This window comes from Nothobranchius furzeri, chromosome 5 (genome assembly GCF_043380555.1).
Source record: "Nothobranchius furzeri strain GRZ-AD chromosome 5, NfurGRZ-RIMD1, whole genome shotgun sequence".
In the NCBI taxonomy this organism is placed as follows: domain Eukaryota; kingdom Metazoa; phylum Chordata; class Actinopteri; order Cyprinodontiformes; family Nothobranchiidae; genus Nothobranchius; species Nothobranchius furzeri.
The window spans coordinates 68,621,510-68,693,598 of NC_091745.1; the positions used below are offsets into that span (position 1 = coordinate 68,621,510).

Sequence of the window (72,089 nt, forward strand, 5' to 3'; positions counted from 1 at the left end):
AAAATAAGAACAATACAACATTCCAAAAAATAAGACAAAAAAAGAAACTATATCAATAATGAAAGTAACATTGAATCAATAGAAGAAACTCACTTGTTCAAGCTGGTTTTTGTGTGAACTTCATCACTACCCTCTCCTTTTTCTGCTCATACCAACTCCACCTTTCCCGGGATCCTCTGATTTCCCTCTTTCCTTTTCCTTACTTTTTTGTCACTTTTTTTCCCTCATTTTTACCATATTTTTAATCTTTTTTATATTGCCAAATGACTGAATACATGAACAAATGAAAATTGAAAACATACCTTTCTGATGTGCTGTTTTTATTAGTGTTCCTACATTAAGTGGTTTATCCATTTTCCCCCCAATGGCATAAGTGCCATTGGGGGAAAATGTAGGAGTGGAATGAAGAAGCGTTTTTTTAAACTCAAACTGTCTAGAAAAAAAAACTGAAATACTATTTCTCCCCAAAAAATTAAAAAATAAGAAGAACAGTTTTCAAATAGGTTATTCCAACTATAGCTCAAAGAAGCAAACAGAACTAAAAGGTTTTTAATCATAATTGTAATTTAAAGGTCTTGGATGTTATTTATTGACCTTATTTATTACCTTATAAATAAAGAGGTATATGCTCTGTAATGACTTATCTCTTTGGCAGCATTCACAGCTGGATATAAATACCTTCAATCTTTTACAATATGTGTCTCAAACGTATCTAAAACTCATAAAAGTGGTTAGTTGTTTTAGTTGAGAACTGTTTTAACAACATTTTAAAGCTGATTATTTGACTCTAATTTTAAAGGACAAATACAGTTCTTTGTGTGCATCCTGGATGTTGCAGCCATGGAACTAGCAAAAACAGTTGCAACTTATAAAAATTCAATTCAGTTTATTTATAGAATGAAAACCACAACAAGAGTCATCTCAAGGCACCTAAAAAGTAAACAGACCAATTGAACCTACTCATCTGTGCACTGAGATCAGGTCATTTTGCCAGTTAGTTAGAAGTTTCCTATGTCAGGAAACCCTGATTGCATCGCGTCACTACTTGTTGTGTCAGTGACTTTACAACAATCCCAATACCAAGCAAGCATGTAGCGATAGTGGAGAGGAAAAGTCCATTTTAACAAGAAGAAACCTACAACAGAACCTGGAGGAACAGACATCTGTGGTCTGACTCACTGGGGGGTTTGAAAAGTAAATATCTCCTTATTTAAAGAGAGTTGTAGTATCAGGTTCAGAAGCACAGTGGTATTCACTATTCTTGAAACAAGCCCTAAATCTGACTTTTCCCAGGAAATGTTATCTTACTTAGTATTCGAATTCAGTTTATTCCATCTCACTGGCCCTAATAATAATCAATTTGGTAAAAGGAAGGATTGGCCTGATAAAGCATTTTGTCCTTGACCGTCTCCCATTGCAAAAACACTAGAAAACAAGTGCATGCAAAAAAATAAAAATAAAATAAATAAAAAGAGAATAAAAACACTAAGAGGCACACAAAATCAACTTTTTTTTGTTATATTATACTGAGTTACTCGGTTTAATAACATGCGTTTAATACACATTTAATTCCTGCTTTGCTTCCAATGAGCTGTACTCCATTTTTGTTCCTGTGATATGTAATCAGGTCTCCAGCTCGTTTCCGTGTCACACCGTCGCGCTCGTTAGAGATAATCTGGTCGCTTTGAAGGTGCTGGTTCCAGAGAGCAGCGGTAGGTCCGCCTGCCTCCGGAATCACCTCTGATCAGTTCAACCACAGCAGCAGCGCAGCGGCTTCCATTTTAACTCCGACACCGAGTCGCGTCTCACGTGTCCTGGGCTGTCTCTCTCACATGACCCGAGTGTTTGTTCCCGTGATCAGCACTCCCCATCTCTGTCTGTGACACCGAATATCACTTTTTATTTTCACCCTGATGGATATGCTCGAACAGAGTCTGGACACTGCAAGGTAACCGACAACTCGGTCAAAATGGCTAACAGAGACAAGCGAGCTACAACAACGCGTAGCTAGTTTACGGCGCTAAAGCAAGGCCCGACTTAGAAACACTGATGTTTAAAGCCAGTTTAATAAGAATAAGTGCACGTTGTTTAGCGAGGAAAGTAGAAAACTTTTCAGGAAGCACGTGGAACAAGTTGCATGCAAGAAAACATCTTTTGTTTTGTGGAAAACATTATACTTAGGTAATAACAGCTAACTTGGCTTAAGCTAGCCTTAAAAACATAATGAAAGCTAATGGAACTTTGGGACAGCAGCTAGCTTGTTTTTATGCGCAGTTGAAACTATTTTAGGTGGATTTTTGATAAGTTAAGTAGTCGAAGGCTTTAAAATGTATAACTTTTTGATTAGAGGTTCTTTCATAAGTAATTAGTTTTAATATTAGTTGTTTTGCGTTCGATTTGCAGCCAAGAAAAGCAAGAAGAAGAGGTTGTCCAGACATCTGAAGGTAATTCATAATTCAACTTTTAGGAAGGGATCTGGCTCTAAAGTTACGAAAGTTTAAAGCACAAAAGTTATGATCGGTTAATTTAGAGGTGTGCTTTTACATTTTACTGTGCTAAGGTCCCCTGTCTCATTCCTTTATTTATTTTAAGAAATTAGTGGTCTTTTCCAAAACATTATTAGCTGGTAAGAGTCTCATATTCTGTCAGGTCTTTTCTGCATATTTTCTTTAGAAATGCTTTTCTTCATATCTCTATCACTTCCTCAGTTTTAAAGATATGACACAATATTTTGGTGCCAGGTACAATGACCAAAATAAAATCAGAGGTTAAAGTCCTATCTTTAAAAAAATCCAAGATGACTTTAAATCACAGATTTTTGCAAACTAGAAAAAAAATGTGTGCTTTTATTTTTGCACATTATGGTATCCATATCTTCTAGCATTAGCTTGCTTTGTCTTTTTTATATTATCAACTGTCTATTTCTGTCCTTTTTCCTCATAAGACGGAACGGGAGAAGAGCCGACGGGTGTAACAATAGCCAGTGTTCAGCAGGCTGCAGCGTTTGGTGACCATAACATACAATATCAGTTCCGCACAGAGAGTGGGCAGGTATGTGAGTGACAGATGAAAGTTTCTGCTTTTTAATGCTGTTTTAAGGAAGCTCAATGACACACATACCATGACATCAAATTGGAAAGATGGCCTCTTTTCAGGAAAACAGAATGAAAAAAAAAATTCTAGAGTAACTTGTATATTACGTTGGATAAATGTCCAAAAAGTGATTGTTGCTCCCTACACATTACAAGTTGCCTCATTGCTCATTTTTCTAATTGTTTAATCAGCATGTGGCAGTATTGAGTGTTGCATGTTCCTAAAGGTTGGTTTATGCTTGACGCGTCCGCGAGGTCCGCACGGCTCTGCGCGGAAAAGTTGCGTCATTTTGCGTCATTTTAACAACCACGCCCCTCCACTGCGTCTCCGCACGGCCCAAGATTTCCGCAACGCACACCTCGGAAAATTTCTAACCACGCGGACGGACGGACGCGGGAAAACATGGCAGACCGGCAAGAACTAGTACGGCAGAGGTTCGTAAATACAGACTTTTGTGTGATTCAGCTCTCAGAGATCACCGTGATCAACATGTTGTTAATAATTTTTGGAGAGAAATAGCTCGCACTGTCTGAAAAGATGAGGACGCTGTTAAAAATGCTGGAATGCCATGTTGTAAACAGTAATTTTTACTTCTACTATGGTGTAGTGTTGGATGCATGCCGTAGAGCTCCATACTGCCCCGTTCAGTTTGGGAGAATATTGGCTCACCGCAGAGACAAGCCGCACAAACCATAAACGCTGCGAGTTGTGAAGCGCGTTCCATCCGCGAGCCGCATCACCGCGCGGAAAGTGAATGCGTCAAGCATAAACCAAGCTTAAGACAGAGTTGGTACTTCACGGCCAGCAGTCTTAACTTTTACCGGTAGAACTGCTTGTGTAAAATTGTGATGAACACACGACTCATACGGCAGCTCCAGGAGACTGCCAAGCCTGATGTTTGCTGCAGTAAACTGAGCAGGGTGTTTGTTTTCTGGGTGGCGGAATTGAACTAAATGCAGACAGGTGATTCGCTGTGACGACACCTGAAGGGAAAATCCAAAAGAGAAAGAAGTTTGATTTTTAAGGCGGTGCATCGTGCAGCTCTGACTTTTTCACCATGTTAAATGCCCAATTACACATGTCTGTAGTAGAGGTTGACTGATATTGGTTTTTCTAATACCGATACATTGAGGTCATGGTCAGCCGATGGCCGCTTGATGTTTCCAATCGTATTTGCACGCTAAAATGTCCCCCAATAATATCAGTTGATGAAACATTTTTATTGAAGTTTTATCGACCTTTTTTTCCTATTGCACCACACATCTATTGATAGATATATTCAACTATTGAATTATCGTCCAGCCCTCGTTTTGAGTACGTTTTATGCGCTAACGCTTCCAAAAAACGTCAAATTCCATAGTTTAGATGGGGCCAGACAGGAAGTCAAACACGAAAGCAGTGTAAAACGTCCAGAAACTTTCAAAATAAAAGTCATGTGCAGCTAAACGTACGTCATTTCCTGTGAAACCCCCATAGCTGATGTAAATGGAACAGAAAATTAACCACAAACCTTTCTGGGTACATGTGGCAGACGTTCTCCTTGCTTGTTAATGTGTGGACTTCTGAAATCACGTGCAATGTTTTGATTCTCCCGTGATTTTGTGACTTAGTGTGACCAGTGGCGTGGAATGCTTTCGATCCAGTTTTGCATTTGAATCGCTCCCGGTTGGCGGGGAACTCGCAGATAAAACACAGCTATTAGGTTTCACGCTGCTTTCACATCCGGTGTAAAGGAGGCTTTAGCCTGCTAGCTAACAGCTACATGTTATGGTGTCTGAATTCTGCAGCTGCCTTGTGTGTGTGATGTTACAGAGTTATCCTACAAGAAATAATGAATGTTGATGTAGAGGAAGTTGTTACATTTGAAAATCACTATCCCAGAATGATTTTAAATGTCATGCTTGTTGTTATATGATAAATAAATAAAAATCTGGTCTTTTTCACTCGATTTCGATCGTTTAAGAAATAATGATAAAAGACCTGCACTTGTGTAGCGCCTTTCAGAGTCAGAGAACTCCAAATCGCTTTACACTACAGTCGGTCACATACACAGTCACACACTGGTGGTGATGAGCAGAATTCTCTGGTCGGAGCCGGGATCAAACCTGCAACCTTCCAATTACTGGACAACCCGCTCAATCTCCTGAGCTACTGATGCCCCAGAAATCACATGATCGGATCCTAAAACTCGTAGCAATAGTATATTTCAAGTTTATTCTGGAAGGGGATGCTGGAAACAATATCTTGAGTCATGCAAGGCAAGTAAAGCCAATTAAATTAAGTGTGTACTTCTAAATGAAGACAAAAAAAAACACATTTAAAAAAGATGCATATGTAACCCGGTTGCCAGGTGATGGGTCCGGGGTTTTTGTTTTTTCAGTTTTTCCGCTTGTCTCTAATAAAGTGGCCGGAACGTCTTCGACGTTGCCGGTCACGTGGCCAAATCTAGGTCAATCAGGAAGTTAAATAGCTCACAGCCAGACGTGATCGGTAAGCGTAAGGAGACACAGGGAAAGGAGTTGCTGCAGGAGCCAACTACCGGTTGTCGGACGTATAAGAAGGAGCGCGGAGATAGCTTTAGATTGACGGAAAAGGCCAGGTTTTCTTCATTGGATGGCGAGCTACCCACTAGAACCTAGACTGGAAGCCCAGAATCCCTGAGTTCCTGAACCAAGTCAGGCAGACTGAATCAATTCACTCCACCACTGTTGGGCTGGTAGGAGGCTCCTGTAGCCCTCTTTAAGTCTCTGTTCCTCAGCAACTTCAACAGCGAGCCGCGATTACCCTGATCACATCCTTCACAATCCCCCCTCTCTCTCCCTCACGAACATTGAACTCACTCTTTAGGACCCATTCGCGGGTCCGCTGAAACTTGAAGTTGCCAACAATCATGTGTCACCCTATCTAATGGACAATGGATTGACGTATGATGATTTGTAATTTATTCTCTGTAAATTGTCAACTATTATTAGTTTATTATTATTTATTCAGTGTATGTATTGTTAAACAAGTGTCATAATATATTCTATATTGGTACCAACCTAACGGTCTATTCCATTTTGTCTCTGTGTTACTTACTCCTGTGGGCTGATCCTAGCTTCTGATCTGGGTTACATCTGGTCCTGATAATACAAGTCATCCCAAATTACTCCTACGCACGTTACACATAGCGTGGAAATTTGCAATAATCAGGGTTTAGGTGTAAAGAAGTTTGTGATCGTCACAGATAATATTCTCTACATGATGTGTAATTTTATGTTTTACGTCTTCATTTACCCAACTGATTTAACCCTTATGATCACCATCAGGGCACAGGAATGATCGTTTATGTTTGAATTGCCCATCAGTATCAAACTAAAGGAACAGTGACTCTTTACATTCAGACTGATCCAGTCGGATCCATTTCAACCCAAAACAAAACTTATGGTTTAGGACTATCAGGCAAAGTTTAGCTGGAGAAAGATGCCATCTTCATTGAGAGAGGGTAAATTAAGAACCAAACCAAAAATAAAGTGCATCACGAGTTAGTATATGATCACAATGGAAAAACAGTTTCCTCACAAGCTATCTAATCTGTGTCAGGGTTTATTTATTTATTTAACTTTACAGTCAGGAGTTAATCAGTCTCTCAATTCAATGACAATATTAAAAGTTTTTCTTTTCTTGTTTTCTGAAATCGGTCCGAATATGATCCACTTGCTGGTCTGTTATGGGACAAATAATAAAAACGCGTGGGTTTGCTCATTTCTGTGTTTCTGTGGGTGATTTACACTGACAGAGAGAAGGGGGTATTAAATCAGTGATCCATGCGGTTGGTTTGGCGTAAACAGGTCAGGTGTGCGCGATCATGTGATCGCAGTCTGGTCGGAGATCGGCATGGGGGAACTGTCACATGTCCGTCAGGAGGACAGTCACATGATGGAGGGATACAAATACTTCTTCTTGGAACAAACAAGTTCATTTTCCTTCCTGGGTTTTTAAAAACTATCCAATCAGGCACATTCTGAAGCGTAAGCACTTGAGTGTGGGTTGGTGAGATCGGCGCACTGCTGAGGTTAGGACCGGCGTTTCACACTGAGCTCGGCCCGACCGGAGAAATGATAAACAAATCTGCAGGTCAGGTAGTGATCTGTGTGCCGCACACCTGTGAGATGCTCTGTGATAAATTAAACAGTTTTAACATCTGGTGGATTTTATTAAGTCCATCTAAGATGCTCCGACCTGTCTCCGTCTCTGTCTCTGCCCCACAGGTGACTTATCGTGTTGTCCAGGTGACCGATCAACACCTTGATGGAAGAGAAGAAGCAGGAGGAGCAGTGAGTGTCGTCTCTACTGCTGCATTCGCCGGTGCTCCTCAGGCTGTGGCTCAGGTAACAACCTTTCTATCCATGGAAGAAAACCCACAAGGTAGTATGGAATATTTATAAAGAATAGCTGCTGCTTTTCATTTATTTATGTGCCTGGAAGTTTCTACACAGCTGATTTATTTTGACAGTAAACATCATTAAAAACACTCGAAAGACCTTTTGGTTTTCTTTTATTTGATAATCAAAAACAGTGTTTTTTTTATTTTCTCTGCTACAGACTCAGTATTATGTGTGACATCCCAGCGTTTGGCTATATGTTAGATTTTGTTGCAGACAGAAGTGCTCGTTGTCCCTCTGATCAACTAAATCCAGTAAGAAATGCAGCAGCCCCCCCCCCCCCCCACACACACACACACAAAAAAAACGTGTTTAATGTGCAGAATATAGAGCAGCAGAAATGTGAGATTTTTCCAATTGTGCTCAGTTTACCTGCTGGCTTCCCTCTTCTATCGTCAGCTGGGACGTTTACGCAGTGCAACACAGCTGGTCGTGGCGATGGATTGTTTTCGAGCAAAGCAAAAACCTGCGTCTTCACTAAAAAGAAGGAAATGTTTGCAGTCTATTAAAACACAAGTCATTCTAGAATATTTTCACCATTTGAGTTGTGTTTTAAAGGGATAATTAGCAATTTTTCATATTTTTAACTCATTGACTGCCAGCATTTTCTGCGTTTTTACAGTTTATTTTTTGAAGAGCCACAGAACGTTGCGCTATATGATGATGTCAACGTCAAAACTACCAAAACAGAGGAGACTCCCCTCTTACATCAGGAAGAATTCGTGCGTTTCGAGCCTCAGCCGTTCTCTCATAATCCGGTGTTGAATTGTGATCGGCAGAAGCTTTTCCGGTTCGCGCCTCACCTTTTTTACAGCAGCGGCCCAAAACGATCTAACACATGGATTTTCTGCTTCCTGATCTTGTGACGTACGCCAATGAATATCGGCTTTAGAGCTGGGATGTTTGTTCTCACAATGCAGGGGCTCGCTCCGACGCCCACACAGTAAAAAGATGCAAATGACGACTTTAGCTGTCATTGGCAGTTAATGAGTTAAATAGTTTTCTTGAACCAGTTTGTGCTAAAATGACCCTTTACAGAGTTAGTGAAAAGCCACCCAGCCCCTATCGCCCCCTGTGGTCAGAATATTCCACTTGCAACTTCAGCCTGGCGGGCCGCACTGTTGGGACTTGAGCTGACATATCTGGCGCTGTAATCTGGTTACAGCATGTTTTAAACTGTGGACACAGGTGATTTGTTTAATTTAGTGATGAATCACTCCTAGGTGGACATTAGGAGGGATGGGGAGACGTTTCAGCGGTTAGATTAAGGTGTTAAGAAGAAGAATTGTTAAGTGTTAAGAAGAGGAATTCACCGCAAGGAGATAGGTTTTGCTTTCTGTTCTAAAAATGGACACTAGGGGGTGCTAAAAGCAAGCCAAGACTTTCTAGTTACCCTTTAAAATAAAGTTTTAGGTATTTACCTTTCACGTCTCTGCCAATAGAAAGTTGTCGCTTGATGTTACAAAAATTCTTTATTTCTACAATTTTTTTGATTGATGCAGAATTTTGTGTGTTTTTATTAGTACCGACATACACCAGAAGCAGAAATGTACAAAATACAGTTTTCTAGTCAAAATAAAGCCAATTATTTACATTTACAGTTACAGAGCAGTGATGGCTCTCCTGACCTTGCTGTTATCCCCTCTAACGAGATCTCTGCTGCTCCTCTTCCTCCTTAATCCCAACTTGTCAAACCGCTCTGTCTCTTTCTCAGGGGTCTACAGGGGACATGGAACTGAGTCTAACAGGGAATAAGGTGTGCGTTTACCTGCTGTGGCTACTCTATTGCGATTCGCTCATGCCGCCCCGTGTTTCTCTTTTATCTGGCACAGGCTGTGATCCAAAACCCTTTCAGTAATGGTGGAAGCCCAGCAGGAGAGGCAGTGGGAGGGGAGACCCGCTTCGCTTACTTCCCCGCGACTGCTGTAAGCGACGGGACCGTGTCGGTGCAGGCCGCAGCAGACCCGACCCTGACGCAGGCGGGGGGTGAGTCACTTATAACTTGGTCTGAGCTGAAGCACATCAAGGTGCTGCACGGCTAATTAGACCATTATTTTTGACAAAAGGGAGCTCATTAGAAGTATCTTATAGCCAGAATAACATCCTGTTCTTCCAGTAGTTAAGAAGGAACCATTATCCACACAGCTTTGGTTTCATTTAAAATTGAAAAAGATGCTAAATAAAAAAAAAAGCCCTTAAATTATAACTAAAGTGGAAAACTGTTTCCTCAATATATATTTATGAGAATGTTTTACATGATTTTAATGAACAAGTCACCCCCAAATAAACGTTTTGTATAAACAAGTGTCTAATAGTGCTGTAGACATGTAAAGTAATTGTTTTGGCATCATAATGTATCTTATTTAAAAAAATTATACCATCAATGTTGCATCCTTCTTCAGCCCTAGTGGCCTTGGGACACTTATGAGCCATCGGGTCAAAAGGATACGGCTGTCGACCGCTCCCCTCCTCCAAGATACCCTCCTTCCTAGCCTCTCTCAACTTTTCTGAGGCAAATGAGCTAGCATTGCTGTCAGGGACTAGGAAGGGCTGCCTTTTATATATGATTGTGTGTGTGTGTGTGTGTATGAGCACATGTTAGCGCCTTTGTCCAAGCGAGGTGTGTGTGGGAGTGTTTTAGCAGCTCCACCCTCCCGGTCCACCAGACGACACCTCATTTTTACCCATTTTTCAAACAGGAAATGTGGCTGGAGTACAAGTCTGGTAGGGGTGACTTGCTCTGTAACATCGTAAACACGCTCATTAGAAACATTTTCTCAAAATGTGCAAAAAATTTCCCGTTGATGATAAAAGAGGCGTCTCCTAACTGGGATATAAGAAAGGGTTGGGATGAAGTTTACTGTTTACTGTTTATTTTAAGAACAAAATGTAAACACAGTGCAAAGACTGAGTCCTGCAAAAGTATACTTTTTATTTGACTTTCATCATTTATTAGATGTCACATGTGTTTGTTTTTAGCCAAGAGGTCACCAACCTGGTACACACGGGCGCCATGGTGCCCCCAGGAACCATATAAGGTGCCCGCTGGCCATTTCTGCAAATAGCACAAGTCTAACATGTATTAATATAAATTTAAAACTACAGTTCTATAGAAGAAAAAAAAACATTAAAATATATTTATTATACAATAAATTTTGATCGGTGGGATTTTCTTATTGCACGTTGTAGAGGAGCTCAACAATTCAGGTCTTGTATTTTAATATGATGCCGTTTATTGCTGACTATTTCTGCTGCTGTCATCTCTTTAGCTAAAGGCACAAACTAGGAAACAAGAAGATTTTAACCGAAAACTCAAAACTCAGCCTTATAAATTACATTTTTATGCCAAATTCCAAACCTAACGTCAACAACATTGAGGATGCTCATTGTTTTTATGCTTTTGTGTCTCCAAAAAGAAAGAAAAAGTTATTTGTTGTTAGCCATTACATATTAAAATCCATGAAAGCATAAGAGATCAAGTTACTAATTAAATTTAGCTTGTAGTTTGCTAATTATCAACCTTTTCTCTTTTCTTGCTGCAGAGACCAGAGCTGCTTAATTATTCTTGATTAGTTTTTGGCATTTCACAATTAAATGAACTTGATGAATCGTTATTAAAAATGAGTTTCCTGCCAACAAAACAAAAGCAAATCTAGCATTTCCTTCAACCTACTGGTTGTTCTGGACATAAATGTTTGTTTTCTGTTTTGCTACATAACAGTAGATAAACAGCTGCTGTTCTCTGGTCAGACACGTGGATTCATTTCAGTAACGTCTCTTTACTCGTTTGGTTTCTTTGACTAATTTTGATGCAGCTAGTTCACCGCACACACACACATGCACACACTGTTGCAGCATTGTGTCAGCTTGCATCACATGACACACAGGAGTCAGACTACCTCAAGGCTATATGGGTTGATGCACTTCAGCAGTAACCTGTGTTATTACACAGGTTACAGCTGAAGGCTGCAGCTTTAGGCAAGAGCGCTAAAGTCTGAAGTGTTGGGTAAAAGGTAAAACACTCACTTAAAGGTTGTGAATTCTGAATTCGTAGCTTAGCAGAAGCATCCAGTTGACTAACGAAAAGAAACAAAAACAGGAAGTGCATTTTTTAAAATTGTTTTTGGATTTATTGTCAGATTATAACCAGTCAGTCTGACTTGTTGATTCCCACAGGCCAGTTTTATGTGATGATGACACCTCCTGATGTCATTCAGACAGGCACACCACGAACCATCGCCCCACGCACACAGCCCTTCCCCGCGTGAGTATCGCCTCTCCCTGTTGCTGCTTTCTTTTTTAGAGTTTGATCACTTTGACATCAAAGCTGTGAGTTTTCTGTTTTCATTTAGAGATGATTTATGGTGGGGAAAAAACATATATTATTTAAAAGTAACAAATTTATAATTTTTATGTGGGCTTCAAGTATTTTATTCATTTTCACACATTCAGTTCATCTGTGGGGTTTTGTCCCAGTGGCACTATTTGATTCCAACTACTTAGTGATCAATAAACCCCGTTCATCAGTTTGAGCCACGATTCATCAAATGACCCAGTCCGTAAACAGAGCAGACTCTATAAATCCAAATGCTAATGGGGGAAAGGGCTGTAAAGGACGGTGGAGGAGAAATTTCTGAGCATCAGCCAGAGGAGTGAGTCAGTGTGGTTGTAAAATAACTTCCACATCTCATCTGATTCACCATAAAGCTCACACTTAGTTCTGATGACATCTAGTGATGTGTTCTTAATTTTGGCACATAATGTTCAAACATTTAAGGTCTCATTCACTCGTTTTTTATTTTCTTTAATAAATCTGCTGTGGTCTCTAGAGTGAACGAATGCCTTTTAAGTTGCTTTCTGCGTGGGGAAAAAAAACAAGCTCTCTCACACCCATTTTAGGAAGCAGAAGTTTGTCGGAGGGTTGAGGAGCAGGAAGTGGTAAGATTTGGAGGCTTATTCATATATATATATATATATATTACATATATATATATATATATATATATATATATATATATATATATATATATATACATTAGTAGGGGTGTGTATTGGCAAGAATCTGGTGATACGATAAATTTATCATAGTAAAGGAGAGACGATACGATGTATTCATCACAATACAGGAGAGATGAGTCATTGATGTTTAATTTCCACAAATAACTCGAGCTTGAATGTGATCCGCCATGTTTTGGAGTTGCTAATTTTTAGCTTCTACTAGCCAAGATGCACGCTGCTTTCTCCTGGACGCTGAATCAACACAGCAGTCGTAAGCCACGGTGGACGAGGCCATGAACACTAATTTACTTGTGACGTAGAAGGGACTGCCTTTTTCTGACCCGATCGTTTTCCCGTCTCTTTCCTTTCTGCGGCTAATGTAGGCAATTGGTTTTGACGAAAAGTTTCACGTTCAGCCTGCGTGTGAAACTCAAAATGACCGATCGTATTTCAGGAAGGACAAGTATCACGTTTTTTCAGTGAATGAGACCTTTAAAAAAGTGGACCATTCGGTTCAGACTTGTTCTGACTTATTTTGTGCCTTTTTAATTATTAAAAAAAATCCTAAAAGACACTAACACGTGATATGTGATGCCGCTGCGAGACGGAAGATTCTTGAATGTCATGCAGCAAATTTCCTTTTGTTTTGTAACAACTCAGCCACAGTCATTTGCTTCCTGAGCACATGACTCTAACAAATAGAGTTAACTCTGACTTAGCGGAATATTCCTCTTTTTTTTCCACCGGGTTTTTCCTTCATTTTTAACACTTGAGGGGTTTTTTGCAGTCCTCCTATAGAGCGCTGGCTGTTTTAATCACCAGGATCTTTGTCTTTTATCTTTGGATGCTTTTGGGACATGAATTAAGTGCTTTTGCTCTGTGATTTTCAGATTTTTGTTTTTAGGGGCAACTTTAAAAAGTCAGCTGAGTGAGATTAGAATAAAGCTCTGGTATATTTGATGTGATGTCTAGAGACTTTGCCATCCCTGTTGAGAATAACAAAACAAACTGTGTTGAATTCATGCAAATAAGTGAAATGTTTTGTGTATTTTTTTTCATCTCTCAGACTGCCTGTTTGCAATGTGTCTGTATCTGTTTATTCCCTCACAAGCAAAAGAGCAAATGTCATCAGTTTTAAGTGTCACAGATATATTTTAAGTGCTAACTAACAACCGATGGCATGTAAACAACATGAATGAAAACCTCCCATCCCTATCTGCCGTTTGCAGAGATGAAAACGAGCCGCTGCAACATGAAGGTTTAAACTGGTGAGGACAGTTTTCACATTTCACACACTGCACTTTTCTTCTTTAGAGCAAACAGACTAATCAGAATAAGATCACAAGAGAAGGAGCAGCACACATATTCTGCACTCTTCCCTTCCCATCCTTAAGTCCCTAGTGATTCTCCGAGCTCTTGATATGTGTTTGTTCATGACCCTGGTCTATTGTTGTTAGTTGTGCTTGTGGCAAATAGATTTCTCCATTACAACCAAGAAATTAGGTCACTGTTTTCTGTCTGGAGACCAACAGCTCGCTCCACTCTTTAATTTCAGTATCATTTTAGTTGAAATTTGTTCTCATTTAGCTTAGTTACCACTAAAGTTTGTGTTGACCTTACTTGGACAGTTTTAAAAGTAGTTTCTTTCCCCCACACTGCAGAGAAACACACACACACACGCACGCACGCACGCACGCACGCACGCACACACACACACACACACACACACACACACACACGCACACACCCACCCCTTGTTGATTCAAAAGGAAACTCCTGACATATGAAAGTAGTAGAACTATTTTGTTGTCAGTTTTGCAGTTTTAATACAACCGGTTAATGGTGAGCAGCTAATGCTCAAGGCCGAAACCTTAAATCATTCATTGAAAGAGTAAATACTCCAAGCTGCTTTCTTCAGGGTCTTATTGTGTAACTTCCTGTCAAGACAACTGCTCACTTTTTCTTAAAGAAACTCCAAAAGAAGAACCAGAATGTGGAAATTACACTTTCCTGTTATAAAGTCATACGCGTTTCCTCACAAATGACACAGTAAATGTCACCCAACACGTTTTAGTTTTTAATCTCTTCGCTCTCACTCTGGGTCCACCCTGGAGGCATCAGCAACGCGGTACTTCTCAGCTTCAAATACTATCCACTATAGTCTACGAGTTGGTTCAAACTGGCCGTGGCGCGGGACAGTTCAAGTGTGTGCCAGAAATGGTGTGGTGCGCCATTTCTGGGACGCGCTTCAACTGTCCCGCTAAAAATAGGAACGGTTCTATTTTAAGCCTAATTCATACTTCTCCGTCTGCGTCAGGACGGACGCACGCAACACCATTATCCGTCCTTACAAGCCTGCTGGAGAGCCCTCGCAAGGATGGATGGAGTTGAGCTCTCTTTTCTAAGTATTCGTCCATCGAGACGGAGAACACAAGCTTGTGATTGGTCAGGACGCCGCCGTCTATAGCGCCACCATTGTGCCCTCATGAACAAAGAGCCGAGGATATGTAGCGGCACACATGATGCAGCTTGAAGAATACCTGGTGGAAAATCTCTTAAATACGAACGTTTTATTCCCCTGTGACTGGAGGAGTGAAAAGATGCGCTGCAAGCATTTTACTCGTGGACGGAAATGACGGGAAACGTGGGTTTAGAGTTGGCGAGCACATGAAGAGGTGGAGGAGAACCGGGAACAAATTTGTTCGTGTTTCAAAGTGTCTTAAAAAAAAACAATAAGATATAAACACACGATCTTGGGCCTCTGTTGTCCTGGCGGGGAATTGCTTTGCAAAACTCCCCAGGAGACGGAGACGTGTGAGGGCAAATTGTCTCCATCCGTGCGTGTCTGTCCCACGTGTCCCAGAAGTCGCGAGTCACTTCTGGGACACGTCCATTTCTGCATTTAATCTGTGGCTAGACAGGAAATCACACACTTGTTATAGTGTAAAACATCTGGTAATTTTCAAAATAAGACTATTGCAGAGATGTGATTTCCTGTCAATGCGCCCTGCATGTGCAGGGTTTCCCCCAGAGCTTTATAAGCCTGGCGGCCCGCCAGGCTTTGCTTACCCACCCGCCAGGCTAAGCGTCATGCCCCGCCCCCCCTCCCCGAGCCTACTGTGTCTGCTGACAGGAACGGCGCTACGAAACTAGAGCCCTCCATCAGCTGATACTGGTGAGAAACAGCAGCGGAACATTTGCAACCACCCCACCCCCGCTCTCACGGAGGAGCGCTGTGAGACGGAGCGCGCGACCGCCGCCAGCGCCCCCCGCTCTCACGGAGGAGCGCCAGGCTAATCTCATGTTCTGGGGGAAACCCTGATGTGACCTAAAAGCTTATTTACTACCAGCATCTTTTGAGAAGGTTAACATGTTTTTCATGGCTTTAATCCTGGTAGTGGAGAGGAACAACTGTGACATCAAACCTGATCTCCAGCTACTTTTTGGTTTAATGGCGGATTGCATAAACAAACCACGACCTTCGAAGTTTCAAGGGATTTTGTGATCTTGCGAGTCCAGCGAGAAGGACAGCAGAGAAGCTGCTTTGTGTCTGAGACATTCTCCCAGTGCGATATAGACGCACCGCGAAGCACGCAAGTAAACCGTCCCGTTGCCATTCCGCACTGCTGATGCCTCTAGTGTGGACCTGGCGTCAGGAGCACTTGGAGACGATGTGCACACCGTCTCTAAGTGCTCTACATTGTGAAAAGAAGAGGAAGTAGACATCCATGGGCCCAATATTTAGTTATTCATTCAGTCATCTGCGTGCAGAATCCATTTTACCACTGAAATCCCATCAGGGTTTGTTGAAATACAGGATAGAGTGTTATTTAGCTTAGCTTAGTACCTGAAAGGAAGCTCTCCGTGGTTGAATTGAATTGATGGGACCTGTTTATTTTTTTTCTCAGCTGTAGAGGAAAGAAACGTAATAAAAAGACACAAGTGGGGATTTAAAAATACATTTTAACACGAATAAAGAAGTAATGATAGGGAAAAAAAGCACAAATACCGTTGTATTTTATTAAGATTGATTCGTTGTAATGCATGTTGAAATATCAGCATATGTTGGAGTAGTAGTGTAGTCCACATGACAGCTTTGCTGGGCTTTATGTGATTGGATAGCACCCCAGTCACGTTGCAGAGACTTAATTAAGAAAATCTTGAGGGAAGATGCAGGGACAAAAGAGAAAACATTGTTTGATAAAGCAGTGTTCTCCCTTCAGGCTTCACCTGGGAGGAAAACAGGCTCGAATAGCTTGGCCCGGTGTCAGGATTCCTGTTAAGATGCTCGAGGTTACGAGCTTGTGTGTCACGGCTTCACACATAGCCTCACATGGCTGCACATCCTTAAGTTTTATAGCCAAAGGAACTTCAGAGGCTTGTTTTGAATAGCAATTACAATACTCTTGATTGGAAAGATAACAGAGAAGAATGGTACTTATAATAGGCACAGGATTAGTTGGATTTAGGGAATGGGATTGGATTTGTGCCTGATTGTCTGGTGCTTAGAGATGGAAGATATTTTTGTGTTTGCAAAAAGGCTTTTTTTAAATGTCTTATTTATCTGTAGGAAAATGGACGGACCCCGAACGCCAAGAGATGAAAGAAGAAGAGCACAACATAATGAAGGTGGGTAATTAGGGATGATTGTGGCTTTTGATTTCATCTGACAGTGTAACACAATGCGGTGTGGTGCCTTAATGGGACATTTTCTGTTGAAAGAAAATCACCAAACCCTGTCAAAATATGCCATTACAAGATTAGATAGCACTGTTTTCAAACCGGCCACTAGAGGGTACTGTTGAGCTGCCGGGAGCGAGCCAGTGGGTGTATCCACAACATCCAGGACACAAACTAAAATGCTTCTTCAAGCTAAGATGTCTTTAAATGCCTCAATAAGAAGAAATGTGTCTGGAAATAATTTTTTTCTTCAATTTGTTCTATTCTGTACCGTTTTATCAGTTGAAAGGCGGCGAAGAGACAAAATCAATAACTGGATTGTCACACTTTCCAAGATGATCCCTGACTGCAATATGGACAGCACAAAGACCGGAGCGGTAAGCAGTCTTTTATTTATTTATTTAATTTATTTTTTTTTTTTTACTGCTGCCATTTTTAAAACTCCCTTTCAGCCGTGTGCATCTCTGTCCCTTCAGAGCAAAGGAGGTATCCTCTCTAAAGCCTGCGACTACATCCGTGAACTGAGGCAAAATAACCAGCGACTGCAGGAGAACCTAAAGGAAGTGGACAGGATACAAGTGGACAATGAGCTTTGCAGGCAGCAGGTATTAATAGCAGCCCGTGCTCCGGCCTGCAAATGTGGCGTCGAGTGAAGTTTCGGTGACTTCAGCGATGCATAAAAGAAAGTCCATGAATGATAATTCAAAACGTTCCTTTGAGGTGGTCGGGTGTAGCCGATAAATAAATCTGCACATAAAAAGGCAGCCACAGAGGGCTGCATATGTGGTTCTGAAGATTGCCGCTGCGCTGAATAGATTGGTTTGCCGTGCGGTGCGTTGAAACCTTCAGCGGTAAAGTCTCATAAGCGTAAAAATCCACCCTGGCCCTCATGCATCTTCATTTCTGGAAAACAAACCCCCTGAGACTCCAGGCTGTGTAGCTAATCACACAGACTGACAAAAAGGATCAAAGAGTTTGCTCTCTCATAATGAGAAGTGATACCTGAAATCAGTGCTTTGAGAGGCAGTGGGGATAACGTACACTGGAGCTGTGAGAGAACTGAGTGCATGCTAATTCGTGGGAAGTATTGTGAAATTTTGGCGCTCCAAGACTCCCTCTTGAATCCGAGGCCTACGAGGCACTCGGCAATATATTTTTATTCTGACGCTCAAAGCTCAATTTCTTTCCCTCAGTCCCTCGCTGGGGAGGCGGTGAAGTCAGAATCCACCTGAGGGAAATGAAACAGATGACATACCTCAAGATTTGATAATCCACTCCGCTTTGGACGGGGGTGTTATAGAACAAGCTCTGAGAATGTTCTCTAATCCCATGTGTTGCTCAGCTTGTGTTTACATTACAATAAGGTTCAGTTCATCAATTCCAACGGCTCCAAAGATGTCAGTGATAGGATTTTTTTTTTCAACATCTACATGTACTTTGTTCTTTAGATTGAAGAGCTGAAGAATGAGAATGCATTGCTCCGAGCGCAGCTCCAGCAGCACGGCATTGAGATGGTTGGAGAGACGCCGCCACAATAAACGGGCAGAAAACGAGCAGGGAGGAGCAAACGCCACTCGGATGTAACTGACATCGTGGAAAAGCAGACGAGAAGATTGGAAAAAGGACCTGTGGAGAATCACTTTCCTTTTTAGTGATTGCCTCCTATCGCGGGCCGTGAACCCTTCACCAGCCGTTTGTGGCTGCGCTTGACTCTTCCGGTCTTTTTAAGATATCCACCCGTTGCAACTCGGTAGAAGTGTGCTCCAAGAAAAGATGTCCTCTCACTGTCATCAGAGTGCTGATCCAGCACCAGCTATAAAGCGAAGCCTCTGCTGAACTCCTCCTGTGTTTTTGTATTTAAGTAGCCTCACTAATGGACTATGAATTTTGTTATATAAATAAGCTCCTTGTGAGTTCATGTTGGTATCTCTCTCCCCATTATTAATTTTGTAATAGGTGTTGCTTTTATTCCGTTTGTGTTTTTGTGTTGTGTATTAATACGTTTGTTTTTAGCATGTTTAATTTATTAGTCCGTTTGCTGATAGAAGCCTCAATGGAGACCAGTTACATAGAAACTCGTTCACCACGAGAAGCAGGCGGGAATACGGCGAAGTATGCAAACCCCTACAGACGTATTTAATCATACCGTGACACACGTGGCTTACCTACATCCAAAGACGAACGAGGAGCCGTGCAAGGCGATGCCCCTGGGCTCATTTATGTAAATATGATTTCTGAAGTTTTAATACAGATGTTACAGAATGTTAGAACGGATTATCTCCGGGAGTCAGCAATCAATAACTCATTAACTCCACGCCGGCCCTTCGTCATCGTAAATACCATGAAGTGTGTGCAGTCTTGAAACTTGATTTGGAGACGAAAAGAAAAAAAAACGACGGGTATACTTGAAATGTTGGGCATTTGCTTGATTGGAAAGTAAAGAAAGAACGAAATCGCGTAAAAACTGGCGATTGTTTTGAGTAAGTGTGGATCATGCAGACCGTTCCCAACTCAGCACTTCGGATGCGGCGCGAATCCCAACGTTAGCCAAAACCATATTTATGTGCTGTGAGTTTATTTTTATCTTTTTGTTTATGTGTGATTTGGAATCGTCTCCGTACGTGCAAGAATGATCCCCACATGCTTCATTTCAAGCCGTTTGCCCTATTTTGGTTTTGCTCCTCTTCAGTTGGAGCTCGACACACAGGAGATGGGGGGTGGCACCCTGGAGAGCGGTACTCAAAGACTGCTTACTATGGAAAAAGGCTACACAGAAACCCTGTGCTGCACTTTTTACTCGAGCGCAACTCGTTCTCCAAGAACACGGAACAGTTGTGAAGTGGGATAGATGATCTGGTGTTGTTCTCCACCCACTCAAGCAAACAATAAATGAGGTATAATTGGATGTACATACAACACAAGCCAATATTAACATTGTTAATGATTTTTTAAATGAATATACATGACTTCTCATTTTTTCCCTCCGCTTTGGGCAACGACCGTGAGAACGGAGGGATGTTGTCAAGCGTTGAAACCACTCGTTAAAGCACGATTTCTCCTCCATGTATCAACATCTCAGGATCCAGCAAAGCAAAACCAACACTTTAGACCCCTGGCAAAATCAGGCGGACCATCACATTTAAATAACTGAGAATCACAGCTCATGCTTTCAAAGTGCTGCTCAGCTACAACGGCTAGATTAAAGCCTGATGGGAATGGCGCTGCTGGTGTCTGATCTATCAGACAAGGCTCTGAGTTGAACGATAGATGTGCAGTAGTTACTTTTGCTTGTTTTTACACCTCGGAGGAAAGCAGAGAATGTAGACACAAATAATGCTTTGGAAGGTGGATGTTCACCAACGAAAGGTCATGTCTAATCCTCACTTTTTCCCCTGCATTTTCATTTATTTAAATGGCAAAAGGAAGAAATGAGCTTTCTTTTTCTCTGTAGCAGCCTCACTTTTCTCAGGTTAGAGACATCTTTTCTAAGTAATGGTGGAAAATAAAACTTTCACTTGCCGATAATCTTAATTGGAGTTTAGTTGTGCTTCATTGTGCTCCCTCAAATCTTGGAAAGACATTAAAATGCTCTATTTTTGTGGTAAACTTGAAGGCCTATTTATTATGTCTTATTTGTTCAGTACTGCATATAGTTATTTTGGGTTGGTTCATCAAAACTTTATTTGTCTGACATAAAAACTTTTATTGCTATGTTTACTACACACAAATGCTGTTTCCTAACTTTATTACACCTTAACCAAAGCTCTCAAGTAACAAAGTGCAATTACTTTAATATTTGTTAAAGAAAGCTAGAGGCTAAGGTTGAATTAAAAATGCTAACGGTGACTTAGAAACAAATGGTCGTCAAAAATGACCAACAACTCCATGTTACAGCCATCCATCCATTTTTGGTCGCTAATCTGGGGTCAGGTTATGGGGGTAGCAGCCTAAGCAGAGAGGCCCAGACTTTCCTCTCCCCATCCACTTGGGCTAGCTCCTCCAAGGGAATCCCAAAGCATTCCCTGGTCAGCCGTAAGACATAGTCCATCCAGCGTGTCCTAAGTCTTCCTTTTGGTTTCGCTTCCCAGTTGGACGTGCCTGGAAAGACTCATCAGGAGGCACACTAACTAGATGCCTCAGCCACCACAACCAGCTCCTCTCAATGTGGAGCAGTGAGTCGACTCAGAGCCCCTTCCGTATGACCAAGCTTCTTACCCTTTCTCTTAAGGGAGAGCCCAGCCACCCTGTGGAGAAAACTTTTTTCGGTTGTTTGTAATCTCATTGTTTCAGTCACTACTCAAAGCTCGTGACCATAGGTGAGGGTTGGAACGTAGCTTGACCGATAAATCGAGAGCTTTTGTCTTCCGGCTCAGCTCTCTCTTCACTTCATCCAATATTAGTGAAATGTATTTGTTTACTCATCAACATACTGTATATGAAGCGTCTTTGTTCGTTATCTAGAATCTTGTGGTGGTGAACCGTAAATGGCAACAGCCATGAAACTAACAACTGGTGAGTCGCTTCATAGTTTTGAAAAAAAGAACTGCAGTACCCAAATTTGACCACAGGAGGTCATTCTTACATAAAGCACCTTTAAAAAAAACACAGACACAAAACTTACCTTGATGAATTTCCTTGTCTGGATAGAGTGAATTTGATAGAAGTTGGATAATAACTAAACATCTAGCATTCTGACAACCTATTGGTTTGTACCACCCACATATTAACAAAATACATATTTTGAGCTGAAACAGGTAGCCTAGTGTTTCACAAATGTTTGGGATACTTGGTCGAGATGTGGGGTGACCCAAAGCTGCTAAAGTAAATTTAGAAACCAAGTTAGCTTGAAACATTGTTTCATGCCTCTTCGTAATGGTCTAATACATTGTGGAGATTTTTAAAAAAAATGATAAAGTGGTTCTAGCATTTGTTTAAACACCTCCGTCAATAACACAGCTAAGACCAAAAGCAACTATTGGACCATCCAGTTTTCGGTCTTGCCGAACCACCACGCTTCCCTGGGTCTTCCACCCATTATGCACTCGCGTATTTAGCGACAGGTTACCACAGGTGGTAAAGGTTAGCAGCTCAAGGAGAAACAGCTGCTACCACTTCAACTCGACAAACCACCAGTGTCCCAAAAAGAAAAACACTATTTGAAATCACGGACAACAAAAGGTGTTCTGTCGTAGAAAACTGTGTCTGCTGTTTAGCGCTCTCTCCTTTCCTCTGGCAATGCGGGTTTCCGGTTCCAGTGGATCCGGAATTTAGGAAGATACCTGGGGGGAGGGGTGATTGTTCCGTGACTGTGTTTGCTTTCAAAACTTGTGTACAAAAAATGTTTTTTTTTCTTGATACCATTTTTAACTTATTTGCCTCATTACTTACTTATTACATACCAATACAATAAGGGTTCCTTTATTAATGGCACTTAGTGCATCATTAAATATTAATAAACAAAGGGCCCCTTTATTAAAATTACCATTATTGTTAACTATTAAGTGTTCTTAAGGTTAGGACGAAGGGCCCGGGTGTGGGGGGTGTCTGCTTAGTAATGCATTACATAAAATGGTTGAGCAGTTGTTAATACATAATATTTTAGTAATGCTTAATAATGCACTAACTAATGTTAATAAAGGGACCCTTTTTGTAATGTGTTAACTTTATATACTTTAGGTACTTTTTTAGCATTTACTCCAAAACTTTTTTTAGAGAAAATTCAATGTTTAGATGTTTGTGTGGAGACTGATCCCTGTTAGAGAACTTCAGTTAGATGTTCTGGGATTTTCAGTGTATGTATCTGCTAACTCATCCAGTCATAAATTTGGCAATTTAGGGATAGGCCAATGTGAAAAATGGCAAATGAAAAAAAAAAAATCAGCTTTAACAAAATAAAAATAAAAACCTGCCAATATTAGACCATTCAAAACTTTGGGATTAATTAGATAATATTATTTATGCTAACTACTGCATTTTCCACCCCTCTAAGCTCATCAGCTCGCACACGAGACAGTCAGTCAGGCGTCTGTGTGTCTCTGCGTCTGTTTGACATGGATGATCTCTGATCCCGTGTACCTCTCTGTCCGCCAAGCTCCCGTCTTTCACCTCTAACTTGGAAAAGCAAGCAGACTGAAAGGAGTCAGTTTGGAATAGGAAATTAAATGTCAAACACCTTTCTTTTACATATATTAAGAAGCAGGTACGAGGAAATGTGACCTTCACCTCTCAGAGCAGATAATTCACTCACATTTAATTGATGCATTAATTGGAAGAGGAAAGGCTGTTCTCTTTGAGTTGTTGCCGAAATTAAAATGAGTTGACTTGAAATACCAGACTTGGTGGTGAGTATTTAATAGGCGGATGGGTCAAACCCATCGCTGGAGAACAGGGGTGGATCTACAAAATTATTTATGGGGTGGCAGAAGAGGGGCAAACATTTTTCTAGGGTGGCAAAGCACACACACACACACACACACACACACACACACACACACACACACACACACACACACACACACATATATATATATATATATATATATATATATATATACGTGTGTGTGTGTACAGTATGTGTGTCTGAGCTGAACCAAGGTAAATCTAACTGCACTGTGTAAAGAACAGGGTGTCCGCGGGGTTTTAAAAAGTATTAAAAAGTGATAAATAAAAATAGTCAAATTTAAGGCCATTAAAAGTGTTAAATTTGGTCTCAGAGGTATTATTTTTTCCAAGTTAGGTATTATTTTTTTCAGACTATCAGGTGTCGTATTCTGAACATCGACATAGAAATATATTCCGAATGAAATGTTTTGAACGATTATAAAAATAAAACAAGCCGATTATTTGCTCCTCCCACTTGAGCTGCCCTGAGTTACAAATGAAGCGCTCCGTTGCCAACTTAGCGACTTTGATGCTATTTCTAACAGCTTTTCAGACCCCCTTCTTGACTTTTTAAATCTTAAAAGTACCTAGCGAACACCTCAGAAACATCTCTGGTAACCCTTAGCTACTTTCTGGATAACTGTCGTCGACATTTCCTGCAGGTTAGCTAAACACTCCGCCTGCGCTCCGGACCGTTCTTCAGGACATTAGGAAAGGGAATTATGTAGTGATGTGTCAGTCGCTAAAGAAACAGCTCTCGGAGCCGGCTCCCTGTTGGAGTAACCAGAGTGAGTGACACACACCGTACCTGCGGGCTCCTGAGCCACTAAACTGCGCGTGCGGCGCGCTAAACACACATGCAGCTTGCCCCGATTGCTGTGAGACCGGGTGGGGGGTGCAGCTGTGGTTGGGACAATTATTACATTAACTGATGGACTTGTAAATAAATAGTTTATAAATAAGGTAGAAATAAGTTCCTCACGCTGATAACTAATAACGAATCTCTCTGAGGACACGGTGCTAGTGCACTCTACTACAGCACCTTGACATGACTCAATAAATGTTATGCAACATTTTGTGAACATCAATTTATTTGCATTTATTTGTTATAAATGCCACTGTATAATTCTTGCTGTCAGTATTTGCAAGATATTGGTATTTGGGTCTGTACTGGTTAGACTTAAATGAGTTAAACCAAGGTCTATAGCCCTTGGGTCATAAACTATGAGCTATAAGTATATTGGTCTTTTTATACTGGGAATCAGGAGTTATTTTAGTGATCATCTTGTTTCTTGTTTATTTTTGCCCTGATTGTGCCCTGAGCAGTTTTATGACTGAATAAAAATAAATTAAAAAAATCTACATAAATTGAAAAATCGTCTTAAATAATCGAGATCTCAATTTCAGTCACAATAATCGTGATTATTGTTTTTGCCATAATTGAGCAGCCCTACTTTAGCATATCCGGTCACATTATGATGACGTCATATTCAGTGGTCGTTCTGCATCATTTCAGGCCCCGTGGTCAACTGTCTGAACCGCTGAAAAGAAGTGCCTGGCTTATTTTCTAAGTAAAATAAATATGCGCAATACGTTGTCAACATCAGTGAGTCTCTAAGTCTATTCTTTTTGTATGTTATATATGTTAAAATATGTGTAAATAGGTCGCTGATTAACACTTGCAATTTAGTGTTGACGGTTTTAAAAAAATTCTGAAGGTAGTAAAAAAAAGTATTAAAAAGTAGTAAATTTTACTTAAGGATTGCTGTATATACCCTGAAGAAATATTTCACTGCAACGAGATATTGTACTTTGGTTTTATTGTTCAGTCAGAAACATGTTTTCCTTTTCCCAGTATTTACATATTCATTTGTTTTGGGTCCTCATTTAATAAGCTTAAAAGGACTTAACGGAGTTTTGAGTTTTTATGCTCGCGATTGCCTCCTCAAGCCAAAAGCGTAACGGCAGCTTCAATAGTAGGCTCGTGCACGAGGCGCGCATGCTGTATGTGCACACTCCTTAACGAAAATAACAGCTGAGACAGTCATGTGTGTGTGTGTGTGTGTGTGTGTGTGTGTGTGTGTGTGTGTGTGTGTGGCCCAGAGGACAGGAGAACGCGCAGCTAATTAATTAAATAATTTGGCTCTGTACCTTTATCTTCAGCACAGCCGACAAAGGTTTAAGATGGGTCAGTCCTCCTGCATGCTCAGATCATTCCCTTCCCTTGCTTGAAAAATTGTTCCAAAATGAAAGTTGAACCCACATCTTTTTTATCTGTGAATTCAATGTCGTTCGGCGAGTCTCAAATAAAAATTTGGGCATCTTACTGTAAAAAAATATATCATTAATGTAAAAAATAAACTCTAAACTATGCTCACATCCAGAATTGAGCCCGGGTCTCCTGCACGAGAGTCCGATGTCTTACTAGGTGAGCTATAGCAGCAGAGACATCTTATGCATCTGTAATATTTATATCCTTGATTACAGCTAAAACAACATTCAAAGAACGGTTCGGAGCGAAAATGGCTATTTTGTTGCTAATTTGCAGGAAATATCTAGAAGAAAGTAGCTAAGGGTCCTCAGAAATGTAGCTAGGTTCATCACTAGGCGTTAGGAACAGCGACAAAGTTGCTGAGTTGGCACTACCTCTCTCGCTGCTGCTAAAGCTACGGATAGCAAATGCTACGGGCTATGCCTGAGCGTGAACACGCATGAAGCAGCCTGCTCGACCCGAGCAGCTCTCTTTTTCTGTGATTTTACAAAAAAACAGGCAATCACAGTAAAAATGCCAGGGCTCATTCTACAGGGCCAGGGCATTGCAGGAGAATGTATGACGAATAAATTTATTATTTCTATACATGTTTTGGCTGTCAAACTTCCATAATGCCCCTTTCAAGGCCCATCACGAAAATAAAACCCATAATAAAATTATGTCCTTCCTACAACAGCTGAATGCGGCAGTGCCCATGTTGCTCAGCAAAACAATTTACACATCCATCAAGATCCAAAGATTTTACCCGTTTTGATTCAATGCTGAGTACAGCCTAGCTTGGTAGTCTTTTCTCTGTCAAAGCAGACTGCAAATAGGTCTTTTTGAGCCTGAGAGTTGGAAAAACTTTGATTTTTCTTGAGTTTACAGCTGCCAGCTATAGGGTGGCAGCAGGGGTAGCAAGGCTTTATTTTAGGGTGGCAGTTGCCACCCTATGCCACCCTTGCCCCTGCTGGAGAACTTTTTATTTCTCCTTATACACAGCTGCTGTGCCGTCTCAACGGCCAAAATATACTCGTGTAAAGCCACAGTTTTGTGTCCTGCAGGCCCGTCTTGCCTTTGTGCTTTTGTAGCAGCAGAAACATGCTGTTGAAAAGGTGTATTGTCCATCGCCCCAGCCTGACTCCTGCTCCCCTTCTATGGGAGGTGATTTGTTGAAAATGGATGAAAGAACATGTCTTTGTTCAATATTTCATATAACTCCTCATGCCTGATGAATCACACCAGCTCTCATCAGCACAAAGCTGTTTTAGTTATTGTAAATGTTACAACGCACAGTTAAAGTCTGCAAAACCCTCAGTTAGAACTAGGCAGTAGAGTTCTTGTACAAATGCATTAGTCTGCTCAACTTCTCAGGGGGACTCGCTTTAAGTTTCAACTTTTTTTATTTGAATTTATCATAATTTTGATTTTAGTATTTATTTCTTGAAAAAATCATTTCTCCAAAACAACTCTTGCTTTTTTAATAACTGGAGCTAAAAAAACAACATGTGCATTAAACAAAATCTCAAAGCTCAAACATAGAAATCATCTTGATTTTGCCCTAAAATGAAAATAAAGAACAAAAAATGTAAGAAAAGTGAGAACACAGCACTTTGCACATTGAAAAATTGTAAATTTGATTTAAAATAACCATTAAACGCCACTTTAAGGGTGCAATATGTAAGGCCCAATCCTAATACTAGCACTTGTGCCCTTCATTTGCGCGTTCTCAACCAGGGGTGCGAGTGCATAGGGTGTCTCGATTCTCAAGTGCGGAAGTTGACCTCGCCCCCATTGCACCCTTAATCTGCACTTCACCCAAGTCTGCAGCAATGCGGACCTCGGGCAAGGGTTTTACCCACAAGTCATTGCTGCAGGAGAAAAGGCTCAAGTTCCTTTTCTGAAACAAAAAATGTATTTTCTAATGAAATGAGTTCATTTTAGAATGATTAGTTGATGCTCTGAATGTTTTGGACAAAGCAGCAATAAATGTAAATTTATTTCAAATAACCATTTGGCTGTTTGTTTAAAAGTAGTTAAAAGTTTTTGAAAAAAGTATCAACCAGCATCCCTGCATGCGTTGTGATTGATGACGCAATGCTCCCTGTCTCAATTCTGCAATTATTTGCACACTTGTGTACTACGCACTCGAACCCTACTGAGCACTCTCTCCAAGTGCACTTTGCTGAAGTCCGCAGGGCGCAGTGTGAGTATTGAGATTGGACCTCAGAATGAAGTAAGAATTACACATGTGGTCAAATTTGGGTACTGCAGTCCATTTTTGGAAACAAAAAGTCACTATCTCACTTCCATTTCATGCGTTTTAATGGCTGTTATTTAAAATAGCATCCTTGTTGCTTTTATAAAAATTAGGAAGGTTATAATCAGATGCAGTTAATTGAATAAGGCTATGATGTGGAAACTGAATTTGCCACCTATAAAAGCAGAAGTTCAGGCAGTTTATTGGACCAGAGGTTTCTAGAGTGTGTTCACAAAATGTCAAGAAGGAAAGACACTGTCAGTGATTTTTGAGAAGTGACTGCTGCTTGTTGTCATAAAGATTAAACTTAATCACAGGTGATATATATCAGTGTCTTCCTCCACTTATCCGGGTCGCAGGGCAGCATCCCAATAGGGAGCTCCAGACCGTCCTCTCCCCAGCCACCTCCACCAGTTCCTCCGGCAGGACCCCAAGGCGTTCCCGGACCAGATTGGAGATGTAACCTCCCCAACGTATCCTGGATCGACCTGGGGGCCTCCTGCCGTCAGACATGCCTGAAACACCTCCCCGGGGAGGCATCCAGGAGGCATCCTGACTAGATGCCCAAACCACCTCAACTGACTCCTTTCGATCCGGAGGAGCAGCGGTTCTACTCCGGGTCCCTCCCAAATGTCCGAGCTCCTCACCCTATCTCTATAAAGTTAAAACAATATTGGAGGTTTCTTATCGTAGACGTATTTGGTAACAGTTAGAAATGAGGGGTACAAATCTTTTTTTGTCTGAGCCACCAACGACTCGTGTTTGATCTCATGGCCAGATCAAATGATGGAGCAAACCATTAGCACATTTTTTAAAGACTCCAATGTTAAACTTTGGAACATGTGACTTAAATTGCTTCTTAACTTAACGTTTGATATAATATCAAAGGGGATCAAAATTGAAAATGTCATCGTGTTTAATATTGGAATCCATGAACATCGCCGTTACTGTGGCTATCGGAAAGCTGAATTGAGAAGGAAAATGCTTTTTTCTTACATTAAGCAGCTTCAATTGTTGACAAATGGCAAACAAATGAAGATGAGTTTTTTTCTCAAACAAGTAGCAATTAAAATGCCAAACAAATTTTTAAAATGTATTTTTTCCTCAGTAAATGACACCCTGTTCAGAAACTGCTTTAACCAAAACGATTTAACCACTTTTCCAGCTGTAAAACATCATGTTTAGCTGCTTATTCTAAAATGGCAGCTGACAAGAATAATAAAAATCATTGTAGAAGAAATGCTTTTTTTCCCCATTTCACATTAACATGCCAAAAGGTGCATTAGGCTCAGATTTTAGTGTTAAATCATACATCAAGAGATTGAATATAACAGCAGTCTTTCCACTTTGAAATACAGCCACGCTGTGATCGGTCTTAAGACTGAAAAATCCTGAAAATCTCACTCCCATCTCTGGCACTCTACAATTATAAAACAAGTTATCTTTTTTTCTGTTTGATTAAATCAGCTGACGTGGATATGAGCTGAGACGGACAGAAAAAAATGAAGAAAGCAGTGAAATAAACACCTTCCTTATACGTAGTTATCAGAGACCAAGTTCACTGGGAAATCATTTTTTCTTGTTATTTTTTTTAAATATGATCAGTTACTCTGATTTTCACATGCAGGCTAAACATGAAAATAGTCTTCTACCCCTATTTCCTGCATCAGCCACCTATAGAAAATAAACGGGGAAATGCTCAGCTTAGAAAAACCAGTTAATTGTCAGACTTTGGTCGCAACAGGGAAGGCTATTGATTTAGCATCCGCAAAACAGCAGAGAACATCTTGACTAATAGAAACTAACTGCTAGCATTAGCTAACCCTAACCCACTACACGGCAGAATTTGTTCAGACTTGTGTTTTGTGGAGATAAAACATCAATGTTTCAGAGCAAATGGAAGAGTTGTGTTGCTGCTAGCCAGGCGCTTACTCATAGCATTCCTCACAGATTCATGTTCTCACCCTGTACGACCCAAACTGTGCTAAAAATTAACCTGGCAGCAGCCAGATCGCTATGTGTAGCCTCGCCCTGTGTCAAGTCTACACATTTCGATCTGTAATCTCTGCAGCAGAAACCGTCTGAAAGAGGGAGTATCTGGTAGAATATTTTGAGCTGATTGGAGAATGCGCAAGGTCCTGCTCGACTGGCACTGGCTACAATATTGTTTCTTTAGCCAATCACAGTAACTCAAATGACGTTTACCATGCATGCCTGGAAAAAAACAACTCGCTGAAGTTTCATTCGTTCACTTCACGAGGCAATTACCATGTCTTCAGGTGATTTCTGCCAGTTTTGCAAGAAGAATATGCTCATAAGAGGGCAGGTTTTCTCCCATCACCTAAGGAGCCTTGCGACTACCAGGCTCGACTTGATCGAACGCTAGGCTAAGCGTGGTCCCGACCCTCATCCCCGGCCCTACCTCTCCGCTGACATGGACGACGCTCGAAAGCCAAGCGAACAGTGGGCCCCCACTCCGCTGATACTGACAAGAGACGGTAGTGGAGCACAACAACCCCCAACCCCCCAACCCCGCTCTCACAGCCCGACTCGCAACATTCCGTCATGGTTAAAAATAGTTCCAAAATGAAAGTTGAACCGACGTCTTTTCTGTTCTTGATATCGTCTCATTTGGACGTTTAATAACGAAAATTTAGGCTTCTTATTACTGTATTACTGTAAAATAAAATATATCATTGCTGTAATAAAATATCATTAGTAATATAAAAAAAGCATTTCCGTATGCAATCTGAATAGAAAATTCATGTGTCCCTGCCTGAATTTGTACCCAGGTCCCCGGCAGGTTAGGCAGATGCCTTACCAGTTGAGCGATCTCTTTGGCACATTCATGAAGTCGCCTAGTGAATTTACACTTACAACTGATTCACAAATGTTAAACTATATTGTATGTAGCTAGTTGTCAAAATAACAATTACACATGTAACTGTAGGCACGTACAAATATATCTGCATGGAATGTTAGGGAATTTTTTTACGTATGTTTTAACAAATTTAAGACGTCCGACCGCGACCATTTTTGGCCATGGACCCTGTATTACCGTCGAGACAATTGTTTGCTGTTATCGTCAATTGGCGCAGCCATGTTTGTTCTGCTTAGCCGGGCACTTATACTATCATGAAAACTAAGTCCCACCCTATAGCACAGTACCGACACACAATCGGTCTGGCCTATTTTAGGCCGAAGGCCAGACGGTTTGAATTGGAGCGGAACAAGATGGATTCCCTGAGTTTGGAAATTCTCTCGCGAGAATTCATCTTGCAGCGCAAGGTTAGCTAAAAATAGAAGTTTTAACACAACACGTTGGACCTTCAAGTCCAAAACCCCAGAAAATCTGTAATTTGTTGTATTATTTTTGATGTCTGTTGTCCTTTGGGCTTGCCATAGAAGGACATGCAGGGATTTTGTGGGGGTTGGAGAAGGAAGACGAAAGAAAGAAAGTAAACAATGTTTTGGGATCAGTTTTATTTGCCAAAAACACAGAAAACATCCTTTCTTGACAATCCTTGTTATTGTCCACAGAGAAAAGTGTAAAAATAAAAAGAACCAACATATAAAAAAAACATACTTAGAGCCGGGTTGGTGCATGCGTTGTGTGAGCTGTTCTGGTACTTTTGGATCGCAACACTGCTTCATCGATGCAATACCCGTACGATGGATGAGAGAAGTAGTGATGGGACTTACGGCTATTTGAAGACTTGTTCAAAGAGCCAGTCTTTGGAATGACGTGGAGGTGTGAGGGCGGAGGCTGTGGAATAGTGTTCCGTTGCTGTCAATGGGGATGGCGTTACTGGAGGACAAGGTTCTCTACAGGGATTCAGCTCTCATTCTTCACTTTGAGTTACCATTCAAAAGATTTGATCAGTTCATGAACGTCGCATCACTAGAGAGAAATATCAAACATGTTTGAGATTTGTGCGACCACACGATTGCTGATCAGGAGCTGGTCGTGAGGTGTTGTTCGCTTCTTGTAACCCCCTGTATACTACACGACGCATGGTACCAAACTTGCTGCAACCTCTCGCAGAAGAGGAAAAATCTGCTCAAAATGAGCCAAAAATTGCACGGTGTATGCCAGGTGTCGGTACAGGATCTGCTCGGGTGCAGGGTCGGCTCGGGGTCCTTCGACTGCCGATGACGTCAAAGTAGTTGATTGGCTGAACATGAAGCTTACGGAAGTTACGTTATCACGTTATGATTTTGATTGGTCAGAACAAATTTGCGGTTGTAGTCTTAGCGGTTGTAGTCCTGTAGTCCAAAAATCAACACTTTTTGGAGAAAATGTTTGAATTTCTAAAGGAAATGTAAAATATAAGCAAATGATAAACGGTGACCCTCAAAAGCTCTTGTTGATGAAATGGGGCAAAATAAAATATAAGAACTTTATTGAAAGACACCAAAGCAATATTTTAAGTCAAAGAATGTATTTAGACAACAACTAAGGAAATATACAGACGGACTCCACATTAATACAAACAGTTATGGCTTCACATATAAGAACTGTTCTATTTTTTGTCAGTTCGATGTTGGTTTTATGCAGTGTCACATTCTTTACAAAACAAAGATAATATGGTGTTTTATTAACAAATTACAATTATAAAGAAAATATGTAGGTGTTAACAAACAAGAATTTATTAACAAAACTGCTGATGTCTTTCCAAAACGTATGTGTGAAAGCCGAGTAGATTTGCAGTAATGTGACGTCATCGGCAGTCGAAGGACCCTGAGCCGATCCTGCACCCGAGCAGAACCTGTACCGACACCGGCTTTAATCAAAGGCGAATACTGGCAAACCGGACTCCACATCCTGTTCCAGTCTGATCGGGCTCACATCTAGCTCCTGAAACTGGAATGTCAGAGCTTTTCCCTTGCAGAGATCGACTCACAAGACATTAATTAAATGCCACAGCAAATGTATGCAAATTTAAAAAACTGTTGTTTTTTACCGTTTTTGACTATATGTGTTGCAGTTCAGCTAATTTTGAAGCACATTTCACTTCTTACTATACTTATTATGTTACTACATCTGCAACACAGACAGTGTTAAAGGAAGTGCAGTTTTTTTGCCTTCTTGCTGTTATAGGTTTAAAACCTACTCATTAATGGAAGTAACCCTAACCCTAACCTCATTCTTGCATGGATCAGATTTTGACCCTGGTCTGTACTATTTTGGAAATTCCAGCTAATTCACGGACGGGTTGCTTAATTCAACACAAAGTCGCAAAAGTCCAGCATTTATCAGCAATGATATAACCATAAATAAATTTGATCCACCCCACCCAGATCCACAACAAGTTGCAAAGACGATTATTGTTTTGGTACATAATGTTTTGCATTTGCAGTGTAAGTTTTGAAAACCCTCGAAGCTTGGCAGAAAGAGGTGGGGACATGGGAGGGGACGTGAAGAGAAGACTAAACAGGGACAGACAAAGGGCAATGCCCTGAAAGAGGAGGGACAAAGTAGAGTGGCGCCAGCAGAGGTGAATCTGTCCGCCATGCTGGTGCCTGCTTTTGTTTGGCCAGCAGATTGCCGGCGATAGCTTCAAGGGTTGCTCACAAAAGTGTACTAAAAAATATTAAAATTAAGCTCAAATTTTAATTATTTTTCTTGACTTTTACATATACCACACTGAAGAAAAAAAAAGCACCTTTAATATTTGTCTTTCCCCAATTTGTCAGGATCAGATTTCTTTAGCTAAATGGGAAAAGACAAATATTAGTGGATATCCCAGCTAAATCTGCCTCTTGTGATGGAGAAACATTAAAACAATAACGATACGTTGCTTCTCTGAGCGTAGGAGTATGGCCGGATTCCAGCAGACATGGAGCCATTGGTGGTTGTATTTGTTGACTCTGACGTCGTGGTGACCCAAAGCAAGCACCCGGGCCGGCGGGGTTATCAGCCAACGAGACAAGCTGACGCGAAGGGGGGGAGGCCCGCAACATGTTGTCCCTTAATGGAGTCAGCAGAGGCAATTTGAAAAGACTTTGAAGATATAATGAGAATTCAAATGACCTCTGATTTTTATCAGCCCACGGTTTATCAGTGTCTACCTCTAGTTTTTGTTTCTTTCATTTTGGTATGTAATTTTCATAAGTATTGATTTTGTATTTATCCGCAGCTGGATGTTGTTGTGAAGGGAGTTTCTCAGACCGACAGGTTAATTAATCTGGAGGTGTTTATCGCTGCATGAATGATGGGGATGAAAATAATCCGAACCAAGTCAGAGCTGAAGATTTCTGTTGAGTCTGTTAACACCCTACTTTATTGTCAGTGATTAGATTAAATATGCACTTGTTTATATCATGTTTGCCATGAAATAGAAGATGTTTTAGTGAAAATGAAAGCAATTATTATTATTAAAGCACAAACTGAAACAACGGACGTTAATGCATCATTTTACTCATCCAGACTTCATCTAAATGTAATCCCATGAAACTAAAAGCTGCTCTGAAATAGATTTAAGTTGGTTCGACTGCTGGTTTTGTGAACATTATGCACGAGAACTGAACATGTTGAGAAATGACTGGCTAATTATTCCATTTGAGAGGTGGTAATTACACACTTTAGACCGAGCCACGGATATTCCAAAGTGGCTACTTCTCTGTCAGGAAGGTTACCGTGGGTTGAAACGAGTGCAGCTCAGTCAGCCGTGGAATAGATTGACCTGTGCCGTGTCGGCCTTTGTGGGGGTAATCTCCTGCGCTCTTGTCAGTTATGCTTCTGCAAAAGGTCCCTGTGACAGAATGCATATTGCACACACACACACACACACACACACACACACACACATATATATACACACACACACATCTCAGTAGGAAGTATTTGAAAGAAAGACGGCCAGTGATTAAAAATAGATCAGAGAAGTTTCTTTGGTATTGCGGAATTGCAGCATGATGAAGAGGAATAAGGAGGTCAAAACTTCCCCAGCGGAGTTAGGTAACTGCTGCCAGGAATGGGCCGGTCCTCCAGCAGTGATGAAGCAACACCGGGACCTGTGTGTATAAATACACACACTCTTTGCATACTTGACTATCAGATACCAAAAGGGCTGACAAGGATCAGTGAAAGATCTGAAGAGGTCCAATTGGTCAGACAATCACCATCCATCACTGAAGCTTAAGAATAAATTGAGGACATCGTGGTGCTCTTTGGTGGCCCGAAACCCCATGAAATAGAAGGCTGATCAGCTCTAATCTTCACAAGGATTTATCAACCCAACCCATCCACAATGAAGGCATTCAGCATTGCAGTTGCAGTGACACTCGTGCTCGCCTTTGTTTGCATTCTGGGGAGCGCTGCCGTCCCGTTCGCAGGGGTAAGAATTCCACTCAAACTCGTCTCATTTCCTGATTAGCTAAATGTTTTGTCAGGAAGAGAAGAAGCGTCTCCTAAATGTGCATAATTTGTTAACAGGTCCAGGAACTGGAGGAGGCAGGGAGCAGTGAAACTCCAGTCGCGGCACATCCAGAGACGTCAATGGAATCGTGGATGGTATGTTCAATTGACTGAACGAATTAGGCCAATTACTAAGAGCAAATTAAAATTTAAGTGGATGCGTTGCACAGAGCAACCTGCTGCACTCTCAAACGCAGTAAGAGAATTAAGCGCCGGTGAGGACACCTTGCTCATGCTTGTCTTTCCCACAGATGCCAGATCACATCAGGCAGAAGCGCCAGAGTCACCTCTCCTTGTGCCGCTATTGCTGCAGCTGCTGCAAGAACTACAAGGGCTGCGGTTACTGCTGCAAGTTCTAAGGAGTCCTGCAGCAACCACAGATTATTAATTTATTATGTTTGTTTTGTCTCTCTTCAAGAAATGGTGTTTTCTTTGCCTCTTTCTCCCTTTCTGGTTGACAGTTTTAATAGAATTATTCATCCAAACAAATGAAATGATACTCTATTTATTTTGTATATTTCAACTTTTTATATCTATGTATATGAATGTGAATTTCTTTTTTAAAGATTGCATCAGATGTCAAGAAGCTTTTTTTATTTTTCTAAAAATAAGTTTTTGATGCTAAATGAAATAAATCGTATCTGAACCAAAGATAAAAAAGCTTTTGTGTCATTATTATTGAGCCAAAGACCAGAAATAGATCTTCACTGAATGAGCCTAAAGTGATTAATGGAAGTTTTAGATTACGCAGGAATTAAAAAGCTAGAAATATGATGTGATTATGGTTACATGGCTGTAGATGCTGAACGGATGTGTCTGGGAGGATGAACACAACATCAATACACAACCTCATATGTTGAGATAATACATTTTGTTGCTACATTAAATTTAAATCTATTTGGATGGGTAGAAAAACAGTGTTATTCAGTTGTATGAGACACACATTTACTGCCTCTTTTTTTTCTAAACCTATGTTCCAATATTGGCTGAATTTACATTTAAAGGAGACATGACTTTTTCTTAAAGGAGCAATATGTAGGAGTTTTGCAGCTGAAGAATCACAAAACATTCTAATGTAAACCATGTCAGAAGGAAGGTAACATTCAAGCAGATTTTATTCTCAGAGAGCTGGGGGGTTATCAGTTTTTCTCCTTTCAAAAAACAAACACAATCAGTGAGCCATGAGGTTGCTGAGTCTGCGCCGAGCTAATGCAACAGCATCTTCATTTGTAGTTCAACACCAGCAGGCAAAATCTCCAGAGTTGTTTAACAAACAGAAGCCAGTACACTGGAGCGACCCCAAAGTTATTTATTGTACCCCTAAGAAGCCACAACATCAAAAATCAGGCAAAGCAGGCTAAAGGCTAACATGGAGCTAACAATGCTAATGGGAGTTAGAAGAAAATAGTGAGCTCTAAAAATATCTCAAGCTACTTTTTCAATTACCAACAATTCAATATTACAGTGAAATGTAGGCTATGTGTGAAGTGAATAATGAATCAATCGTGCCGTTTTACTTCCATTAATGAGTCGTTAATACCTATAACCACAAGAAGGCAAACAGCCGCACTTCTTCTAACACCGTGTCTGTTGCAGATATATGAACGTAATAAGTGTAGAAAGTGTTCCCTACCATAACCCCCCAAGAGTGCTAACACCAGATATGACAAAGTATTTATTTAGCTGTCAACTTACTGTGTATGACTCATATTTGCTTGTCATTTAGAATTTTTTGGTGCTGATCCGTAACTGGCAACAGCTATGAAACTTACGGTATGGCACTGAGAAAGTAACTTTTTGTTTAGAAAAATGATCTGCAGTAACCAAATTTTATCACAGGGTGTCATTCTTACATATTGCCCCATTAAGTTGTAATAGTTCTATGCTGGTATATAAAAACATGTTTATGAAATAATTTGCTTAATATCCCTCTCACATACAGAAATTTCAGCTGTTGTGTACTTGACATTTTCTGTACTTTCCAGAATGACGCCCTTTCAGGGTTCTATCGCCAGCTGGCGCTGGCCTCGCCTCCACCCCTCCCCCACGAAGGCTACTATAAGCTGAGAAGCTCTTATTTTTTAAATGAGTTTGAAGTAGAGCTCCTGTAGCAGCTGCTGCTCTCCTCTAGGTGGCTCTTTGCTAATTTCCCAACTGGCGATGTCACAAATGGGGACGTTTTGTTGTGGGCTCATGATTCCTAAAGCTGAAAATGGATAGAATAGTTTTTTCATGTTTGGAGTGTTTGAAGAAGCAATAGAGACCCAAAAGGTAAGTTTTCTATAATATGTCCCCTTTAAATATATTTTTAAAACAAGAGCATCCTATTTCTAGTAAAATTGTTTTCCTGAAATGTATTTAGAGTGAACAATGAAGTGTCAACAAACTGAAGCAGATCATCATCATCATATAAAAAGCACATTGTGATAATCCTAATTCTAATATTAGTTTCAAAAGCCTTTGGAATCAGTCCAATTCCACCAGCCTGGGTTTGTTAAGTGTCTACGTCTTGTTTTAACCAAAAGGTAAGAAGATTCTCCCTCAGGAGATTCGTGAAGCATGTCATTAAAAATTCAGCTGAAGGTAGTAGGGTCTTCAGTTTACAGTGATATTAACAGGGTCTGCTTGGATTCTTCTAAGTAAATGCACTTATTACCAACGAGAAATGTAAAACATATATACTTACTTTTTTCACATAATCATCATAACATAATTTCACCCAAAAACCAACATTAAGTACAATGTAAATAAAAGCTATTTCTAAATGTCAAAACCTTTTTTGACAGAATGGCATTTGCAAAAAGTTCAGACTGGGGCACGTTTATCTTGGTGCTGCATCACATTTTCTTTCAACAATACTTTGTGTTGTTTCCACTCACCAGCTTTGACAGAATGGTTGCATTTCATCCAGTGGGAACGAGACACACAAGCCCTCTCCGTTCTGAAATCCAGACCAGGGGACGATGTTCCACTTTATCTTAGTCCATCTGAAATGAGCTTGGGCCCAGAGATGCTATGAGCATACCCAGTTCTATATATGGACCAGTATCATCTTGCATGGATGCAAAAATGAATCGTCACCAGCATTGATTGTCAGAGATGTTCTTGTGTCAGTGAATCCCGACAGTTTTTAACATCGACATAAATATATGGACAATGGGTTTCCATAGCTCCAATAATAAGTTTTTGTGCTAAAATGGGAGGTGGCCATCACTGCCATTTTGACCATGTCACAGGTTCCATCAAGCCCAGACAATTCCATAAAAGGGAAGAGAGGAGGAGCTGAGGGTGGGGCTGTAAGGCTGGGATCAACTGACGACACCCGGTCGAACTAGCTACAAGCTAGGGGTTGTACGAACTAGTCGACTAGTCGACTAGTCGACTTCACGGCTCTGTAGTGACTTTTTATGCCTGTCATCAACTAGTCGCTGTCACGTGATAATGACTGACAAGATGCAGTCCTCGGAAAAGACAGCAGGTGATGAGCCCCTGCGCGTCTGGATCGAGGCGGAGGCAACGCGCTGTGCGGTACTGACACCGGCGGTAAAACGGACATTTAACCAAACTGTGACCTTTTCCCTCTTGCAATTTAACCTTCCCCTCACCCCCATCCTAATCTTAACCAGTTTGTGCATGCAAAGCTCTGATCGTTGACGTGCGCTCCAGACATTGCGTCCTGAGCACCGCCAAATCAGGTGTCACCACCTCAAAAGCAAATTAAACACACGATCGTTCATGTCGGCTCATTTCCTTTCATGTTTTCTGTCTGTTATTTGTGCCTGATGCGTTTCGCTGCTGCGGAGCGAGGCTCTTCACCTGTTTTGTTCTCCGGTGACGCACCCCCCAAGATTCCACTATCTCCACTCCGCTCCGCTCCGGCATGAACTCCGCAGCAAAAACGGTCCCGTTGTAGTCGGCCGGCGAGCAGCGGCACTCCGCTGTTTTTGCAGTCGGTAGATCTTTTTAGAACTGCAGTTCAAAGGTAACTCATAAGGTGAATATATATGAATGCAGGTAGCAGTTTCTCTTAAGGATTGAGAGGAGATGCAGGAAGATAATAAACAGACAGGACAGAAAAATAGTCAAATAAAAACAAGTTCGTTTTTGTACCTGGTGGTTGCAACAAACAGACACCACTGAAGGTAATCAGAAGTGAGGAACAGAAAATGAAATAATTATTTTAATGTTTAGAGCAGCAGGAACTCCGAGAGGCTGCAGGCGCATCAGTGAGTTTGCGGCTGCTGCGCAGGGGGAGGTGGGAGAGGACTGAAGTAGGATGCAGAAACTACCGTTATTAAAAGAGATGTGTTAACTTAGAAAATGTGGGCGCAATTTTAATTGTCAAAAACTCCAGCGAACCTACCGACCGACCCCCCCCCCCCCCGCTTCCGGCGTATGACGTCATCAACGACTAGTCGAAGTCGACTCGACTTTCATTACTTGACTGTCGACTTTAAAAAAAATAAAGTCGTGCAGGCCCTACTACAAGCTAATCTGAAGCTAACCCTGCCTAACCCAAAGCTAGCGCGGAGGTAGGAGCTAAGCTAACGGATGTAGCTACCTAGCTTCAACCCAACCGGAGCTAACTGTGGAACACCCATCGACCTGAAGCTCACACGAAGTTTAGGTGGAGGTTTGCGGCGCTTTTTCGTGAAAAGTACCTTGATTAAAAAATTATTAAATCAGTAAGTTTATAATTTATTTCCGTAATGAAAATTTTTTTTTTTTGCTTTGAGCAAGTTTTCAATATTTTTAACGTACATTATTTTCCGGACTATAAGTCGCTCCTGAGTCACACCAGCCATTAAATGTATAATGGAAAAGAAAAAAAAGTCGTATTTTGGGGGGACATTTTATTATTTTTCTTACAAAATCTGAGACCAAGCGTTTCACATTGCAAGACAAGCACCGGTAACAATAACAGAATAAACAACGCGGGCGCAGCAGCGCACCACGGTCTCCAGCAGAGGATGGCGGTGTTTGAAACCCTCCCAGTGGGACAGGGGAATTCATTCTTGGATCGGAGTCGGCCCGCAGCAGCGCGTGTGGCCTACATATTTTGTTATATAAGTTGCTCTGGAGTATAAGTAGCAGGACTGACCAGACTATGTAAAAAAGTGTGATTTATAGTCCGGAAAATATGGTAGTTATTAGTATTTGAGATAAATTAGCAGGCTAAATACATTTCATATATTTCCAAAACGTAATCCTTGTTTGTATCTTGTACAGCCAACTAGCCTTTATTCTGGACTCAGTACAATTCACCAAAAGTAAAGAGACATTATACAGATGAAGTAAGCACAAGATAACTTACTGGAAGAAACGGAATTATTATCATGAGAACCAGAACAAGAGAGCCTGATAACAGTCATGTGAAAATAATAATTAAAAAGTATGTATGTATAATAGAAATAAAAATATATTAGAATTAGTGTAACTCACTGTGATCCAAACAATAAATCAGCCATAGCTGATTAGCAATCATGAAATGAGGTCTGGGAGTTTTTAAGTTTCATTCTTTTATTACATTTTTTTCTAAGATCTTTTTAAAGGTCACCATGGCAGCCTATGTGTCTCCAACATCAGCTACACAACACAGCAAGTGTAAGTTCCAAATACCTGTCTTGACCACTTCATGAATGGTTTTGTACTTTAAACAGCTAGGCCAAACACGTTATTTTTTCTCCATAACCATTTGGATCATTGGAGACAGCTATGTAAGGCGCGGTGCCCAGAGAGCTGCAGAGACCCTCGGAGACAACCTTGGCCTCCCTGACGTCTGTGTCTCCTGGTTCGGTTGGGGCAGACTGAGGTGGAAAGACCTTCTCCCCTTCTTTTTCCACTCCCTGCATGGAAGAGCAGCTCCTGATGTCCTCATCATCCACTGCGGCGGCAATGACCAGTGTTGGGCAAGTTACTTCAAAACTGTAATGCATTATTTATTACTTGTTACCCTCATTTAAAAGTAATTCATTACATTACAATATTACTGATTTTAAAATGTAAGGCATTACACTACTTTTGCATTACTTTAAGTTACTTTCACCAAAACAACTTCAATATGAATCTGGTAATCTGACGCTCGGTGAGCTCATGACATATGTGGAAAGTGATGTGGTGTCTGAGCTAGGATTGCTGTTAAAACAGTCAGATATAATAACAGTGCTTCAAAATGATTGTTTATTAAATAAAAGCAACAACAATCTGTACTCAGCATGCTGCCATCTTATATTAACTGAGCAGGGAGTGAGGTGGTGGGGACTCCAAGACCATATTTGCCTTGGTCCCCAAATGCCTTGATACGGCCCTGGATGTGGGACTGACTTCTGGGGTGATCTGATTCTATCACGTGTATAAATATTAAATGCTTATATATTATTGTTTTTCACTGGTAAAAATGTGTATTGAGGATAAATCTGCGAACTTTTTTATTTTTTTTCTTGATTTTATTTGAATAATTTCCTGCCCTTTCTCTCTCTAACCTTCCATGCTGCGTGTTTTCTCCGTCTTCCAGAAAAACTGTTTCCTAGATTTCCTACTTTCTAACTAATCAGCCAAAGGGATCTACCGAACGCAAAAAAAAGCTTCATATGTGCTGCGCTCCAGCAATGAGTTGAAATCACCCGGGCACAGATTATGAACTCAGCTGAAAAGTACATGAAGTACCAGAGAACATGGGCTGATATGAACAAACAAATTACTTTGTTTTGGTGGAGCGATTTTGTGAATATAACAGCGGCCTCACGCAGGACGTAGCTGGAGTATTTTAGCCATTACCGCTGCGTCCTCTCTGCTCATAGAATGCCCGCAAAGCTGAGTCCATAAATGATGTCATATATGTGGATACTGGATCTTTTTTCAGGCTTCCCGCAATTTGAATTTTTAGGAAACCCACATCTTGATCCTGGGTTTAAAAATGCATTGTAATTACCGCGTTACTGACAATTGTACCGAGTAAATAATACCATTTTCTTTCCCTGTAATGCCTTACATTACCACATTACAGCAAAAGCAATGCATTACAGTAATGAATTACTTTTGTACCGCATTACTCCCAACACTGGCAATGACAAGGGGGTGGTCAGCAGTGTGAAGCTGGTGAACATGATGGAGGACCTGCACCGGCTTCACCTTCTCCACCCTCATGACCATCATCATGTCGTCCATCACCCAAAGGTGTAGATGGAGGGCAGGTGTAAAACCTGCCAAAATTGAGAAGGCCAGGAGGTTCGTCAACAATGTAATGGCTACTTTTATTCCTAGTTTAAATGGTGCCGTTGTTGTGCATTCTCACATCAGACATGACAGTCCAGGGATATTTTTGTCAGACAGAGTTCTCAATAAAGAAGTCTGGCAACAGCGTTTTGGATCAGCTGGAGCCGAGTCTTTAAGGACTGGCTCAAGTCAGCATACGGGGAGTTGCAGTACTCTAGCCTAGAGATGTTAAAAGCATTGGCTACAGTTTTCAGCTCCTGTTTAGTCGATCGACTTAATATTAGATAAGTGCCTTAACTGATAGAAACACGAATGAACAACAGAGTTCACCTGACTATCAAATTGTAGACCAGAGTCTCTTTAGACACCCAAGTCTGTAATCACGGACTTCTCGTGGGGGAGCAGGTCTGGTCTGTTAGGGTCGTAGCGATACTTCAACGGTGCGATACCCTCATGAGGGGCGAGCACCAATTCTAACATATTTGATTTTTTACCCATCGACATATGCCCTATTAATTATTTTACCGTATTTTACATCTAAATTTCATGTTTAAACAGTACATGCTACATGTTAAAATGATAGTTAGCTAGCTACTTTGATAAACTCAGCTAGTAAAAAGGCAGCAGTGACCTAAAATACATAAATATAATTTAACTTACCGAAAAAAATGAAGTGGAGACTCTTTGGACGCTCTATTAGTGCAATTAACACCACAGCAAGTCATTTTGTCCAACAATTGCACCAATAATATCAAAAACAGAATAAACAAACACAGAGACTCAAAATCCCGAAACAGTTTCCAGGCAAGACCGAGGCTGTACTGAGGCCTTTCCACGGAGCTAGCTCTGTGGTCACGTGGGTCTGAGGCGGCGGTCACGTGTGTCGGATGCTCATTAATTATACAGAATTTTAGGCTTTTAATACACTTAAACAGAAGAGTGAGAAAAAAAATCACCCCCCTCAGAGTTGTCATGAGTGTAAACTAGATAATTTAAACAAAAAACATGTTTTGGTACCAGGCTGTAAACATGTTTATTTCTGCTGTGAAATTGGTATTTTTAACATGGGAGTCAATGAGGATTTGCTCGCTTCTGACACCAGCCCCCAGCGGATGAGGGTGGAACTGCAATTTATTTCATTTCTGGGTTTGACTCAATTTTAGAGCTGCATTGTGGGGGCTTGGTTTTTAATTCTGAAACAAGGCAGCTGTTATTCTGTGATTTTTTACTTTACACTGTAAAACATTTTGTATAGAATTTACAATTAGAGGCAGGATTTTTTAAATTGGTAAAACATTGATTTAGTCACATATAGTTTATATTAAAGTAACAGTGATCAGTTTTCTGCTTCTCCGCCCTACTGGTTGAAAGTGGAATCACAATCATCACAAACAACCCTGCTAAAGTCTACTGTAGCTAGCGCTAACAATGAGCTAACACTAACATGAACCAGGAAGTAAAAATATTCTCACTGTGGGACAAAAAATATTATTACTTGCAAGTCCAGTATCAACAAAGCCAGATCACATCAGTCTATGATTTTCCTTTAGCTCCATCAAACACTGATGTTTACTCTATTTTTGCTCCTTGCATCGCCTCCAAAGACATTACCCTCTTACTTTCGCTTCCACGCTCCAACATGATGCAAAAAAGCAATAGGGAGCCTAAGTCATGCCCATCTACTTCTGGACCATGGGTCCCCAGAAGAACGACAAAATGAATGCAAGTAAATGGGGCTAAAAACGCTATTTTCTAATTCTGCTTGTTTTATGTCATGGATTTCACATATGATGTCTGAATTTTAAAATCACATGTTGATACCAAGAAAGTGCTTATTTTTGAATGGGGGAAACGTTATTTTAGGTTTTGTGTGAAAATAAGTGACGTCATTGAACCAGACACGGAGAAAAACAGAAGGAAAATAGCTGTAAGGTTAGCAAACTTAAAATCCTTCTTTCAGAAGGAAAGAACCACCATAAGGCTGGCCATGTGGTAAATAGCAGCTACGCTAGGGGAGAAGAGATTCTGTGGTGACGTCACACATGCAACGTACCAACGTCCGATTTGTAGTCATGCTAATTACGCACTTTTATAAGCTAATAAATCTCAAAGTATGTGACTGGCATGGTCGAAACACACTTCATTACTTTTCATTTAAAGTACAACATATTTGTGATCCAGGGCCTAAGGCAAAGTGGATTAGAAAATAGCGTTTTTAGCCTCATTGATTTGCATTCATTTTTTCGTTCTTCCATAGACGCATGAGCTGATCGGAAAGGGAGACGACTTAGGCTCCCTATCTTCTTGTTTTCCTTCTTTTTGTACTTTTCATTGACAATTGGCAAACTGAAAAAGCTAACCGTTAGCACAACAGCTAATAGCTGTAAAGCAGGTAAAGAGCTCCCCTTTTAGAGCACCTGACCGCTCCACAAAACAATCAAGTGCAGTTTTGGTTAGCAGAGGCCTGCAGAATGGTCATATATGAATTTGGTCAAGTTTCTAACTTAAAAACCACTGAGATTAATGTTAAAGCTCTAGCTTACAGTTAAAAAAAATATGACGACGTAGTTACTGTAGATTGCGAACAGCATTTGCTGGGGAGCAGAGGTGGAAAGAGTACTAAAATGTTGTACTTAAGTACAAGTATAATTACTTTCATGAAATTTTACTCAATTACAAGTAAAATTACCTGCCTCAAAATGTACTCGAGTAAAAGTAAAAAATAGCTTATTTCAAATGTAGTCAGAGTAAAAGTTACTTAGTTACTTTTTTGACTGTGCAAGGACGGGCTCTTCTGAATAGTTAAAAAAAGACAATGGGGTATAAATGTCAAAGTGGCCGTTTTTTAAATTAAATGCACAAATATGCATATTGAAGTACAAAGGCAGTTACACTGCAAACTAGTAACATAAATTAGGTTATAGTCACAAGCCCATGACGTTTCCCTGAATGCTCATTTAGAGCAGCTGATTTTTAAAGTTAGCAGAGTTCATCTTTGGTAGTGGGTTCACTCACTCATTTAAAGATATCGGCCAGAGGCAAAATTTGTTTGAACAGCATGTGTAAATGTGTATTAAAATCTCAGATGAAAAAGGTTTTTGGATTTTGACGGCTGGAATTGTAAGAAAATCTGATGTTTGTGATTGGCGCAGGAAAAACAGAAACTAACTTCCAGTCTAAGCAGTTGACATTTCACATGGAGCTCTGCTGAAACAGCTGTAGTAAACAACGCCTGGCTCCGCTGTTTCTGCGTTAGCGTTATAGCAGAGAACAATGTGTCATCAATCAGATGTAGCTTCTGAAGCCTCTACTAGTCCATCAGATTTGTTTTTTCTCTGGGATACGGCGATGAGAACGGATGTTAGATTACTGGAAAAGTGCAACCGAACTTCGACCCGCCAGCTGGATATAACTACCAGAGGTGCAGACATGTTTTAGACCGTTTGACTCAGAAGACCTGCGACCTGATTTGGACATAGAGGAGTATTCTGTTCATCTTCAGAACCAAAATCGGTACAGTTTGTTTACTTTTCTTAAGTATTTCATTTCTGTGCTCCACTGGAAGCTCTAAGCTGGCAAGTTTTCAGCTGGTTTTAGCTCCATCATGTGTCCCAATATAGTTCAGTAATCTACAGTTTTACTGCTGTGTGTATTTATTGACATAACTCTGGAAAATAATGAACCTACAATTTACCAGAATAAATCTTCCTGATGTTGGAGTAACTCCTTAGCTCACCTCGTTGTTTGCACTAATCCAGGATGTCATGGAGGTTCTAATGTTGAAATATAGAGATCATCTTTTAGATTATATCTCTGTGTGTGTGTGTGTGTGTGTGTGTGTGTGTGTGTGTGTGTGTGTGTGTGTGTGTGTGTGTGTGTGTGTGTGTGTGTGTGTGCGTGTGTGTGTGTGTGTGTGCGTGTGTGAGTGTGTGTCGTAGCTTTCCCAATGGACTTGTTCTTTCCTTACCGGAGCGAACACGGTTAGTTTTGCTGCAGTCATGCTAACGGGACTCGTCTGGAGTCCAGAAGTAGCGGTGCGGTTCTAGATGGATTTATAGATGTAGGTTATTATTTTAGATCAGACCTGTTATTTAAAAATGCGTGTAGGACACAGACACATGGCTCAGACCTTTTGCTGCAGCTGTAAACGCAATTTTATGTAATAATTAGGAGCATGAAAGTAAACAAATAACAGTGATTCACAATATTAGCATCAGCAGCTAGCTTGTTTTACGTGCTGGAGTGACGTATGCGAAACACAGTTCTTCACTGTCTGGAGGAGAGGATTTGGATTTTCTGTAATGATTTATGACAAAAGTCCTTAATAAAATAAAAAACTGGACCCAGTACATGTTTATATAGATAATAAAGTGTAGTTATTTTGCATTTCTACAATTTTAATGCCGAGCCAATACATTTAACCCTTCACCACTGAAACCAGTTTGTTCATTCCAGTCCTCCTAAATAATCCTCCAATCATCCAACTGGAATCCTTAAGGGTCCCGTAACGTACATCCTGTCAGAACAGGCCGTGGGAGCCCAGGTATTACTAGAACTAATGGTGTCTCCTCACCAGCGTGAGCCTCCAAACTGTGTAGGTTGGTCTCCAAACATGAACTTCAAATTCATGCATTTATCTCCTCTTGTAACACTTTAACATGTTTTAAAAGGCTTGTATCATGATATGTTACACCTCCCAGACCAAAAATAGGTCCAATATAAGATAAAACATTATCATAAACACTGCAGAGACATCACTGTTTATTAAATACAAGTTATTTTCCTGAGCCATTACTTCAGCCAAGATATTGGATGCATGGATTTGATGAAGCCATGCTGTCTTATGCAGTCCTACAAACACACACACACACACACACACACACACACACACACACACACACACACACACACACACACACACACACACACACACACACACACACACACACACACACACACACACACACACACACACACACACACACACACACACACACACACACACTGCAGCATGTTAGAATCATTTGAATGACTAATTTAACTACACTGAACTGCTTTTGTAATAATTTAATCTCTTATTCTGGAGTAAAATAAAGAAACAAGCTAAATCATCACATATCTGTGGCATCAAGGAGCAACTTCTGAGTTCAAACACAGGGATGGAGCACAATGTTTACACCTGAACAGTATCAGGATTAACTCACAGAGGCTGCAGGTCTTCTGTTTTATGAGCAGAGCGCTGAGAATCCGCTTCTTAGGAGCGCTAAACGCAATTTTGCCGCTTCCGTGCGCGGTATGGAAACACATTTCAAACACGGAACCGAGTCTGGTTGCCGAACCGAGCAGAATTCTGATGACGTCACACCGGTGCGCGAAGGTGCGGGTTCCAACCCACAGGAGAGGAGGGAGAGAGGAGGTAAACAGCGAGTGGATCACAGGACTTTTGTTTTTGAGCAAAACTGCGGTAAAAATGGCTGTTTGTCCTCATCATAAAGCGTGTAGCCCCCCTCTTCGGTTTAGACGTGGTGCTCATGCAGGTGTCTCTTTCCGTTCCGACGCTGCTTCACGTAATATTTTTAATTTATTAAGCCTACAATTTATTTTTACTCAGTAACGGATATGATTTAAAATGTAGCGAATTACAATTCTTTTTAAAAAACTTACTCAAGTAAAAGTAAAAGTACAGATTTTAAAAACGACTTAAAAAGTATAAATTTACAAAAAAGCTACTCAATTACAGTAACGTGAGTAAATGTAATTCGTTACTTTCCACCTCTGCTGGGGAGTTTTCGGAATGTCTCCAAATGTTTGCAAGGGTTTTACATTTTACTGAATTTGGTGTGAGGTCTTGCTTTCTTGTTGATTGAATTTTGAACATAGTCAAATATTTTCCAAGAAACATTTCCTCTTAAAATACTGAGTCACTGCACACTTATCTTGAACCATTCTCAGTTGCTTCTCCATTTAGTTTCTGGCAGAAATGTTAGAAATGTAACACCCTTTTGAAAGGGACAAATTGCAAATCAAATGAGAGTAAATTGCAAACAACTTGACGAAGTTAAGATACTTTCTGACGAGTTTGCAACAAATATTTGCAATTTAGCAACTGCCCAGTGACCCAGCAAAATTCTTGTTCTTGTTTAATATTTCCTTGCAAACTTTACCAACTTGGTGCCAACAGTCCCAACTCAGTGAGAGTCTGGCTTTTGTTCAGTTCAGTTCTGTATAACTGTTATATTTTAATTGGTACAATATACAATATCACACTAATTAAATATAAAATATGCTAGATTTAGCCACCGGCTAATTTCCATCTGTTCCTGTGGCAGATCAGCACGTTGAACTCAACATCCATTTTGATTTTTAAACAACACACACTCTTTCGGAAGAGGTGTCTACCTTTTTATATCCATCTGAGCCTGGGCTCAGCTCATCTGCTCAGAGATAATAGATGGCTTCCGCGTTGCTTAGCATAGTTTCAGGTGATATTTCAGCATACAGTAGCGGGTGGTTTTGGGTATCAATGGTCTTCTGTGGGACTTCCAAGTCCCATGTGAGCATATCGATTAAAGCAGCATGATGGTTTTTCATGGAGTGCTGTCTGGAGGGCTTAAAGGTCACTTCCATTCAGTGTTTCTTGCCTTGGCCTTTATGCACTGAGATTTCCCCAGACTCCTGCAATCTTTTCTCACTGTTCTGCACTGTAGATGTCTTACTGACACATCTGCAGTGATTTCATAGAGAAATATTTTTTTCTAAGACATCTCTTCTTTAACCCTCACTAAGATGGACTGACCTTTATCTGGATGCTCTTTTTATACAGACTCGTGACATTGTCACCGGTCAAAAAACATGTTTATTAAAACATTGTTCAGTACTATGTCACTGGAATATGTATTTTATGAGTTTGAAATAATTTCTTTTAAAATTACTTCTGGATATCATGTCTGTAAAACCACCTAAAGTGAAGTTAGAGGAAACATGTGGAGATGTAAATGTTATTTACAAGTGAATGTCAGTGAAGTGTTCAGAGGTTGCATTTAATGTAAGAAAAACACCACATGGCAAATTAGCATAAAGAGAAGTTGTAGCTGCATTATGGATATATTATTTTACATAATATATCTTATCATAATATCATAACATATTATTTTACATAATATATCATAAAATAGATCTAATATGAGTTCGGAGTCATAAAAGGTTTGGGAAGTTCAAAAAAGTCAGTCAAACTTCTGATTTTTTCAAGATGTTTTTCTTCTCTCCCAATGTTCAGTTCAAACTGAAAAGAGTAACATACCAAACTTTCCAAGTGCTGATAGCTTCTTTTTTGCAGGCTTATTCTCTCTCCTGATCGGTTATTACGGTCTCTTGTTGTCATGGGTCACATGACAGACGTCTTAGCCACATGCAGAAATGTGCAAAAAACTAGTTGGGGCTCAGATTCAAAGCTGCAAAATATTGACTGGAAAGTTCAAACTAGTCCTCTATTTCATGTTGTTCTGTCTGATTTAGCATAGCTTCTTTTATCTTCTAAGTCCAAAGACTGATATATGTCCACTGTTGTGTGGTTATTGATGTCAACACACAATATGTATTTTCACTGTATACATTAAAGCACATTAAATCCTGATCCTTGTCTGTTTTCCTGCGTAAATACTGAACTGAATCAATGGCTGACATGAAGGAGTGAGATGCAGAGAATCGTAGATGTCAAATGCCCGAGTCCTAGTCCTGACTAGTTACGAAACTTCCTCATTATCACCTGACATTCTGCAGAAGCCTGCTGATCATTACATGATTTGTGTTGAGACACAGAAAAATCTAAAATGTGCAGGAGGAAAAGTAGCTCCATTCAGTGGCATGTGTTTCAAATATTCAAAGTAACTAAAAAGTTCTTGAATTTGACTATCTGACCCTGTTCTATGATATAAAGTAGGTAATCTTTCAGAATTTATATTTTCCCGAATTCCCTCCCCTGGCCTCTACAATAAAACAAATCATTAACGTGAGTCTAGACTCTAGAGCATTGATCGACAGAGTTGCGTATCCACAAGAGAGAGCCGTCAATCAACGAGAATGCTCCAGAATACCCAGCATGCACTACGGGGTTTATGTTTATGTTTATTTAATTGGCAGATGCTTTTATCCAAAGAGACTTACAATTTATAACCTATAGGGCATGTTGTGATCTGTGGGGGAAACAGGAGTACCCGGAGGAAACCCACGCATGCATGGGGAGAACACGCAACTCCACGCAGAAAGGCTGCAAACGAGTTTCGAACCTGCAACCTTCGTGCTGTGAGGCAACAGTGTTAACAACTGCGCCACCATGCAGCCCCACAGACACAGGCGTGCTTTCTGTTAGCAAAGCACACCAACCTAGCATGAATGCTAACTTGGCCTGCATTGAATTAACGTTTGTCTGTAAACTTCAAGCGAACTGTGGAGGAGGGAGGGGGATGAAAAGGTAATTCTCTTTTTGTGTTGGAGCCATGGACGTAATTTGGGGTGGGGGTGGGGGGGGGGACATGTCCCCCCCACTTTTTCCAAAGTCAAGTTTTGACCCCTGCACTTTTTACCATCCAAAAACAATATTACGCTATATTAAATTGACACTGGTTGAGCTCTGGGACCAAGCAGAAAACAACCGTTTGTGTTGAAGCCGGTTTTCCATTAGAGCATACTGTAAAGACACCCCCCCCCCCCCGTGTCCCCCCCACTTCTAAAGTGAAAATTGCGTCCATGGTTGGAGCAAAATGTTTAGCGTAACGTTCAACCTTATGCTACATCAGCCTGTTGTTTCAGCCTGTTGTAGCTTTAGCAAGGATGTGCTAGCATCACAAGTGCCAGTTCTAGACTTTTCCTTCTTGAACAGATATGATTAAAATGCTCCTGTAGAACGTAGAAGACTGGGGGGCAATTAGAATCAGGTGTGTTTGAGCCAGAGGCGTGGACTCGAGTCACATGACTTGGACTCGAGCCATTATTTTAATGACTTGACTTGACTTGATAAAATCTTTATTTGTTTATTTAATTATTTTGGTCATTTAAAAGGAAAAAGAAAGAACACAGTAATACAGAATCTAAATTATAGTAAACAAAAAGGTGTAGGCTGAAGCCTAGCTTTTTATGCCTACCCTATTTACTCCATCACAGTACTTCTCAAAAAAACAACAACAAATAAATGACAATAATAAGATAAAAGTAATGTAATGATAAAAATGAGAGTGAGATAAAAATAATAATTATGATAATATTAGTTGAAATATATTGAGCAACAACAACCACAATTCAGCAAGAGGAAAAATACCCAGAACTAAAGACAGAACTATACAAAACTACCAGTAATCTTAATAAGTCAATGTATGATAATGATCAAAACAGAGATTTAAATGCTATAACTTGTGCAAGAACATTACATTTTCATTCACATCTATCAGATACACTAGCTCACATACAGTCATTATGGTAGTATGACATCATCTTCTTGACGTACATTTTTAAAAATGATTCAACAGTTTTACATGCACTGATTCCACTGTCCAAGTTATTCCATAATTTGACTCCTGTTGTGCAACTCTGACTTCTAACATTTGTTCTTACTGTCTCTCTGACGAATTGCCCTTCCCCCCTTAGTTCATATGGAGTTTCTTTGACCTGGAATAGCTTCTGAATACAATCCGGAAATATTTTATTTTGTACTTTATAGAGTACTTTAAAGACTCACGACTTGACTTGGACTTGAACGCCAATGACTTGCGACTTGAATCGACTTGCATCTTGATGACAACTTGAGCATATTTGATATTTTATAACTAAAGTGGCACAACATGGACAAAAATCGTAAATCATTTTTCATTCTGGGTTTGATCTTGTACGGCTAAATGCAGCAGCACTTTGTTTATACTCAGTTTCAGTTGCACTTTCTGCTTGTTTGAGCAAATAAATGAAGCTTTAAGAAGCTTTAATTCTGGAATTTATTTATTATCATTGTCATTAAGTTGAAGTTAGACAGATTACATGATTATGACTTGAAAATTCTAAGTTAAGGACTTGGACTTCCACATTATTGATTTTGGACTCAACTTGGACATGATTGTCTTTGACTTGGACTTGACTGGAGACTTGAGACTTGTGAGCAGGAACATTGAGAATGCTACTTGTCCGTTAGCGCTACAAGGCTATTTGTGTATGCATGTGTGGAATCCTTCTCCTTGGTTAAGTCCTGCTGCAGACTCCAGTTTTAAATGTTTTGTTGGAACAATTTTGGAACAACTGCACCAGAGTTAGAACTAATCTTAATCCGACACAGATTACGGTAGAATGCACAGCAGATAACACAGTCATGTAAAGGAACCAGACATAAGAAATATGAGCGAATGGTTTCCTATCCCTCATCTCCTGACATTCATCTTCATAATAATCATTGCTTAATGATGGGTGGTCATTTCATAAATCACCACGTCACCTGCCTGTTTTCATCCCAACAGTCTCGCTCCCTCAAGATAAGGATCCATGATGACATCTGTCATGAACAATCAGAAAGCAACAGCAAATGATTTTTCATTTCTTGGAGAAATACTACCAAGAAATGTTTGGTGCAGCATGCTCAGCCTTTCATCCTTTAGTGGTTTCTTTTGAAATGCATCAATAACGTGCTTTTAAAAGGCCCCTTTCATTGCAGGTAAAATAAATAATCTACAGAATCAAAGCAAATGCTACATTTTTAAACCATTTCAATTCAGAATTAGTTTTCGTTTAATCGAGCATCATTTAGTGTGGCTGCCAAGCTTCGACTGCTGCACTTCTAAGAAATCTTTCAGTTCTGCGTCGGTAGAGAATTAAATAAACCCTGGAAGTGCCCAATCCAAACTCGTCCAATAAACTCTGTTAGCCTACTTAATACAGCCCCTGTTTGAGCCTGTAATTTGTTCAAGACAGTCAGTCGTAAAGGAGAAAAGAGTCATCAAAAGAAAATCAACATGGCTGTGGGCAAACAGAACTTCAATAAGAATTTTTAATGACCGATCAGGAAGGAACGCTGAAGGCTTTACAAGCACAGTGATCCCTGCGTCGCTTGTGTTGTCTAATCTTTGTTTAGCATATCCACCTGAGGCAAGTTTGTTTATTGGATTTCATTCAGATTAAAGTTATCTTATTGAGTGTAATAATAATGCATGCGTGGAATTATACTCGTAGGAGGAAAGAAAGGATGAATGTGTTGCCTCTCCGAAACCACGTGAGTGTCAAAGGTCACGGGCAGTTTATTGGGAGCGTAATCGGGCAAACAGCTGCAGTAAACAGGAAGATATGAATGCTTCATATGATTTAATAACAGCATGAAAGCGTTCACCTTCAGTGTTTTGTGGACTAATTGAGTAAATGAAGAACAGCTGTGGAGGGGAAACATTATGACTGTCAGCTCTCAGAGTAACTAACTGAGGCCACCTGGTGGGCAGATGTGTCAGGAAACAACACAAAGCTGAAAAATTGTAGCCTGGCAAGCCATCATATATATGAATATATAGTCTGGTCATGGGCGGGATCTACGGTTATTTTTCAAACTGTCCCCACATGCTATTGGATAACAAACAACATGACATACTTACCACTACAGAAGTTAGTATATGAGGCGGTCCGCCATACTCAAAAAAGACGCAAATACATTATTTTTTCTAAGTACCGATATCTGGTGGTGACTCAAAGAAAAGCCCAAGTCAAAATAGTCCAAAGATGAAGCTAAAGCCGTTTCCAACGAGCAGTGGCCATCTTGAGGTCGGTAACAAGATGGCGCCTGTGCTTGGCTTAGCCGCAGTCACCGGCCACTTTTTCAAACTTTTCTCCACTAACCACCTCTTTTCCACCTTGCTCCTGTCTGCGATTCTCGATTCGGTAGTGTCCCTGCTACCATCTCCTATGATCGCCAGACTCTTTTGTCCTTCCGTTCGTTCACGATCGCCCAAGATGCACCGAGGACGTACCATCCTGTTTGTTTATCTGACTGGCGCACTGGCCCGGAGCCAAATGACGATTCCAACCAGGGCACCTCCAGCGATGTTTATCCGGTCCCGGGAAAACGTCGGAGGAAAAGAGGTAAACGAGCAGGAATCCAGGTGAGAATAAGACTTAACTTAAAGTGTGGTTTATCTAGAAAATATCGGCGTGATCTTCTAACTTCTTTTCCTTTGTTTGGCGACTTGAGCGCCACTTCCGCATTCCCGCCAGGCCGCGTTGCAGTGCGGTTTCTCCGTCCAAGTTTTTTAAGGTCGGTTTATCCTCATTCCTCAGTGGTTTCTCCTCCTGTTCCCTCCATAAGTGGTTTTTATAAACATCGTGGATCTAATCCTGCTAATTTACGTCCACTAACTCCAGCTGTTTCTGTAGTTTCTGATTCCTCCACCTCACTCAGCATGGCTCTATTAAATACCCGCTCTGTTAACAATACGTCCTTCCTGCTCAATGATCTAATTCTCTCTAAAAACCTGGATTTTCTGTTTCTGACTGAAGTTTGGCAGCAAACATCTGATTATTCTGGTCTGATTGAACTCTGCCCGAGTGGTTATTCTTTTCTTAGCCAGCCCCAGGGTTCTGGTCATGGTGGAGGCCTAGCTGTTGTTTTCTGAGACCATCTTCCATGCAGCTCTACAACCTCTGGTCACTTTGCTTCCTTTGAACTGCAGCTGATTAAAGTCGGGCGTAAGGACCCGTTCTACTGTGCTGTGGTTTATCGTCCACCTGGTCCAAACAGTTCTTTCCTTCAGGAGTTTAGTGACTTTCTATCCTCCACTGTGAAGCTGTCCAGACTGGTGATTGTTGGTGACTTTAACATCCACATTGATGATCCCTCTGATCACTTTGCCATGAATTTCTCCAGCCTTATGGACTCATTCAGCTTTACCCAGCATATTTCTGGCCCCACACACACCAGGGGGCACACTCTAGACCTTGTTTTTACCCTGAGTCTAAATGCTGACAGTGTTTGTCCTGACGACGTTTATATTTCAGATCACCATTGCATTTTCTTTAACTTGTCAGTTTCTGCATCCCCACCTCCTGCTCGCCGTATGGTTAGTTCTCGTTTTCTTAATGAGAGCACAGCTAGCAGTTTGCTGCTGCTTTTGATCCACCCTGTTCTTCTGATAACGACCCAGATTCCTTAACTTCTCAGTTTAACGAGCACTGCCTCTCCATTCTGGACAACATCTGTCTTGTCAGAACCAGATCAGTTCCTGCAGTGAACCCTACTCCCTGGTTTACTGACAGCCTTCGCAGCCTGAAGCACCAATGCAGAAAAATTGAGCGCTTGTGGAAGAAAACCCATCTCCACGTCCATCTGCTGCACCTAAAGGATCTTCTGACATCCTTTAACTCTGCAGTCAGAGACGTTAGGTTTCCTATTTTTCTAACCTGGTGTCCCAGAGCAAAGGGAACCCCAAGGTGCTGCTTATCACCATCAGCAGCATCGTCTCTCCTGCCTCTCCCACAGCCTCCATCCACTCTGTTACAGACTGTGAGAACTTTCTGTCTTTCTTTGTGGACAAAGTCAATAAGGTTAGATCTAGCATCTCTCCTTCAGCCTTATTGCTGTCTCTCCCAACTCCAACCAGGCCCATCATCCTAGATAGCTTTGCCCCTGTTTCTTTGCCTGAGTTAACCATACTAGTTAACTCTATGAAGACCTCTGCATGCCCCCTCGACATCTTACCCTCATCTTTGTTTAAAAGTGCTTTTCAGTCAGCTTTTCAGCATGCTCTCTATAATTAATCCTTTTCTGGTCTCTGGTCAGGTCCCTGCTTACTTAAAAAATGCTGTAATCCACCCGTTTCTTAAAAAAACGAGTCTCGACCCCTCTCTCCATAGCAGCTTCAGACACATCTCTAAACTTCCGTTCATCTCCAAGATTTTGGAAAAGGTTGTGGCTAAACAACTCACAGCTGCTGTTGATGAACGTGGAGCTCATTCTACTGAAACCGCTCTTCTTAGGGTCTCTAATGACCTTCTGACTCACAGTGATGCTGGGGACTGTTCTGTTGTGGTCCTGCTGGACCTGACTGCAGCCTTTGACACTGTTGCCCATCACCTGCTACTGGAGAGGCTGAGAGACTGGGTAGGCCTATCAGGAACTGCTCTGGAGTGGTTCTCCTCTCATCTTTCTGAGCGCTTCTTTTCTGTGGCCGTCTCCAAGTGTAGGTCCTCCACCACCTCTCTTACCCATGGTGTCACACAAGGTTCTGTGCTGGGGCCTCTGCTCTTCCTCCTCTGTCTGCTTCCTCTTCAGCACATCCTGAGCTCCCTCAAAGGAATTTCCTACCATCTTTATGCAGATGACATCCAACTGTACATCTCCTTTAAGCACCATGAGATGTCTAAGCTGCAGCTGTTACACACCTGCTTAGACTCTATCAAAACCTGGATGGCTGGGAGCTTTCTACAGCTGAATGAAGATAAGACTGAGATCCTCATCTGTGCCCCAGACAAGCTGGTTCCCAAAGTCAGAGACTCTCTTGGTCAGCTTGCTTTCCACACCAAACCTTCTGTCAGGAATCTTGGCGTAACCTTTGACCCAGCTCTCACTCTGGATTCTCATGTCAGTTCTCTTGTTCGCTCTTCCTTCTTCCATCTCAGGAACAATGCTAAGCTGAGTCCCATTCTGTCCCGCTCTGAACTTTAGACAGTTCTCCACACCTTCATCTCCTCACGCTTAGACTACTGTAACTCTCTTTTCACGTGTCTGAGCAGAACCTCCCTGAACCATCTACAGGTGGTTCAGAATGCCTGTGCTCGGCTTCTGACCAAGTCCTCCAAACACACCCACATCACCCCGCTTCTCCTCCAGCTTAATTGGCTGCCAGCCAACTTCAGGGTTCATTTCAAGATCCTGGTTCTGGTCTATAGGGCCTTACATGGACAAGCACCATCTTACACTGGTGATCTTCTTAGTCCCTACACCCCCAGCAGGTCCCTGAGGTCCAGTGATCAAAGCCTACTGGTTGTGCAGCGCACCAGGCTAAAGACCAACGGTGACAGATCATTTGCTGCTGTGGCCCCCAGACTCTGGAACTCTCTCCCCCTGAGCCTGATATCAATGGACTCCTTTAAAAAGCAGCTGAAAACTCACTTGCTCAAAGTGGCTTTTGTATGACCTTCTTCACCACTCTCTCTTTATTCTGCTCTCCCCACCTATTTCACCTTCCTCAGGATCCACTGATTTCCCTCTTTCCTATTCATTCTCTCTCTTTATTAACATTTTTAAATCACAATTGTCTATTTTTGCTCATTTTAAATATATTTTTAACCATTTTCTAAATTCTTTTTTACATTTTTATATTTTTTGCTTTTGTGAAGCGCCTTGTGATTTTATCTTGAGAGGTGCTATAGAAATGATATTTTCTTCTTCTTTTTCTTGTCTTTTCTGTAACATCCCGCTTACTGAATAATGTGATCTAACACATTCTCACACCCAAAGCATCGAAAAATGACGATGGGTGACTAAGCGTTTGTTTCCAATGCGTTGGGAGTCCTAATGCGTCGGGAGGCGACGTGCTGTGCCAGAGCGTCGTTTTCCGACTGCCGCGGGAAAACAGAGATTTCACCAGATTCTGACCTTTACCCTCTTGCTATTTAACCTTCCCCTCACCCCCATCCTAACCTTAACCCTCTTGCGCGTGCAAAACTGTTTCTAGTTGTAACGTCCCACCCAAACACGGTTAACGGGTAGTTTAGAATGAAAAACAGGGTTAAGGTTAGGATGGGGGTGAGGGGAAGGTTAAATAGCAAGAGGTTAGAGGTTAAATGTCGCTGAGATGTAAGTTTTACCGCGGGCGTAGGAAACCAACGCTCTGGCTCAGAGCGTCGCCTCCTGACGAGTTTGGAGTCCCAGTGCTTTGGAAACAAAAGCTTGGTCACCCAGCGTCGTTTTTCGATGCTTCAGGTGTGAGAATGTGTTCTGTGACCAACCCACCAAACCAATAGAGCGCTGTGATTGGACCGCTATGGATGTCAGTCAACTGGGCAGTCCGCCGTTACAACGTGGAAGAACTAAGTAAAACATAAAAAAAGCAATAAACAATGTGTTGTTTTTCTAAATAAATGCACTGCGATTGGTCAGCCACAATCCTGTTCAGGCTTGTGGAGGTTCCAGTGGAGCATTGCGAGACCGACATGCAAATTAAAATTATTTTGCTTCGGCTAATGTCGGTCTAGATTCTAGACCAGAAAAAATTTGCACATTTTTCAGATTGGTATTGGCACTACTTTAAATCTGCACCACATTCAAGAAGATTTTCAGTTTTTCAGTGTATTTTATATTTCAGACTCAGTAATAAAAAAGATTAGATTTTTCTTCAATTGAAAAATTAGCATTTTAGTAACAAAACTACTAAATGACACTTTCAATAATAATACACACAAATTAAAATAATGCAGTTGCATAAGTGTTCAAACACTTTGTTGTTAATGGTGCACCCGTCTGTCATTTGGATTCCCAATAAAATGTATTTCTCATAATTTAGAAAGCAAACACAACATAATATTATGCAACTGATCGTCTGTTAAACGTCTCCTAGATTAGATTATTTACCAGAGTAAAAGCCAAGCTGTGATCATGAGAAGAAAATTAATTGTGTCCAAGGTCAGGTATAGAAATAAAATCTCTGTCCGATCAAAGTGAGTTATCTGTGATGAAGGATCCTCAGTCAGGCAGGTATGGATCTATAACACACAGGGGTTATTTTAGAGAAATGGTGGACTGACGGGATGACAAACATCCACTAAGATCTCCACCCAAATGCCACACTTAGTGCAAAACACAGGAACAAAGCCCTGGAGAGGAAGCTGAGACTGAAGCAAACTCTAACCCTAAACCAAACCTCACATTGACTGGTGTATCTTGAACGTTAAAATACTGAGCTTTAACTTGTTACGTGAAGCTTAAAACCACAATGAATGTGTGCAGATAAGTAGGTGGGACTGCTAGACCCACATTCTAACCCCGACTTTCCACCAGACATGAAAGCACCGCAAAATGTGCTTTGCAGCAGTTAGCAGTCTGCCAGGCTCATTTCTGAGAACACGAATGGCTTTTATCCATCCATCCATCCATCTTCTTAACCCGCTTTGTCCACGCAGGGTCGCGGGGGGGCTGGTGCCTATCTCCAGCGGTCAACGGGCAATCAGGCGGGGTACACCCTGGACAGGTTGCCAGTCCAGCGCAGGGCAACACAGAGACACACAGGACAAACAATCACACACACACACACACACACACACACACACACACACACACACACACACACACACACACACACACACACACACACACACACACACACACACACACACACACACACACACACACACACACACACACACACACACACACACACTCACACCTAAGGACAATTTGGACAGACCAATTACCCCAACAGTCATGTTTTTGGACTGTGGGAGGAAGCCGGAGTAACCGGAGAGAACCCACGCATGCACAGGGAGAACATCCAAACTCAATGCAGAAAGATCCCAGGCCGGGAAGCGAACCCAGGACCTTCTTGCTGCAAGGCAAAAGCTCTAACCACTGCGCAGCCCCAAAAGGCTTTTGTTGCCTCCAAATCTGTTTAAACTTTATCATCTCATTTTTTTTAAAGAATTTAGATTTCTGCATTGGTGGATAGAAAAGCAACACAGAAATCTATTTTAAGATCGGATTCTTACACAATACAGTAAACAGAAAGCATGAAGGGGACTGAAAGCTTTTCACCCACTCTGTAAACCTGAGCTTTTTCCAGACAGCTGTGTGTTTACCTTAGTTTCTGACTGCTGGGTTTTGGTTGTTTCTGAGAAAAAGGAACCACTTTGATAAAACAAGCTGCAGGTCTTTGCCTTATAGTGATACACAATAACACTTCAGCAGGAAAATAAACAAGTTTTAACATTTTCATCATAAGCTGTCTCAGGATGTCAAAAATCATGTGAGTAACGACTCAGCTTAATATAAACAAATGTCCCTTAACATTCATGGACTCACCCATCTCTGCTTGCGGCATAGGGCTGTTGTTGGTTTAGCGTCCAGGAAACAGCAGCGAACGTCTCGACTTCAAGATGCTAACTGTTAGCATTAGCAACTCCACCACATGGCAGAACTCCTTCAGGCTTGAGGTATTTGTAGGGACAAAACATCAATGCTGCAAAGCAAACTGAGTCAGAGGTAGAGTTGTGTTGCTGTTAGCCAATCAGAGGTGAGATGTCTAAATATGTAAATGGTAAATGGCCTGTATTTGATATAGCGCCTTCTAGAGTCCTGGAACCCCCCAAGGCGCTTTACAACACAATCAGTCATTCACCCATTCACACACTGGTGGGGATGAGCTACAATGTAGTCACAGCTGCCCTGGGGCGCACTGACAGAGGCGAGGCTGCCGAACACTGGCGCCACCGGTCCTTCCGACCACCACCAGCAGGCAACGTGGGTTAAGTGTCTTGCCCAAGGACACAACGACAGTGCCAGACTGAGCGGGACTCGAACCTGCAACCTTCCGATTACGGGGCGAGCACTTAACTCCTGTGCCACCGTCGCCCCAGGAAATACCAGGAAATAGACTCCAAACCCTGCTGTCTTCACATCTACTCTGATCTGGCTCACTTCTAGTTCCTGAAACAGACGCACCTGAGATTTTTTCCCCCTGAGTATGACTTACAAGGCATTCGGTCCTACTAAACCAATGAAAATGCATTAAAAATATGAGTAAAGCCTAAAGTTAGGCACATTTTTGCTGTGACAAGAAGCTGAAATTCAATTTTTTAAATCATGGATCCGTGTCATGCAGCGTATATACGTGTGTGTGTTTGATAAATGCCAGAGTGACTCTTGAGAGTGTGTGATTTAAAGACAGGGCACTAGGACAGACAGTATTTTTACTCTCCTCCTGTCTTTTATTGATCACTCTGTAACTCAAAGGTTGGGGAGAAAATATGTTAATTGACTTCTTCGCTGCCGAGAAACAACCTCCCCCTCTGCAAAGCGTTTGGAGAGCATTTAGAAACTCGATACTGCCATTGACTTGCAGCCATAATCAAGACATTACCTCCGTTGCTTAAAGAAAGGATCTTCTTCCTGCTGCACATATCACCTCTCCACACACTTTTATAATGCATCACACCCAGGAATTTGCATTTAGATCACCTCTTTTTTCTTCTTCTCTTGCATTGCACAATGTGTGGCGGGATTTTAGTCGATACCGCAGTGGGCTTCTAAGGAGAATGGATGGGGGTGCTAATGAAGGAGAACCACCAACACAAACAAGCCGCCCAGCAGTTCCTCCGCCCGGCTCCATACGGTACCTGGAGTCGTTAGTTTTAATTAGCAGAGGGGAGTGATAGGCGCTCCTCTCCCCTATACCACCCACCAATACCCTCTGGTGGGGACCAGCTGAATACTGATATTCCCTCATACATTCTGCACGCCTTCTTTCCCTTTTATTATTGGATTTAATTGCCAGAACAGATGTAGATTAGATTTGGGAAGCGTGGCCCTAAATAAATCATCAGGTCAACGTATCGAGTTGTGAAAGAAAGAGCTTATCTTGATTTTTCTGTTATACGCAGCGGCTCCGTTAAATGCAGGCGTGTTAAAGGTGTCCGTTAAGGGATGTAAATTGGTAAGTGGGAAGCTCTCCATGCATGTTTTATGGCATTAACCTCCAGACTGGTGCAGAGAATTAAGCTGAAGGTTCCAGCATTCGTTAAAAGCCTCCTCCTTTTGCTCCGAACAGCAACAACACCTGAAGTCACCCACACTGTCCCGACACCCCACCCACGCGCACGCGACACTCGCATGCTCAAGCAGCCCGCACAGTCCTAAATGATTCCACCTAAGCCCAAATCTGCCGTGCTTTGTTTCAATTTTCGGTTCAGCCACAGCGCCGATATCGTCTCTGCAGTGTTTCAGAGGACAGCATTGCAAATCTCCTGATTTTAATGTTTCCATTTCTCTGATGGCTCCTCCAAGCTTTATCTGATTCATTCTTATTCAAAGCTGCTTTCTGAGGATTTGAGTCCTGATCACTCTGCTTTATCCCCCCCCAGGCATATTCCATGATTTACATTACCCATCAAATCTTCCAGCACCTTGCTGTCAAACACTCAACACACCCCTCAGCCCAACTGGAATAGCTGTGGCTCCACCTTATCCTCGCAGTGCATGAACAACAAGATCAGGGGTCCCCAATCCTGGTCCTGGAGGGCCGGTATCCTACATGTTTTAGTTGAACTCTGTTTCAACACACCTGATTTCAATCAGCAGCTAATTAACAGGCTTCTGCAGAGCCTGATGAGCTGCTGCACAGGTGTTTCAATCACTGAATCAAGTCTGTTGGAGCAGAAAAACCACAAAACCTGCTGCATACCGCCCCTCCAGGACCAGTATTGGGGACCCCTGACTAAGATGAAATATTCTTCTCCCCCTTTTGACAGACTTATTTTTGAAAGTAAGTGCAGTGTTTTGGAAACGTGTAACAGTCTGATGGTCCCATTGGTATGTAAAGTCAAATCTTGGTTCAAACATGTGGAACGTCATTTTTTTTTCTTTTTGGCACTTTCCGAGACCTCTCAAGTCCCAGCAAAAAAAAAAAAAAAAAAAAAAAACCAAACATATTGGGTGTTAAACTGTTATGTGCCCCCACTTCAAGCCTGCACTGAGATGTGAGATGACTTGTGTGGCTGTAAGGTAATTCATCTGAGGGGAAGCACAGCAGCGTTGTTGCTGCAAAACAAAACTGACAAAATTTCCTCTCGGATGGCACCCAGTAACACATCACGCACGCACGCACGCACGCACGCACGCACACACACACACGCACGCACGCACGCACGCACGCACGCACACGCACACACACACACACACACACACACACACACACACACACACACACACACACACACACACACACACACACACACACACACACACACACACACACACAGCAGGGTGTTTGCATGATCCACGCTTGCACAGCAACCTTTAAATGTTTTACAGGTTTCCAGAACCTGTCAGAAAACCTGTACCGCTCCACTCACGTACATGACTACACCATGTCTTGAAATCTGCATAAATCATGTCAGAGTTGCTCAGTCTTATATATTACCCTTGGGAGGGCTGTGTGCTTGGAGTGCTGCACAGAACCCCCCCCCCCCCCCCCCCCCCCGGTCCATGTTGATTATATCAAACAATATGGAGCACGACTGGAATACATAAGGAGATGGAGCGTATTTTTCCCCGATGGCTGAACTGTGTGAGAAGCCTCTTTATCTCAGGGCTCAGTTTAATACTCCAGACTTCGGAGGAGCCACCCTGGGGTGGATAGATAGGGCTTGTCATTGTTTTACTGGCTCACACACCACCGTGGAGCTGTATAGGCTCCCCTTGTGCCTCAAGTCAGTATCACAGCTCTACAAAATCATACAGCATGGATTTGTCAGTCTGGCTTTCCATCTCACACCAGCCAGTATGGGCTAAGAGCCTGGAATTAATGTCATTTAGCGTCATTGTGGTGATGTAATTGTTACTGATTAGGGGGAAAGATAAAAAGGCAAATGAGGAGAGACTTTGTCACAGATGCGTGTAAACGCTCTGGTGAAAAGGCTTCTTACCTGTAGCACTAGATTACACACAGCTCTGAGCATGGTTCATTTGAAATGAGTCTGTGATTTATGCTACATGCTACTAGAGAGTGTATTGGAAGAAATGCAGCCTCACCAGATATGACTTTTTTCCAGACATAAAATTGTTATTCTGTGAAATTATGTATTTGATTTTTTTTTACTTAAAATACATCAGTAAAGAATTTCATCTATAAAAATTCAACTGCTAGAATTTTAATGTCAAAAATTTACAGCAAATTTCTTTGTAAAAATCTCTTTAGCAAAAATTCAACATCAGGCATTTCATTGGTAAGAATTCAACTGTAAAAGTTCAACATTAGAAATTCAACAGGCCAAATTGCATCTGCAAAAATTCAACTGCAGAATTTCAATCGTATAAAAGTCAAGTAAAAAATTCTATGTAAAATTTCAGCAGCAAAAATTCAACATCAGAAATAAACTTTATCCAAGAACTTTATCCATAAAAATTTAACAACATTTCAGCATAAAAATTTCAACAGCAAAAATTATGCAAAAACTGAGTTGATCTCCTGGTGACCCAGGCCAAAATAATTTTCACTCGATTGACTCAAGTGGCTTTTAGCCAATAAAATTACGCTTCTTTGATCATGTGACACCAGTGAAGCGTCGACTCGATTCGGTGACGATTGTTTTAGCTTCGGTCACTAGGAGGTCACATCACTCGTTATTGAATTTCTGATGCAGAATTTTTGTTGTTGAATTTTTACAGATGACATTTTTGCAGCTAAGTAAAAACATGTGTCAAACATAGTTTCACAGAATAAAAATTATATGTCATAAATTCAACGTCTGGAAAAAGTTACATTCTGGTGACGCTGTATTTCTTCCATATAATGTGCTCTGATCACACATCAGTGCGTTTTCATGTAAAAGTGTAATCCTTAATCTGTTTTCTCACCCTAGAGGTCTCGTTGGCTCTCTTCCTCTCTCTTTAGCCTTCACTCACATCCATCACCACGAATGGCCGGTGGCCTGAAACAGACCCGCCGTCCCATAATGGATGGTTCCGATTAGCCGCCTCTATGTATGCTTGACGGAACCATGGCGAGTTGACTACCGTGAGGCTGGTGATTTGTAAGGTCACGTGTGGTGATACAGTACAGGGGGAGGATATTAGGAAGCATTCAAAGTCCCAGGAGATCGATGTTTCCTGCTGACGCCACCATATCTGTAGGCAAATGCACACGTATGTCTGCCTCAGCCCTCCCCTCCTCACGCCCCTCCCATCTCCAATGCCACGGCTCCTGCACAAATAACTTCCATCCATCGATCTGGCGTTCCTCCTCCATTCCCTTTCCTGGCTGCTGTCAAGGATCTCCTTTAAGGAACTCCCTTTCCCTTTCTGTTTTGCTTCTCAGTTACACAAACTGCTCCGGTGAGAGCGCAATTTTATCTCAGTTGATTTCACACACGGCATCGGCGAGGAATTCTCTAGATTTATTAGAAAGTGACAAAACAGAAAAGGGTGGTGGTGGTGTCGGGGAATGCTCTCCAAAACTTTGAGAGCTTGTTAAGACATAACAAAATTTGAAAAAATGTCAGTGTGAAACATGAATTTCCATATGAATGTCTGTGTTTCTCATATCCACTGACAGAGCCTCCGTGGAGGCTTCACACCAGTGTGCAATGGAAAAGGAAGGTATTTGAAATTGCTGCTGGAGAAGAATCATCTCTGATTAAGAAAAGCTTTTTTCCTTTCTTCTCTGTTGGGATGAGGTCTCATTTGCACACACCTCCAAACTTTCTTACATTATCTCACATAATTCAGCTGATTCCAGTATAAATAAAAAACCCTCGGAGGGGGTTTTGAGCTCCACCTGAAAGCATCAAATTAAAGATAGCTGTGTTTGTTCTTCATATGACCTCAGATATTTTAGAAGGTGTGCTTTTTCTTGCTTGTTGAGCTTCTAATCCAGGCTTTGTTTGCTTGTGATGCATGTGTGTGTGTGGGTGTGTTTACGTGCGATGACTCAGCTCTTTTCTTTACAATTTAGATGATCAATAAGCTTGTCATGTAATCCCCAGTAATGGATTTGTTCTCATAAAAATGTAAAAAGGATTAAAAGATCACACGAGATCAACACGGGGTAAACTCCTCCTAAAGGTTTGCCTTCTCTCCGCGTGGAGGCACCAAACCGAGGAGGAGTTTATTTATTGCAGACCCATGTAGCGCCTCTCCATCCTGCTGATTCAGGTTTGTGTTCTGGAGCATGAATTAGAAAAGCTCATATCTCATTCCCCAAACATTTATCCATCTATCCCTGGCCAGTGTAGTGTGTGTGTTTGTGTGTGTGTGTGTGAGAATCATCTGTTTCCACCAAATGCCCAATCCGAAGCAAAAGGTTTCCATTGGATTTTGTGACCGTGGAGCACAGCCTGAAGGGAATCCCCCACGTCCTTGATCCCATCTGTGATTGCTGCTCCGTGAAGAGCTAAATGGAGAGAGACAGAATTTTAGGAAGGGTAGAAGAGACATGCCCAGCTGTTCTCGGAGTCTGAGGAATTGTGCCGCTCTTAGCTCTATAGTCCACGTTTATCCTCCTGTATTGTGCCTTCCCGTTGTAGCTTCATTCACATTCTGAATGTCTCCTGCCTCAGCCGTTTAAAGACAGCGAGAAAAGTCTCAGACCATCCTGATCCCCTGGTTTAATCTGCTGCTTGCTAACAGAGTCAGAGGTCAGCGTTGTAGAGGGATTAGTGAATGGACCTATCAGACACAAAGCTGGATCTTCTCCTGCAATAAGATGACCCTAAACGTTTCTTAGAAAGACAACCAGTTATAAAAAAAACCCACAAAACAACCAGTTTAGTGAATTCCATGTAAATATAAAATTCTATGTAAATAATGATAGTTGTGTGAAAGCAAAAACTTCATACTTTAGTAAATGACAAATCCTGGCAATGGCAGGCCACCCTATATATGTGCACATATAGTCTGGTCACAGCCCATAGACAGATATCAGTCATGGGGTGGAGTCTGTGGTTGTCTTTCAAACTGTGCCTGCATGCTATGGGTATCGTTCTTCCACCTCTGCAACATAGCCCGTCTCCGTCCATCCATCACTGACTCCACTGCCCAAACACTCATCTTTGCCTTCGTAACCCCTAAACTGGACTATTGTAACAGCATTCTTTACGGACTTCCCTCTTCAGCCTTACAAAAACTTCAACACATCTAAAACTCAGCAGCACGTTTACTCAGCCACACTCGCTCCAAGAACCACACAACTCCAGTACTCAAGCAACATCACTGGCTCCCAGTTCCATACCGGATCCATTACAAATTGCTCCTGATCACTTACAAATGCCGCAATAACCTTGCACCATCCTATCTGACGGAACTTCTCCATCACCATTCACCTTCTCAGCACCTCCATTCTGCTGACTCCAACCTCCTTTCCCCTTTTAAAACAAAACAACGCACCATGGGGGATGGAGTCTTTGCAGCCGCTGCCCCCACACTTTGGAACTCTCTCCCACTAAACATCGGGAATGCCGTCTCTCTTTCTACTTTTAAGTCACCGCTTAAAACCCACCTCTTCAAATTGGTCTTCTCTTAAGATCAACCCAGCATCCCACAGTCGTTTCACTTTGTTTCAATTTTGTCTCATTACGTGTTTATTGCATTTCCTGTGAAGCGTCTTTGAGTGACCTATAGTGCTATATAAGTTTGATGTATTATTATTATTATTATTATTGGACAATGAACAGATCGTCCTCACTGGTATGATGCCAGTCAACAGGGCAGTTCGCCTAACACAGAAGAAAAAGACGCACATAACGTCCTTTTCTAAATAAATGACTTAAGTACCTCTATCTACTCTTGACTCAAAGAAAGCTCAAGTCTAAATAGTCCAAAGTTAATGCCAAAGCCATTTCAAATGAGTCGCCGCCATCTTACTTGTCGCGCTCCATTGTATCATCCTGCCCATCAAAACCAATAGAGAGCTGTGATAGGCATGCTGCTCAGGCTAATGGTAGCCCTGCTGAGGCTCCTATGGAGTGTGGCTAGATCCACCTGCTACCGTCTGTTGAGATTTCTAGGCTAGCAATGACGTACGTTTAATCATTGTACCTGTCGCTCTGCCTCCTCGGTGAATGATCGTGTGCAGCCCTGAAGTTTGTGACCACCTTGATTGTTAGCTATAAAGTGCTGACCTCATCCATCTAAAATGGGAGTGTAACAGGTGCGCTCAAACTAGGAGTATAAGAAGAAGACGAGTCATGCACAGTAAGTTGATAAATAGAAGAATGCATTGTCACATTAGCACGCTTGGGTATTTTATTTTATTGGGTATTTTGCCGGCGTTCCTATAGATTAACTGCATTTTTGATGCCACCCAGGCTCGAAGGGAAACAAGGACGTAACGACGTCCCAGAAAGTAAAAGGAATGGGCTTACTGTTTGGATGTTGCAGATGGCGTAGAGGAGCGTGGGAGCTCTGGAATCGCCCGGTGTGAGTGACGAGCCGTTGCAATAAAACGGGTTGAGCTGTGGGTGTCCGAACTGAACTGGATCAATGGTAATGGCCAGGGAGCCACTGGACGGGGTGAGCATGGACGCTCTGGGCGCAACGGTGTGACGAATTGAGCCGCTGCGCTGGAAACGTAAAAATTCACGCTACCGAGCAAGGTACCGTAAGATCCGATGCAAGTGGAAAACGCCTAGACCACGGACAGAGCTTAAAAGCTACGATGACCGAGCACGGACTCTTGTGAAGGACTTCATGAAATAGGGTGTGTGTGTGTGAGGAAGTGGAGTACAGGTGTCTGGTGCAAAGTGGATGGCTGGAGGACTGGAATTGTGACACTGTGGCTTCTTAGAGGTTTGAGAAATAACTTTTGGGTCGCTCTGGTTTACTGGCTTCAGTTCTTTAAGCAATTCTGACCCTTTTTTTCTGCTGGTGTTGATTTACAAATGTCGACGCTGCTGCGTTAGCTCGCTGAAGACTGGGCAACCTCACAAACTCACAGATTGTAAACAGCAACTACGTCCCGCTTTTTTTCTTTTGAAAAGGAGAAAAACTGAACCCCCCAGCTGCCTGAGAAGGAAATCTGTTGTATAACCTTCCTTCAAAGATGATGAGACAGACTGTTTTGTGATTATTTCACAGTAGACTTATTACAAATTGCACCTTTAAGCATGTAAACATCATTTCTACAGAAGCGCGCTTCAAAATGAGCCGAAACGTCCCGAGTTCGTTGTTTAAATTAGCCAAAGCAAAAATAATGCTAGTAAATACATTTTACCAACTTAAGAAAAGCCTATTACATAAAATCCACATGCAGATCCTATCAAGGTCAAAACTGACAGACTCTACAAGTAAAAAGCACAACTCTTACAAAACTTCTTTGTTTGCATCTCTGTAAAATCGCTGAAGTAAGGTGCTGTCCTTAGTGGGATCTTGTAAAGAAAATCTACTTCACCTCCTTCCTGTTTTACTCTCTTTATTAGTCCAGCAAGGCGGCTTTCACTCCAAAATGACTTTTAGTCCTTTTTTCATTATTCTGTTGATCGAAAAGACTAAACAAGGCACAAAATATTACACATAGACCAGTGACGTGTCCAGATCTTTTAAAACGGGGTGGCCCAGGTGAGGCACAACTTTGTGCATGGGTGGCACCAATGGTTATGCTTTATTTTTGTTTTACCCCCAAGCCTTTTATGGACAATGAAAAGCCTATTTAAAGGTAAATTAGTGTGCTGGCACCTGGGGTGGCAAATCAGATTCCAAGGGTGGCATGTGCTACCCCAGGCCACTCCCTGGACACGCCCCTGCCATATACCATTCTCTTGGGTGAATTCTAAAGAAAAGAGAATTATGTGCATGAGTTACTGACATCAAACCAAGTTAGAAAAATGAGGAATTGTCAATCAGCAGGGGACACTAATCATTCAGCTGGCTCCCTTTTGAAATATAACTCATCAGTGAATTTTGAAGAACGGTATAATGACTTTGAGCTCCTTTGTTCTGTTGGATCCTCTGTGCTTAGGGTATTTTTTGCAGAGCTCTATATTTCTCAAATGTAATATCCTTTTTTTTCTCCGCCTTCTGAGCCTCCCTTAAAACATAAATCCACTCTACACTAGCGTGCTCCTTAGTCCGAAACGATTCCGCCGCCTCGCAGATTAAGGCAGAGTGATCCAAACAACTTGGCAACGCTCTTCCTGACACTGCACTGATTTGCAAACTGATTACTGTGAAGAAAGAGAAAAAAATAACTGGTGGATCTGAAGAGGTGTCTTTTTTTTTCTTTAAAAAGAAGCAAATAACAGCAAGATGAAAAAAGCAGAGGCTGGCAGAGGAAGAGAGAGAAGACAAAAGAGTGGACGGGATGGGAAAAAAAAACGCAGAAGCCTCGTTGCTGATTGGAATTATGCAACCCGAAAGACGGGGAGAAAATTGGGAATGGCAGGGGATGGGATAGCTGCTTTTTAGCTACTTTTAGACAAGCAGTGGGAAGAAAAACAGCAGGGAGGGAAAAGAGAAGATGAAAACTCTCATGTTTGGAAAAAAAAAACCAACTTAAGCTAAGACAATTTGATATTTCTGCAGGAGTGTGAAGGATTTAGTCTTTTTAAAGGCTCTGGGGCAAGACAAGGTCAAAAGCATTAAGGCGTCAACAACACAGAGACAACACTTTGCCAAAAATAAATGTCACGGAAAAGACGACGATCCCATGTTGCTGTCTGGGACTTGTGCATGTGTGTGTGTGTGTGTTTGCGTGTGTGTGTGTGCGTGTCTGTGTGTGTGTGTGTGTGTGTGTGTGCATGTGTGTGTGCGTGCGTGCGTGCACACTCATTCACAGGCCCGCAGCCAGCCTCTCGATGCGGGGCCAGGCTACAGCCCAGAGAGCTCAGGTAATTTGACGGATCGTGCCACTCAGGCTGGTGACGCTCGAAGCCCTCCCTTGCTAGGGATTGTTTCCCCGAGCTTGTTTTGCCAGGCTGGCACAGCGACTGAAGATGAATAGCAGCTTCGTCTTCCCACCCTGCCTGTCTGTGAGCCGTCCTCGCTGCTCCAAGGTCAGCCAGCTAAAGAGTTGAGGAGAATAGGAATGCCGCCATGGGAGGGCTGCTTGGCTGACTTGAGAGGGGAGGAGGAGGTGGATGGGGAGGCGGGCTAAGGAGACAGATGTCAGGAATCTTCAGACAGGTGCATGACTCGGGTTTGAGCAGATCTGCGTATGCCCCTTGTTTGTCCTGTGAATTTGATAGTAATGTATTAAAAATGTAAGACACATCAGAGAGTTTTAGTTTACTGTAAGATGCAGCGTGCTCTTTTCTTCGCCCGCCTGCAGTGGAGTGTATCGGCTTTGCTTTGCTGTCCACAGTTTGACATTTTTTTGTCTTTCCTCAATGCCCCTGTCAGATGAGAACCTGCTGACCCTAATCAATAACAAACTGTGTATGGAAAATATTTCAGAAATTTTTTTTGGTAATAAAAATGCTCTGCCTTTTGAGAGAGTTCAGTAAACCTGAGCAGTTAAAACACAACATGTAACCACCCCTCACCCACCCACCCACACACGCACGCACGCACGCACGCACACACGCACACACACACACACACACACACACACACACACACACACACACACACACACACACACACACATAGAGAAAGGGAAAACGGTGAAGAACATGACGATTTATCTACAACCCAAACCCACAGAAGGAGGATGATTC

General features: G+C 41.5%; 2 protein-coding genes across 5 annotated transcripts; both read left to right on the top strand.

Annotated features, from left to right (window-relative positions):
• The first annotated feature begins 1,762 nt into the window (after positions 1-1,762).
• Positions 1,763-19,307, top strand: usf2l (upstream transcription factor 2, c-fos interacting-like). 4 transcript variants are annotated; one of them, XM_015950020.3, is made up of 11 exons: positions 1,763-1,948; positions 2,404-2,444; positions 2,945-3,051; positions 7,344-7,463; positions 9,350-9,503; positions 11,694-11,781; positions 13,745-13,783; positions 17,086-17,144; positions 17,478-17,572; positions 17,672-17,800; positions 18,644-19,307. In XM_015950020.3, the coding sequence occupies exons 1-11, from the start codon at positions 1,914-1,916 to the stop codon at positions 18,731-18,733; spliced, it is 957 nt and encodes a 318-aa protein (XP_015805506.1). In that variant the 5' UTR covers positions 1,763-1,913; the 3' UTR covers positions 18,734-19,307. The 4 variants fall into 4 exon arrangements, with proteins under 4 accessions (XP_015805506.1, XP_015805505.1, XP_015805509.1 ...); XM_015950019.3 differs by having other exon boundaries at positions 17,648-17,800; positions 18,644-18,966; XM_015950023.3 differs by lacking the exon at positions 13,745-13,783.
• A 15,832-nt stretch (positions 19,308-35,139) lies between these two features.
• hamp (hepcidin antimicrobial peptide) lies at positions 35,140-36,167 on the top strand. The gene is made up of 3 exons (XM_015950025.3): positions 35,140-35,427; positions 35,526-35,603; positions 35,759-36,167. The coding sequence occupies exons 1-3, from the start codon at positions 35,341-35,343 to the stop codon at positions 35,864-35,866; spliced, it is 273 nt and encodes a 90-aa protein (XP_015805511.1). The 5' UTR covers positions 35,140-35,340; the 3' UTR covers positions 35,867-36,167.
• Positions 36,168-72,089: the final 35,922 nt, after the last annotated feature.

Excerpts from the sequence above, each read along its gene's own strand:
- hamp (XM_015950025.3), top strand. The coding sequence starts at position 35,341 with ATGAAGGCATTCAGCATTGCAGTTGCAGTGACACTCGTGCTCGCCTTT. Across the intron at positions 35,428-35,525 it reads CTGCCGTCCCGTTCGCAGGG|GTCCAGGAACTGGAGGAGGC; the intron begins GTAAGAATTCCA and ends ATTTGTTAACAG. Across the intron at positions 35,604-35,758 it reads CGTCAATGGAATCGTGGATG|ATGCCAGATCACATCAGGCA; the intron begins GTATGTTCAATT and ends TCTTTCCCACAG.
- usf2l (XM_015950019.3), top strand. The coding sequence starts at position 1,914 with ATGGATATGCTCGAACAGAGTCTGGACACTGCAAG. Across the intron at positions 9,504-11,693 it reads GACCCTGACGCAGGCGGGGG|GCCAGTTTTATGTGATGATG; the intron begins GTGAGTCACTTA and ends TGATTCCCACAG. Across the intron at positions 17,801-18,643 it reads ATGAGCTTTGCAGGCAGCAG|ATTGAAGAGCTGAAGAATGA; the intron begins GTATTAATAGCA and ends TTTGTTCTTTAG.